Source organism: Rhinolophus hipposideros (genome assembly GCF_964194185.1).
Source record: "Rhinolophus hipposideros genome assembly, chromosome: 1".
In the NCBI taxonomy this organism is placed as follows: Eukaryota; Metazoa; Chordata; class Mammalia; order Chiroptera; family Rhinolophidae; genus Rhinolophus; species Rhinolophus hipposideros.
In genome coordinates, this window is record NC_138047.1 from 40,235,714 (window position 1) to 40,307,802 (window position 72,089).

The 72,089-nt window shown below is 37.7% G+C and overlaps 1 pseudogene across 1 annotated transcript; it reads left to right on the forward strand.

Moving 5' to 3' along the window:
• Positions 1 to 18,001: 18,001 nt before the first annotated feature.
• Positions 18,002 to 18,630, forward strand: LOC308498802 (small ribosomal subunit protein eS8-like; annotated as a pseudogene). Its single transcript has one exon. The product of its transcript is annotated as a small ribosomal subunit protein eS8-like (transcript).
• The last annotated feature ends 53,459 nt before the right edge of the window (positions 18,631 to 72,089 follow it).

The following is a 72,089-nucleotide window of genomic DNA, read 5'->3' on the forward strand; positions in this document are numbered from 1 at the left end:
ATATTATAAAATGTTATTTTCTATTATGGATTCTTTATATTCAAGTTTACATGTATAATGTAGTTTCCTGAATTTCTAATTGTTTTATTTGATGATTTTTATTAAAGACTCTTAAAATTTCTTCTTCAGTCCTGTTCTTTGCCAAAATGACCAAAATGTAAGTTGAGAGCAACATGTAACAACAGCAACTTCAAAATTGGCAGCCACAAGACAAATGTTTTTAATTAATTGGAAGACACAGAGATTAGGGAAAGATATTTTATGTGTGTGCCATAAGCAGTTTAATTCATTAAGAGCTTAGTACGGTATTTCTAGATGGCTACTTCTGCCTGTTCTGCTTTATTTAAATTGTCCAGGTAAAGGACAGTGAGAAATATGTGAGGGAGAATGAATGGGGGCAAGTCCAGAAAGATGGGCTCAGTGAGATCGTACAGGGGTTTTGTTTACTGTGCTAAGATGTCCAGGCTTTATTCACAGGGTGATGATATGCCATCAAGAGTTTCACGTGGGTAGATGCCATGGTAAGGTCTATGTTTTTGAAAGAGCACTCTAATGTAATATGGGAGGCTGGACGGGAAAAGAGTGAATCAGAAGATAGGGGATATTGTGCACATTCAGGACTGATTCAGTCAGTGGGCGTGGAGGAGAGGAGGTGGATGTGAGAGAGATTTCAACAGAACCTAGTGGCCTTATGATTCACAGACACTATGGCAACGTCGTAGAAGAGAAAGAGAATGGCCTGCAAGAGTGTGTGCAATATCGGTCCATCCTATATTCAAACTCAGTTTCTTACTTATTCCTTATTTCTTAAGCACAGCACCTAAAAAACTGCAGATGACGAATTATATTCTACTTGTTGTGATTATTCCTTATTTTAGACTGGTTCAGAATTTGAGATGAAAGTAATTGGTGGGTACAATTTAACTTGGCCCTATTTATGAAGGAAGGAATGAAGGGAGGAAAGAAGGAAAGAAAGGAAGAGGAAAACTTACTAACTACATTAAAATTATAAACTGGATTGCAAAAAAAAAAAAAAAAAAAAAAGAAAAAAGGTCTCCTGAAGATAGCAGTTTTGAGTCTTTAAGAAGCACCAAAACCCACAGAAATGTGACACAGCTGGTTTCCCCTCCATGCAAGGAGCCACATCACTATGCCCCATCCTCTGCACCTCACCTAAACTTCTCTTCGGCAGTTGCCAAAGAGCCAGTGAGAATAATTGTAGAGATATTAGGAAAAGTATAGTGTTGGGAGGGGAAAAAAATGAGGAGCAGCGACAGCAGCGATAGGGTGAAGAATGGCCAATAAGGCAGTCTACAAAATCTTAAACTCTTTCTCCCCCACTACCTGGATCTTTACTATCACTACTGATAGCAATTATTAATACAATAATAATAGATGCTTGTATCAAAGCACTGCAATATTGCATTTGAGTAAAACAAATATTTAATATATCTATGAGTAATACCAGTTAAATTTTATCTTTGAAACAGTTGAAAAATTAACTGTAATTATATTATCTTAATCAAAACAAGCATTCGAACAGTTATTTAGTTTGGTATTTCCAACTCTTTTAAGTAGGTCAGACACAATTATCCCTAAATTGTTAAAAAGTTCCTTGAATCACATAAGACACTTGGCAAACATAAAGTACTATTGCTAACACTTTAACACATCACCATCATCAATGTGTATGATTTACTTGTGCATTTGTTACGTGACAGGCACCATGGACATACTTTTCAGAGAATATGTCAAATGTGTAGCATATAACCTTGCTGTGACATTAGCTGTAATAGAGTAGAATTGAATACAGAGCAGATCTGATTTTGAGCCTCTCTAAGAAATGGCATTTTACTAATGGGAGCTTCCATATAATTTTAATATAGCATTAAGAATAGCATAATAAGAGAATAACATTGAGAATAATAATATGGCAACATCCCAGCATATTGCCTTCTTTTTCTAGAATGGATTCCAGGACGAACATCACTTAACATGAGTTAACTATTCCAGACCCCTGGGTACCAATAAGTGCTAATTTTGGCTGTAATGAAGATTGTGCCGAAACAGACCGAAAGACATTTAATGGGATAAAAGTCATATTCCTAGGGACAAGGAATTTTAGAAAATGAACACTGGTTATCCTCTCATTATTTTGGAAAGTCCAAGAAATAGCACTGTGTTCTAAACCAATTCAGAAATAAGACAATGACATGACGCAGTTGGGTACAGAACGATCTATCACGTTATTACTAATAAAGTTAATAATGATGAAACTAGCTTAAATATGCAGGCAAGTGCACCTTCCAATAATAGAACCCCACTGGACTACTAGAGGTCTCCCTGGGGGCTCAGACCCCTTGCAAAATTTACAGCAGGAAGAATAGGTCAGAGCACATGCTTTCTGTGTGCTGGCTTGCTCCCAAAGAGAGAGAAAGGCATTGTGTGTGTGTGTGTAAATTCTTCCTTCTATTGATGTAAAACTGCCTCCATAGGACCTTCTCGCTGGTCTTGGTTCTGTCTTTCTTTGGGAGTTCCACAGAAATAAGTCTCCTCCTTCTCAGTGAGGACTTTTCAAACTTCAGTTCTGTTTCAGCTTCTTACTATCCTCACCATACCCCCTGTACTTTATATATTATCTATCTTCCTTTAAAAATGTGGCTCATAGAGTTGAGTACACTCCTCCAGAAAGTTTTGCAGAATAAATATGTTATTTTGTGTGATCTGGACACTTTTCTCCTTTCAAACTCACCCATCAGATCAAATCACTCCTCATCTGAGAAGATTGAGTGAGAGGAATGAAGAGAGCCCAAGACTGGTTTTGGGAATGGCTTTCCCAGCACACAGAAGGAAACATCGTAATGGGGAAAGAAGTTTTCCCCTCTGTAAATCACAGACGTTTCGACAGAATACGTGAGCTTTCTAGGATTATGTAGGAAGTTGGTGGCAATGTCAAAGATGATATGCCCAGTGTTTTTATTTGTGTTAAAAAAAATCCAATGGAGCAAACACAGAATGAGAGAGACCTTCTGATTTATTAGCATGGTATCTGAAAAAGTTGGGGGTTGGATTGTTTAGTAGACTACAAACTTAGTATGAGACATTTGGTGATGTGTGTGCTCTAGTAGTGTCCAGATCATACAAAATAACATATTTATTCTGCAAAACTTTCTGGAGGAGTGTACTCAACTCTATGAGCCACATTTTTAAAGGAAGATAGATAATATATAAAGTACAGGGGGTATGGTGAGGATAGTAAGAAGCTGAAACAGAACTGAAGTTTGAAAAGTCCTCACTGAGAAGGAGGAGACTTATTTCTGTGGAACTCCCAAAGAAAGACAGAACCAAGACCAGCGAGAAGGTCCTATGGAGGCAGTTTTACATCAATAGAAGGAAGAATTTACACACACACACACACACACACACACACACACACACACACACAGCACTGAGTGGGAGGCAAATTTGAGGTCAGCCCTGGTAGAAACTACTGGATGGTTTTCCAGTATTCGTAGGGGAAAGTCCAAGTTCCTGAGTGAGTTCACAAAGCCCTTTGTGGGCTGGCCCTTTCATTGGTAGCCAGCCCCAGCTTGCGCCCAATTTCTCCTTACTCAGCTGGCTGCAGCTACACCGGCCTTTTTTCAGTCCCTGGTGTACAACAGGCTCCTTCCTACCTCCCGGTCTTGAATGTGCAGGTCCTTCGGCCTGGGTGGTCTTCCTTCATTTCCACCCCAAACCAACCCCTGCTCATCCTTCTGATCTCAGTTTTCCCATTTTCATGGAATCCTTCCTGACCTCCTGAAAGAGGCCATTTTGCCCTCTGTGCACTTATGTCCTGCCTTCACTTTTCTTTTGTGACCCTGTAAGTCATGTTTGTCTTCTCTACTGACCTGTGCATTCCATTAGGACAGGGAATGTATTTTTACTCAAAATATCCCAGAGCCTTCACATAGTAAAAATTCAACATATATCTACTGATGAAAGAAGAGGAGGGGAGGAGGAAAGTAAGGGGGAAGGCATTCTCTGAAACTGGAAAGGTTCAATCAGAAGCTCTGGAGGACCATCTTTCAGGAAAATGATTGAAAATGTTCCTGCATGGGGTAGAAAGCCTAACCAGATAACGCTATTCAGCAACTATTTGCTGAGCACATACTATGTTCCAGGGGCTAGGTCCTGATGACACAGTACTGAATCAGTCCCTGCATTGATGTAGAAGGTACCTTTCACTTATAAGAGCTACTTATTGCAGGGAGCAAATCCATTTAGTACTGCAAGATAGAAAAAAAACAACAATAAAAATGAAAACATATGGCACTCTGGACCAAGTTTCTATCCCAAACTATAGTCATATCTAATTTCATGAAATACATATTATTGACTTTGAATATTAGAATCACTTATTTTTTGTTGAGCCATAGCTATAATAAACAGAATGGGAGAGAGAGAAGTAAGTTAATATCTTGTGGAAAGCAACAGTGAGAGCTAAAATAAGGAACCATTCCAGTGATTCATATCAACATTTCTTAATAATCACTGAGTACACAATTAAAAAACTCCCAATTGAGTTTGTTTTCATTAAGTCCTTCCAAAGAGTTCAAATATTTAAGGACATAAATGAGAAAAATTTGAATTCCCTTTTTCCAAGATGTTGCCAGCAGTAAAAAACCTCCACTTAGAATTCACTGGTTTTAAAACTTGAATTTTTGCATTCTAAAACCATGTACTTCTGATGAAAGAATGAAGTCAGATATGCAGCTCCTTCTATCAGGAGAGGTAGCCAGAATGGATCACAAAGGAACAGACCAGAGCTGATTCTGGGCTTTAAGAGGACAAAATGAACCCTTTGTCAATATTTCTCTGAGTAATTTCTTATTTTATTCTTTATGCACTGGCCCATTCAGAGTTGCTTGGGAGACTCATCTATCATTATTAAATACTGCTCTCATTTACCCTGGAACATGCTGCTGAGAGATGGCCACATTTCTTATGTGCAGCTTGAAGGCAAAGTAGTGCCTCAGTTCATGGCCTCTGCCCTTGGGACATTCATCAGTCACTGCTTTCTCTGTTCACATTGTCTTAACACCCAGAGCATATACTCTTGTCCTCTTCTTGTGCACCTGCAAGAGGTTTTTGCCTGGAAAGTGTTTTATGGTATTTTTAGAAGAGGAATATCAGATCAGACTAGTCCACAAAAGCAGAAAAAGTAAGAATAGGGAGAGAGACTGAAGATACAATATGGGGGAGAAGATAATTAATGGATCAAGATTTTGGAGGAGGTAGGAGGTGTAAAACAAATGCTGGTTAATCTGAAAGGTCATTTTAAGAATGCATTCCAGAGGTCCATTAAGAGAGCTCAGAGTTCTCTAACTTAGAAATTATTCAACTATACAACTCCTCTATTGTTTACATGTGTTTCTTCATATCAAAGTAATATAGTAAAATAATAACTCAAAAAAATTTTGCTGTTCAGCTCTCAGAATACAGTCATTCATAATACAAATTTAAACTATACCGGCTTCATTGCATTGAAAATGTTTGGGTTCCCATTAATTAAGGCTTAAGTTGATTAGTAGATTTAAGAATCACATTCATAAATGTAGTTTTATGAATGCCTATGTAATAGAATAAGCATGACTGAAACAAACAATTTACCATTCAGTAACAGTCAATTGGTAAATACCTGAACACAATTTGTGTCAAGGATCAATACTAAAAAATGTGGAAAAGTGGCTGTCAAATTAAAGGATGCCAACTTCTGTGACCATCAGAAACTTAAGATTCATGATCTCACTCCACTATTTTTTTCAAACCAATTAAATGACCTGAGGAAATGTGACATTTACTAGATACTGAAGAGTGGTTAAGTTAGTATGTGTGTTTTTGTACTTTTATTTTTAACTTTGTATTACGGAAAATTTCAAACATATACAAAAAAGAGATAATAAAACTTTATGCACCTATCATTCAGCTTCAACAATCTTGTTTCTTCTATACCCCTATTTATTCCTCTGCAAATTATTTTGAAGTAAAGCTCAAATGTCATTTTATTTCATCCTGTGTCTATGTATTACCATTTTTACTATTATTACACATGCTTCCCTCCTGGGATTAAATCATTTATCAGTCATCAGAGACATAGATGAGGTCTGACAAGTTAAGTTTGCAAAGTCATTCTAGAAAAAGTGCTGCATACCTCATTGCTGAATATCACTATGGTCACCTTCGAAGTACTCCCCTTGGGAAGCTATGCACTGATGCCAGTACCTAGTCCACCCTTCAAAGCATTTTTGGAACTCTTTTTCTGGAATGGCCATCAGAACTGTTGTTGTATTAACCTTGATGTCCTGAATGTCATTAAAATGTCTTCCTTTCAATATTTCCTTTATCTTCGGGTAAAGAAAGAAGTCATTGGGGCCAGATCAGGTGAGTAGAAAGGGTGTTCCAATACAGTTATTTGTTTACTGGCTAAAAACTCCCTCACAGACAGTGCTGTGGAGCTGGTCCATTGTTGTGATGCAAGAGCCATGAATTGTTGGCGAAAAGTTCAGGTCATCTAATCTCTTCACGCAGCCTTTTCAGTACTTTCAAATAGTGAACTTGGTTAATTGTTTGTCCAGTTGGTACAAATTCATAATGAATAATCCCTCTGATATCAAAAAAGGTTAGCAACATCGTTTTGACTCTTGATTTGGACTGATGGAACTTTTTTGGTTGTAGAGAATTGGCTTTGACACTTTGTTTCAGGGTCATATTTGTACACGCATGTTTCATCACGTGATAACATGGCCCAAAACATAGTCTTGCCTCTCCAAAAGGTCTTGGCAAACTTTGACTCTCCTTCACTTTTGTTCATTAGTGAGCTCCTTCTGGACCATTTTTGCACACACTTTTCTCATGCCAAGATTTTCAGTTAAGATTTTCCTAACTGTTTCTATATCAATGTTTACTTGGTCTGCTATGCTTCTCACAGTCAGCTGATGATTTTGATGCACAATTCGATGAAATTTTGCAATGTTTTCATCAATTCTGCTTGTAACTGGCTGTCCAGACCTCTCTTCATCAGTGATGTGTTCTCTCCCCTCAGAAAAATGTTTAATCCATTTGTACACTGCCATTTTCTTCATGGTATTATCCCCATAAACTTGGATTAGCATGTCCCTGATTTTATTTCCACTCTTGCCAAGTTTAACAAGAAACTTAATGTATTTTTTACTATAATAAATCTGTCCTTTATTTTTTTTATTAGTTTCAGGTGTACAAGACAAGGTAATACTTAGACGTTCATCGTTTATATCCCTCACACTGTGAACCTCCCTCCCCCATCCACTATCCCTCCGACCTCGCACTGAGCCATCACATTATATATATAAAATTATAGTTGGCATTCATTAATGTTTAGCTTCTGGTGTACAATGCCATGATCAGGCATCCACAGTATCCCTGAGGTGGTCTCCCAAATAGGACGCATGTCCATCGGATACCCAACAAAATCTTTACAACATTATTGAATACGTTCCCCAAATTAATTTTTAAAAAACCCTGAGGCCATCTTGTTAGGAACCAGCTGCTTCCTAATCCCTTCACCTTTTCCCTTATCCCCACCTCCCTTCCCCCCCCCATCTAACAACTCTCGGTTTTTTCTTTTTGTCCCCAAAACTGTTTCTGATTAGTTCATTCACTTATTCTTTTCTTTAGATTCCGCATATAAGTGAGATCATATGGTACTTGTCTTTCTCTTTCTGACTTATTTCACTTAACATAATGTTCTCTAGATCCATCCATGTTGTTGCAAATGATAAGATTTCTTAACAAGAAATGTAATGTTTGTTTGTTGCTCTAATTCAAGCTCAGACATTCTCTCCACGGCACACAAAAACATGCAACAGTAATGAATACCACTCAGCAGGACACACCACCACACACTGACATGAACACAGCTGTGAGACACTGACATACAGCGGTATAAAACTTTACCGAGCTGTTTGTACAGTGCTGCCTATGTAAGTGCACGGTGGCAATTTCACAAATTTATTTGTCATACCTCATATGTTGTAGTGAGGGTAAGTCAGCAACACTAAACCTAGTTAAACCATTGACTAACCTGAAAGAAGAAGGAACATGTCCATTTCCAGTTGTAACTACCTCTTACCCTAGTGTCTGCTGTTCTTTTACACATTTCTGGCATTCAATTAAAAAAATTATGAGACACCAAAAGCAAATAAAACCAAATCATTGGCAACAGTTAACATAGCCCACACAAGAATCAGAGATGTCTCAAATGTTAAAACTACCAGATAGAGACTTTAAAGTAATTGCGATTAACGTGTTAAAGTCTCTAGTAGAAAAAGTAGGCAGCTTGAATAAACAGATGAAGAATTTTAGCAAAGAGATGGAACATCCAAAAAACAGTCAAATAGAAATTCTAGAAAGAAAAAAGCACAGCATCAGAGTTGAAGAATGCTTTCAATGGGCTTATTAGGCAACTGGACATAGCAGAGGAAAAAATCAATGAATTTGAAGATAAATCAACAGAAATTATACAAACTGAAACACAAAGTGAAAACAGAGTGGGGAAGAAACAAACAACAACAAAAATAAAAACCCAGAATATTCAAGAGCTCTGAGGACAATATTGAATAGATGTAATTGGAGTACCAGGAAGAGAAGGAAGTGATAAGGGGTCAACAGAAATATTTGAAGATGTAGTGGCTGAGAATTTTTCAAAAATTAATATTAGACAACAAACAAATCCAAGAAGCTCAGTGAACCCAAGTGGAAAATATGGAAAAAGAAATAACATCTGACTATATTATAGTCAAATTGCTGAAAACCAAATGTGAAGAAAAAAATCGTGAAGACAGGCAGAAATAAAAAAGCACACATACAGAGAACAAAGACATGAATGACAAAGATCATGTCAGAAATCATGAAATAAAGCTACAATACTTAAAGAAATAAACAAAAAAGTCAACCCAAAATTCCAGAATTCTATACCAGTGAAAACGTATTTCATAATGAAACTAAGAAGTGGGACTTCTGGAATGATGGAGTTAGGAGCTCAACTGACTCTCCCGCAAAACAATTTAACTAACTGGTGAAAAATAACTTTTATTTATTTAGTCTCTGGAAATTGTCCTATAAGGGTATACAGCAAATGGAGAAACACTCATTCAAGAAAATCTACTAAATATCAGTAAAAATAGTATTTGAACCACAATCTATTCCACTATCCTTTGAGCTCTGCATTACAGAAACTCTATTTATGTGTAGCCAAAAAATGGGAGCTCCCCCTCTCCCTAGCTCCCAGTCTAGGAAGACATTTCATCCCAGGAGGAGCAGACTCCTAGTATTTCTCATCTATCTAAGCAGGCATGGCTAAGAGGATTGGGTCTCTTATCGCCCAGCCAGTTCCTCACTCATAGAACAGAAGCTCTTTTCCAGGCACAGAAGGCCAAATATGCTGTGGCCCCTATCACCCCACCCAATTCATTCAGAGGGTAGAGGTTCCACCCCTGGAGGGGCAAGCTGAGAAGACCAGGAGATGCCAACACTTCCCCATTCCCACTACAGTGCGTACTCATAGAGCAGCGGTGTCATTCCAGGGAAAGTGGGTCATCACACCCAAATATGGTGGAGTGTACAGGCGTTCTGCCTAGGAGGAACAGCAGGCCACACAGATGAGGAGCTTTGCATCTCAGCCTGAGGACAATGACTAAATTTGGAATTGAGAGTGAAGAACGCCATGCCTAAGGACACTGTTGAAAAACAATACATATTAGGTTGGTGCAAAAGTAATTGTGATTTTTGCAATTATTAACCTTTTACACTGCAATTACTTTTGCACCAACAGACCATAATAATAATCTCAAGATCCGTCTGAAAGCAACAAAGGAACAAGACAAACAAAAAAAGAAAACAAAAAACTCATAGACACAGACAATAGTTTAGTGGTTACCAGAGGGTAAGGGGGATAATAGAAGAGGATAAAGGGGGTCTAATATATGGTGATGGAAGGAGAACTGACTCTGGGTGGTGAACACACAATGTGATGTATAGACAATGTATTACAAATTGTACACTTGAAACCTAGTAATTTTACTAACCATTGTCACTCCAATAAATTTAATTTAAAAAAAGAAAAATAATACAGATCTTAGTGGGGAGCAATTAAGAGGTGGCTGGTAACTCCTTACTATAGCAAAATAGCAGAGCAACCAGAAATTTAATAGAGAGAATCAGGGAGAGAGGCAGCCAAGAAGAGGCGACCTGGGATCAGAGTCAATTCTGGGGGGTCAGGAAGGCTGTGCACAAACACTAGGCTGTCCCCACTCGGCAGGGATCAGAGCAGGACATTGGACAAACTCGAAAGCATTCCCCTGACAGACACCCAATAACCCAGGGCAGAGCCTCACTGCACAACCTTCCTTTTTCTCAGGTAATTCACTTTAGAAAACTTATTGTAAGTATTTTCTCCTCTCTGAAATGTACATAAACCCTTTTGAACACTAGATGAGCCTTTTTCATGTTCACAACCCAGGAACGTCATTCTCAAGGACCTGGGAGCCATGTCTTTGAAATGTAATCGTCAAGGTAGATAGCACCACTCTCTCCCAGTTTTTTGTGGGCGGGTAGAAGCCTAAGTTCGGTGGGGTTTTGTTCCAAGTTGCAAAACTACCTCCTGTCACAGAGAGATGAGAGGTGTGTGTTCCTTCTGAATAAAGCCAATTTGCTAACTTAGACGGTTACCTGAAATACCAGGTCACGTTGCATGAACCAGGTGTGACAAAAGGTGCTATCGAGCGCTCTCATTTTACCAGTTATTGTTTATCTTGAAAATATACACGCAATGTGCTGTATCTCCTTGGCTATATTAAAGGTGAGGATTTCTTTCTGCCTTTGCAGTCTCTTAATGGATTGTCTATGATGCTCGTCACATTCTGGCTAACGTTTATTTAGTAATAAAACTGTTTTCTTTACTACCTCTGTGGAGAAGTTCTCTGGTTTGGAGAAGATTTTGCTTTTAATTACATTTCCCCAATACCTCTGAGGAGCAATCGGAGAAGGAACCGTCAAGCTGAAGCTCATGGCTGAAAAGGTTCAACAACAACAAAGAAAGTCAACACCCTGAAACATACAACCACCTCCCAGCTATGCACACATTCAATGGTGAAAGTTAAAAGTCTAGTTGGCTGAGGGGGCTTATGCACAACCTTGACCAACTTTGTTCTTTTTCAAGACAGTTTTCCTTCTTCTGAGACCTCTGAATTTCTAAGGGAGATTTTGAACATGACCTAAGCAAAGCACCTCTTAAGAAATGGTCTTATAACCAACCGAACAGAGCATCAGCAAATGCCGCAATCTGTATGATAACTTTCAAAATACTTTCAAGTACTACTTGCTCTGTTTGTGAATGAGAAAGCATTTACTCTCCCAGGAAGCTTTTTCTCCACTGTCTATCCAAACCTTTTCCATTTGTTAAGATCTAGTTCACATTCTAACGTGACCAGGAGTGGTCACATTACTGCCCTTCCCTAAACCTACCTACCATGTACGTAAGACATCTGTTTTTATTCCCAAATTGTGGCAGCAAAGCTGTAAACAACTCAAGAGTAGAGACAACATCATAATTTTTTTTAAAAAAATTTCTGCCTGTTATTGCTTGACAGTTAAATCTACTTGTATTGGACTGAATGCTACCTTTTACAGTTTTTGTTCAAACCATGAGTTATATTTATATCTTAAATAAATAAAAGAAAAAGCTATATTTTCTTAATTCGATGATCTAGCATAACTTTGGGCGCAATAGTATGCAACTGACATCTTGGTTAAATTTAACTGGAAGATAAGGGGATGCAACTAACATGTTTGACATTTTTCTCTGTGCCAGCCAATGATCTTGGTGCATAAATAATTTAACTAAATGGAATTAAGGGTGAGTCACATATAAACATTATTATACATTTATGATGTGCAAATACAATGTATTGTTTTTATCAACTTAAAAATGCTGGTTAAACTAATTTAGCTACTCAAGAGCTCATTCCTCAGAATCTCATATTTCTGCTTTGACCCACCCCATCACCATGAAACTATCAAACTTAAAATATTCAGTACACTTTGTAACTTTCTAAGCATATTCTCTAATAATTTATGGCAATAACCATGTTTTTAAAAATATGCTTACAAAAATTATAACTGTTCTAAATATCTTTTCACTTTATGCATTTGAATTCTGCTATGGAGTAATAATAATCTGCAGAGGCAGATTTACCATGAAATAATGAATCTTAAGCTTTAGAGCCCTCTTCACTAGCAGAGGACCTTTCCAAGGTGCAGGAGGAGCTCCCACAACATATTCACATGAACTTATATTTTTGTAAATTTTGCAAAAGAAAAACATTTACATTACAATTGTTTAAGGTAGCTTTTTCTTTCCACAACTATTTTCTGTCTATCATATTTATCATATTTTCTGTCTTGTTTGGTGGCACTGGAGTAGCCAGAGGTAGTTTGAAGATCCAGCTAAGGGGAAGTTGAGTTGGAAACACATTTAGCTTGGATTTAGGGGGATATACTAATGGAGTTATCAGTCACTTTTATCTATAATTAGATTACTGCTAGCCTCCCAGAATATACTTTCTTCCATGAATAGTTCAAATACCCACTCTGTGACTCATCTGGCTTCATAATATGAAGATGAAGTCATTGGCTATATTGTGTTATGAACGTGGAAAGAGAAAGAGCCAGAAGCTACTCTATGGAAAATTCTCACAATTATCAGACACATAAAATTGTAAGATTTGGCCTTGTCTCCTTGTAAAAATGGAATTTCTATTTCTATTCTGTAAAAAATAAGCTGTATATTGAAGCATATACAAATACAAACACATCATAAGTATTTTTATGGGACTCATACAAAATAAAAATTTTCACAGTACCTATGAATGTAAGGTACAAATTTATAGCAACATCATAAACAGTGAGCATTTCTATAAGCAAACTTGCATATTTATGCATCTCAACACATTAGAGCACATCTTGGCATATCTGACACATCTTGAAATGTAGCAATTCCAGATGGAATAACTGCAAAATTCTTTTCCTCAAAAGTTGATCCTTAGGGAGTTTCAAAGATGGCACAGTAGATAAATGCTGTGCTTCCTTCTCCAGTGACCACATTAAAATTACAAGTAAATTATAGAAAAATCAACCTGGAGAACCACCTGAAGTCTAGCTGAAGAGAAGTTTCATAACTAAGGATATAAAGAAGAAGCTACATAGAGACTGGTAAGAGGTGTGGAGATACGAAATGGGCCGGCCCCAAACTTGATGAACATAGATGCAAAAATCCTCAACCAAATATTAGCAAACCGAATTCAGTAATACATTTAAAAGATCACACACCGTAATCAAATAGGATTTATTCCTGGAATGCAAGATTGGTTCAATACCCACATGCATACACCAGTGCAATACACCACATAAACAAAATGAAAGACAAAAATCATGTGATTATATCAATAGATGCATAAAAAGCATTTGACAAAATCCAGCATCCATTTATAACAAAAACTCTCAGCAAAGTGGGAATAGAGGGAATGTACCTCAATATAATAAAGGCCATACACGACAAACCCATAGCTAACACCATACTCAAAAGAGAAAAGCTAAAAGTATTCTTCTTAAGATCAAAAACAAGACAAGGATGCCCACTTTCACCACGCTTATTTAATATAGTATTGGAAGTTCTACCCACAGCAATCAGACAACAAAAAGAAATAAACGGCATCCAAATTGAAAAGGAAGAAGTAAAACTGTCGCTATTTGCAGATGACATGATATTTGTATATGGAGAGAACCCAAAAGATTCCACCATAAAATTATTAGAACTGTTCAGTGAATTCAGTAAAATAGCAGGATATAAAATCAATATTCAGAAATTGGTTTCATTTTTATACACCAATAATGAAATGTCAGAAAGAGAAATTTAAAAAATAATCCCATTTATAATTGCATCAAAAAATACCTAGGAATAAATTTAACCAAGGAGCTAAAAGATCTGTACTCAGAAAACTATTAGACACTGAAGAAAGAAATTTAAGAACATACAAATAGGGGCAGCTGGTTCGCTCAGTTGGTTAGAGCACAGTGCTCAAAACACCAAGGTCGCTGGTTCAATTCCCACATGGGCCAGTGAGCTGCACTCTCCACAACTAGACTGAAAACAACAACTTGACTTGGACCTGAACTGGGCTCTCCACAACTAGATTGAAAACAATGATTTGACTTGGAGCTAGTGGGTCCTGGAAAAACACACTGTTCCTCAATATAAAATTTTTAAAAAGAAGATACAAACAAATGGAAGCAAATACCATACTCATGGATAGAAAGAATTAACATCATTGAAATGTCCATACTACCCAAAGCAATCTACAGATTCAATGCAATCCCAATCAAAATACTAATGGCATTTTTCAAAGAACTAGGACAAATAATCTTAAAATTTATATGGAACCACAAAAGACCCCTGAATAGCCACAGCAATCTAGAAAAGAAGAACACAATTGGAAGTATCAAGCTTCCTGATATCAAACTATACTAAAGGCCACAGTAATGAAAACAGCATGGTACTGGCACAAAACAGACAAATAGGTCAATAGAACAGAATAGAGAGCCCAGAAATAAACCCACACCTATAAGGTCATTTAATCTATGACAAAGGAGGCAGAAATATATAGTGGGGTAGACAGTCTATTCAATAAATGGTGTTGGAGAACTGGATAGATACATGCAAAAAAGTGAAACTGAATGACCTTCATATACCATATAGAAGAATATGTTCAAAATGAATTAAAGACTTAAATGTAAGACCCGAAATCATCAAAATTGTTAGAAGAAAACATAGGCAGTAAACTCTTAGACATTGCTCTTAATGATATATTTTTTTCTGATTTACCTCCTCAGGCAAAAGAAACAAAAGAAAAAATAAACAAACGGGACTACATCAAACTAAAATGTTTTTGCACAGCAAAGGTAACCATCAACAAAACGAAAAGACAGCCTACTGAATGGGAGAAGATATGCACCAGTGATACGTCTGATATGGGGTTAATATCCAAAATTTATAAAGAACTCATACAACTCAATATAAAAAACAAACAAACAAACAAACAATACAATTAAAACATGGGAAGAAGACCTGAACAGACTTTTCTCCAAAGTGGATACACACATGGCCAAGAGACATACTAAAAGATGTTCATCATCACTAATTATCAGAGAAATGCAAAGTAAAACCACAATGAGATACATCTCACTCCTGTCAGGATGACTATCATAAATAAATCAACAAAGAACAAATGTTGGTGAGGATGGGGAGAAAAGGGAACCTTATACACGGTTGGTGGAACTGCAAATTGGTGTAGCCACTTTGGAAAACAGTTTGAAGGTTTCTGAAAAAATTGAAAAAAGAACTACTGTGTGATCTAGCAATTGACTGAGAAGTATTTATCTGAAGAAATCCAAACATTACTTCAAAAAGATATATGCACCCTATGTTTACTGCAACACAATTTACAATACCCAAGTGTCCATCAGTAGAAGACTGAGTAAAGAAAAAGTGATACATATATACAATGGAATACTACTCAGCCATAAAAAGAATGAAATCTTACCATTTGTGACAACCTGGGTGAACCTAGAAGGTATTACACTAAGTGGAATAAGTCAGACAGAGAAAGACAAATACTGTAAGATCTCACTTACATGTGGAATCTAAAAAAACAAAATAAATGAACAAACAATACAGAAGCAGACTCATAGCTGCAGAGAACAAACTGATGGCTGCCAGAGGGGAGGGTGGTTGGGGAGCTGGATGAAAAAGGTGAAGGGATTAAGAAATACAAATTGGTAGGTACAAAATAGTCACAGGGATATAAAGTACAGCATAGAGAATATAGTCAATAATATGTAACAACTATGTATAGTGCCAGGTGGACACTGGACTAATCAGTAGATCAATGCATAGAATCATATAAATGTCTACCCACTATGCTGTGCACCTGAAACTAATACAAAATAATATTCAATGTCAACTGTATCTGAAAAAATATATTTAAAAAAATAATGAAATATGATCCCTAAATTATATAAGCTTCAGGTCCCACAAAACCTAATAAGCAAATCTGCTTAGATTATTCTCATGCAGTGAATTATAATATCTTTGAGATGATGGTGACTTTAAATATCATGTAATCTGGTGGAGGGTTTTCATATATTTTAAGTTTCAAGAACTTTTTTTTTCCAAATAAAAGCTGATGTTATGAAATGCAGTCTAAATTCTTGGTGGTTCATACTATGAGAAAAGTAGAGGATAATAAGCTAAACGAGAAACAAAAACAAAACAAATAAGAAAAAATAAGCTAAATCTAAAAACTCAATGTGAACTCTTAAAAAGATACATCCTTTCTTCTCTCTGTTAAGAGTAGCCCACTATTCAAAACACTGGGGTAGACAAGGATTTCCTAGGACAGAAAAGACATTAAGCCAAAAAAAAAAAAAGGATCAAATTTAAAAACATCTGTTCATCAAAAGACATTGTTATTAAAGTAAAAAGGCAGGCCACAGACTAACAGAAAAGATAAAGAACAAATCAATAATTTGTTTTAATGAGCAAAAAACTGGATCAGTCACTTCACAAAAGGTGATATCCAAATAATTAATAAGCATGCTGAAAAGGTACTCAATATCTTCGGTCATTGGGAAAAATGCAAATTACAACTTCAATGAGATACCACCACATATCCATCAGAGTAGGCAGAATTAAAAGATTAATAGTACCAAATGTTGGCAAGAATACGGAGCAACAGGAATTCTTACACATTGCTGGTAGGAGTATAAAACTATACAACCACATTGGAAAACTGCTTGGCAATTTCTTTGAAAGTTAAGCAAACGTCTGACTTGCTCTATGACCCAGGAATTCAACTATCATATTTCGCCATGTATAATGTGTACTTTTTGCCCAAATTTGTGAGGGAAAAATAAGGATGCATGCACATTATATATGGGTAGTACTAATTCTGTATCTATATAAATGTTTTTAATTCTTTTATTTATGATTATGAGTTAAAAGTGTAACTTTAGAAATCAATAACAATATCCATATGCAAAATAATATCCTGGAATATGATAACTGGTTTTGTTGAACTTACAATGAACTTGAAACAAAAGCAATTTCAGCCAACGACTCAATGAAATGAAATGAAGAGGGAAACACTGTTGTCCACAGAGTAAGTGCCTGACTTGATAAAACAGGTGATGCCAACTATTACCAGAGGGTGAACAGCATGACATTCCTCTTCATACACTTGAGGCAGACGGTACCAATCTAGCTGATATTTTCGCAAAAATTATTGGAAAATCCCTCGGAAAATTAAAACAAAAGATTTTTTTCCCTGAAAGTTTGGGGCAAAAACATGGGTGCGCATTATACATGGGAGCACACTATACATGGCAAAATACAGTATATATATATATATATATATCCATATATGTATATATACTGTATCTGTATATACAGTATATATATATCCAAGAGAAATAAATGCTTATGTCCACAAAACTAGACAATAATGTTTGCAGCAGTTTATTAATAATTGCCTCAAAATGGAAATAGCGCAAATGTCCGCCAAAGGAAAATAGAGCAACAAATCGTAGAATATCAATACAATGAAATTCTAGTCTCAACAATAAAAAAGAACAAACTACTGGTACACACAACAACACTGACGAATCTCACAGGGGCCCATTTAAAAGACTTCCCACAGGTCAAGCTGTGGTAATTTAAGTGTCAATGAAAATAATAATTATTAATTATAATAATATGATTAATACTAAGTAATTACTAACACGACTAATAACAATAACTCATCCTTTTGGTTAACTGAAATAAACCAAGTCAATAAAAGACACAAGTTCTCTTTCCAATAGGCACTGAGCCATGGTCATCTCTCGGGACAACTGGTCCCAGCGCCGCAAGATCGGAGGCAAGAGAAAGCCCTCCCACAAGAAGCGAAAATAAGAGCTGGGACGCCCTGCTGCCAACACTGAGATTAACCCCGCAGCATATGCACAGTCCGTGTGCGTGGAGGCAACAAGAAGTACCGTGCGTTGGGGCTGGGCGTGGGGAACTTCTCCTAGGGCTTCGAGTGTTGTACACGCAAAACAAGGATTATTGATGTGGTCTGCAATGCATCCAACAACGAACTGGTCCGCACCATCACCCTAGGAAAGAACTGCATCGTGCGCTCTGACAGCACACGGTACCGACAGTGGTACAAGACCCACTGTGCACGGCCCCTGGGCTGCAAGAAGGGGGCCAAGATGACTCCTGAGGAGGAAGAGATTTTAAACAAAAAAAATGATCGAAGAAAATTCAGAAGCAATATGATGAGAGGAAAAAGAATGCCAATATCGGCAGTCTTCTAGAGGAGCAGTTCCAGCAGGGCACTCTTCTTGCAATGTATTGCTTCACGACCAGGCCAGTGTGGCCGAGCAGACGGCTCTGTGCTAGAGGGGAAGGAGCTGGAGTTCTAGCTGAGGAAAATCAAGGCCCAGAAAGGCAAATAAATCATCATCCCTCCTAGCTTAGTGTAATAAAGGTGTTTTGTGTTCAAAAACAAAAAAAAAGATACAAGTTCATAACAATACTCAAAAGAGTTCAAAGAAGGCAGTGACTTTCAAACGTTTTTAAGAAATATATGCTGATATTGTGTCTTACCCTGTATACACACACACACACACACACACACACATGCCCCTTAAGTACTACACAAAATATTACTTATCCATATTATCCATATTATATGTGACGAACTCTGGTTATTTCTGTTTTATTCTACTCTTTAATCAACTTTTAAACTTTTATTTCATAAACTACCATTTGGTTGCAACCTATAGTGTATAAAACACTGATAAAATTTATAACAGGTAGTTGGAAATGAAATAGAATAAGGCTAATTTGTACTGATTTTGAGTTTCTGATATAGAGGAATATTCTTCTAAGTGGGCATTTTGTTTTACTCATCACATGTTTGCTTATATATGTACAAGATGTGTACTTTTTTCTATTTACATATGCAGAGAAGAACAAATGCAGAGAACTACAAGTAAACTAAATAGCCTAGAAAACATAAGAATTGCACCAAAAAAAGACAAGATTGTCCAGCATGAGTTATCAAACATCATAACCATGTTCAAAGGGGATCTAACAAATGTTTCCTAATGATAAATTAACCAAATGTTCTAAAAGCAAAAGCTAAATATGTGTACTCGATCTCTGATATCCAGGTGTTAAAACTTACACATTACCAAACTAACTATAAAAAACTCTAATAAACATAGTTTTAATTTATTTTGTTCTTATTTAATTTTTGAAAAGATAAGATATTCATATGGTCCAGATTTTAATATAAAATTATAAAACATTAAAAGATATATAAAATATTAAATTACATCTTTTTCTTAAAAACCGTCTCATTCTTCCTCTCACTTGTCCCTCAGCTGCTTAGTTTCTATTCTCTCAGAAGCCCCTCCCAATCCAGGTAACCACTAAGAAGTGTCTTATGTCTCCTTACATAATTTCTTTGTGTATAATCAAGAAAATATAAATTATTTGCTCTCTTATAAAAAAATTTTCATTCTCTTCCCATAGAGTTTTTAAATTGAAATATAATTTATATGCCATAAAATTCACATTTAAACTACACAATTAAGTGGTTTCAGTAGATTTTAGGTTCTATGACTATCACACTATCTAATTAAAGGACTTTTTCATCACTCCAAAAAGAATGCCAAGTCCCTTAGCTATCACTCCCCCAACTCCCCATCCCCCTAACCCTGAGCAACCATTAATCTACTTTCTGTCTCTATAAATTTACCTATTCTGGACATTTCATATAAATGGAATCATAAAATAGGTGGCCTTTTATGACTGTCTTCTTTTATTTAGCATAACATTTTCAAGGTTCATTCATGTTGTAGCATGTATTAGTACTTCATTCCTTTCTATGGCTGAATATTCTATTTCATGGATATAAAATACATTTTTATTAATTATACTAACAGAATTTTAAATTCATTTGTTTATGTATTCATCAGTTGATAGATATTTGGATCATTTCCACTTTTTTTGGCTGTTGTGTAATACTGCTATGAACAGCCATGTGTAAGTTTTCCCGTATTTTTTTCCTATGAATATGTTTTTTTGATTCTTGTGGGATACACCCAGGAATTGCTGGGTTACATGGTAACTCTTAGTTTCATTTTTTTTATAAACTGCCAGACTACTTGCCAAAGGGGCTCCATCATATTTCATTTCCACCAGCAAAGTATATGAGTTCCAATTTCTCCACATCCTCGCCAATAGCTGTTATGGTTCATCTTTTTGATTATCTTCCCTTTTTAACACAAATGGAAGCATACCACATGCACTGCTGCATAACTTGATTTTTTCTACATAATATCTTGGAGATCTTTCCATATCAGAAAAACAGAGAGAAAACCTGTTTCTGGGAAGGCAGGTGGTACAGAGAAAAAAGGGTTGGGGAGGGAAATCCTGAATGAACATACATACATATATATAATTATTTTACTGCACAGTTTCCTTGTATCACAAATTCTCTCTCTCTCTCTCTCTCTCTCTCTCTCTCTCTCTCTCTCTCTCTCTCTCACACACACACACACACACACACACACACACACACACACACACACACACACACACAAGCCCCTGAAGGGCTTGCTCCCAGACCACCATCTGAAAACCATCTGTCTGGGTCACCCCTCGCTTGACATAGATGAGGAAACCAAAATCCAGAGAGACCTTGTGACCTTCCTAAATATAATGGATTGCTAAGGCTGTTGTAATAAAGCACCTGAAACTGGCAGGTGTAAACAATGGAAATGTCTTGTCTCACAGTTCTAGAGACTAAAAGCCCCAAATTGAAGGTGTTGCCAGGAATCTTTCTTCTGAGAACTGAGAAATTGTTCCAAGCATCTCCCCTACATTCTGGTGGTTTGTGAGCCATCTTTGATGTGCCTTCACTTATAAAAAGCATCACCCTGATCTCTGCCTTCATCTTCACTGGTGTTCTCCATGGGTGTATGTAGCTGTGTCCAAATTACCCCTTTACTAAGGACAACAGTCATATAGGATTAGGACTCACTCACTCTAGTGACTTCTCTTAACTAATTACATCTGCAAGGACCCTAATTTTAAAATAAGGCCACATGCTGAGGTACTGGGGGTTATAACTTCAATGTACGAATTATGGGGGAACACAATTCAACCCTAACACTAGGGTTACTGCCACTAGTGAAACTTTCTAGATTTCCCAAATATCCTTGAATTTCATAAGTGTCTTTCATGCCAAGAAGCCAAGTTTATAAAACATTTTCACTAGTAACACCTATAATTAAAGATACATATCTTAATTCAACAACTGAGATTCAACATTAATTAAAAAGATAGTTATTAGTCTAACATAACCACTTTGTGGGCATTAGTGGAGAATAAATCTTCGTACGTGCTGTGGCACTGTGGAAAGGAGCTGTGGGCTGAAATGCAGGGCCAAGTTCTAGCTCTGACATTCACGTGGGACCATCTGGATGACCACTGCCTCTTCTCATGGGGGAGTTGGTCTGATCTCTATATTCCAGAGGATTCTCTCATTCCTATTCTATGTTGTCAGGCTCTGTTTTATGCTATTCTTTTCTACACCTATATATGAGTGACATATATGAGTGACAGAGAGTTGGATGACACAAATAGACAAGCATATACAGAAAGTGCCAAAAAATGTATTCCCACTTTAAGAAAGGAAAAAACTGTAGTAAAATTGTAATACTCACTATATACCGATATCAAAAGATGAACACAAGTCATGTGTATACATTATTTTTTGGCACCTCCGGGATATAACACCTGTTCATATACTCATAGATTTTTTTTTTTTTTAAGAAATGGAAAGCTTTCATCTACTACCCTCATTTAATAGGCAAAAAAAGAAAAAGAAAAAATAGAAGCCGATGGAGTTTAAGTGACTAGCACTACGACACACACATCATTCCTTGCTTGAATAACTTCAAATAGGGCAGAAGTGCTGAAATTAAGTCCACAGACCTAAGGGTTGCAATAGATGAACTTTAGGGGTCTGTGTACCTCCTAAGAGTTTATATGCACAACTGATAAGAATATGTATGTATACATTTTACTTTATCTGTTGGAAGGACTCCCTAGTTTTCACCAAATTCTCAAAGAAAACTAATTTTGCTCAAATAAATCCTCAGTTCCTATGCCTAAATGCCTGGCATATAAGAGATACTCAGTAAACATTAGTTGATTTAGATATACTGAATTCTTCACCAAGAAAAGTTAATAACCACTGAAATGGAGTAAAATAGAATACAGCCATTCTCTGGAAAAGAATCCTCACTGTTTCCTGCTCCCATAATGTTCTACCTGTATGTGTCTTTCATCATTCTGTAGTTCCAATTACACAATGGCTGAATTATATAATGCTGTATGTGTCTATTAAACCATCTCCTTTAGGAAATCATCCATCTTTTTATTTAATTTTACCATTCTATTTAATTAACAAGGGGTTAATGGCAGTTAATGATATATTAATTAGTTTAGGAAATTACTTTGCCTTTATTAAAGTAATTTAAATTTTTTAATGCTTGTAATTTTCCTTAGTTCCATCAAGTAAGACATACCACATTCAATTAAACCCAAGTTACCTTACTTACTATTAGTCCAGGTACCACAGAAAATCTCTAGTGTATCTAGGACATACACTGAAACAATTATCAAAACTGTGACTTTGAAAAAGGCAGGGAAATGCCTTGGGCCCAAGATATGTGGTATCATATGCAGAGAGCAGCAGCACCACAGAATAGGTGCTCAAGAAATATTTGATGAATCAATGAAAGAAAAAAGAAGTAGCTAATGTGGCTAGGAGAACAGAAAATCTCCTTAGAGCAGGGAGACATCAACCTTCGGAACAACTGATAGGAGACCCAACCAATGGAGGGTAATGTAATGGGTAGCTTGTCTGAAAGAGAATGTGTTTTTGTGGGACATTAAGGAATTGGATCAAGCTGATGATTATCCATGTAGATATCAAAAACAGCTGTCTATAGTTATTAAACATTTCCTTTTGGTAATTTGTTACTAAGGACTTGCAAATATGGAAATAACCCAAAGTTCCAGAAATGGGGCAAGACTAAAGAAATATGATACTCTGCAAGAAGCAGGCCAGGCCAATTGTGCCCAAGATGTGACAATGAATTACATTTTTCAAAAATCCACAGATGTTATTTACAAATAATTTGCACTCTTCAGAAGCATTTACAACGGATTCATTTTGCCAACGAAAATTAAAAGCCCTCCTCCTTACAAGATTGGGTCTTACTCATGTTTGTGCTCCAATTCCAGAATTTTTACATCCTGCATTTTTACTCTCCACCTCCTGGAAAAAAAAGATTCTTGATATTTTAGAGAGAAAATAAACTAAGATCCACATCTTCAATGACACGTCAAATTTAAACCATTTTTCTTACCTGGAGTGGAATTTTCTTTGTGTTGAGTGTTTTCTTCCTAGCAGCTGAGAATGAAATCTTGGAAGAAACTGTGGATGCTTGAATAAGAACAGATATTTTGTTGTTGTAAATTCTATTTTAACTTATTCACATTATGACCTATTTGGTATAACACCAGACACTTAAAGTGGTGTTGTAAAAGGATATTCAATGAAAAAGGAAATGCTCATTTTAATTTTTCTTACTTTTTATGGTACATGGAAAAATATTGCCTGTACTTAACAAAAATAAACACAATGTGGCAGACACAGACCCAGAATTGGTGGACTGCAACACAGAAATTAATTCCAATGTTTCTGCTTTGTAAATTTACTTTGTAAATTTACTTTGTAAATTTATTCCAGATACATCAAGAGTTCCTCCTGGTGGAAGAACAGGGTGGAAATTTTTCAGGGTGGAAGAACCTGTCTTCATTACACAGGCACATACAGATATTTCCTCATAGTTCATCTGAGCAATTATCCGACAATGACCCTGAAAAAAGACAGTGAATTAGAATAGGAAAGAAACTTGAAGTTCTTAAATGCATCATCTTCTATACTGTCATATTAGGATTATTTAATTTACAACTTCAAAAAGGGAGTCAATACTACTGAACCATCTAATGTCATGGGCAATCTGTGGTCAGTTTCCACTAACCGCCTAGCTCCAGAGCTGGTCACAAATACGAAAGTCATTTGGAGGATATAATCATTGGTTGTAGCTCCTTGCCAGAATCTTAACTGAAAAAGTTAATGTTTCTATTATGTACTTACAGATGTGATGAACACAAGAAAGTGGCAGTTTAAGGTGTCAGAGATAATGGTTGTTGCAGCCCTGAAAGACAGGGTAGAGGGGTGGGACTCAGAGACCACTGAGAAAATTCATTCATACAAAAACACTCACTGAGACTGTTATGTGCTAGGCTACAGACAGAAAGAGCAAGACAGAGACCATCCCTCACGGTATGGAGTTTTATGTTTTCCACTCACAAGTAATTCTTGAACATCAGTGTGCCAACACAGTAGATTTGAGGGGAAGGACAGGCCATGGTGCCTAGTCTTGAAAAGCAACAATATCTTCTATTTATGCTCTATTTGGAGATATTGAGGAAATGCATCATAAACATAAGTGGGAAGAGATACCATTTATGTAAATGTGCAGTGGAATAGGCAGAACAATTTGAGGTAAGATTATGAAGTAGATGAAGCTTAAGTCTGGTGTTCTGCTTCCGTTTTTACATACAATTTCCTTTTTCTGGTAGTCTCTGAGGCTCCCTAGCATCTTCCTAAGGTCTCCCACTTGATATTCATCATTCACCGCCTCAGAGATAGGACAAGGACAAAGCACTAATCTGATAAACTAATTTCTACTCATTTGATAAACTAATTTCTAATAATGAATTTAGGGTCATTCTCCTAAATAAAAGATATAAAATTTAACTTCAGCCTTGTAGGGACACCTGGAATAACAACCATGTTTTATATTCTCATTGTGCTGTTAATTTATTTACGAACATCAATGTAAGGTACTGCATGTTAAGTAGTAAGGGGCTGTGAAGATGAGTAAGATGTTAACCCGGCCAATAAGGGGCCTTATTAACTAGTAAGGGGGAGAGATCAATACACAGGCCCTTTAATCAGAGCAGTGAACAGTGGGGATAGCATGGGCATGAGTGCCAAGAGAGGGCTGGGTGTTCTCATGCCAGCTGCCATTTATGCACTCTGAGGTTCTGAGGTACCTCATGCTTGATGGGAAGGGTTCTTGCAGCTAAATCTGCTATCAAGCTTCCTTAAGGAGCCCACACCTAGATCTTCCCAGGCAGCCAAGGGGGAGAAGGACGACACCAGCAGAAACAGGAGCAGGGGCAATCAGTGAGTTCCCCAAGGGAAGCATGAATGCCTAGAAAAAAGAGGCAGGACTCTGAGGTCCAGCCATCCCCACCCACATGAAAGATCTCTCTTCTATCATTACCTTGGAGAGTTGAGGTCTGATTTTTCCAAAGCACTGGAAGATTTCCTAAATGCACACAGCTTTTCAGTGATCAGAGAGAGGCTGATAAAAGGTTACTCTCCCATCCTAGCAGGGACAGAGCCTTTGGAATGAGCTTTGTCTTTGTGGTTTAACCCGCTAATGATGACTACTGGGAATCCCCAGTCAGGCTAGAGGAAGACAGGGCCTTGGCAGAGCAACAGGAGACACTGTTGACAGCCAGTCCTTTCATCTCTTCTCAAGTCACTCCCAGCATTGGACGCTTATACCAAGAAGAGACGTCACAAAACTGACTTATAGAAGTCAATGAATCCTCAATTCCGGATCCCTCCCTTCCTATATTTTCACTTCTGTAACATTAGATCACGTTTTTCATTCTCTAGGTGACAACAACAATCTCTTTTGTTTCCAGTAAATCTGATGGCAATGCATCCGCTCTCAACAAAGTCACTAGAATAATCCTTAAACACAATTGCTTTGTGTCACTTCTATAGGCAAAGGTAGTGTTTTTCAAGTGTCTCTGAGGCTGCCTAAAGGATTGAAAGCTCCACCTCCCTCCTGTCTCCTAAGTGAACTTCTTTATCCTTCTGTAACACACACAATCTGTCGGAGCTTGCTGTTATACCATCTGGGCTATTTCCTTCTCTGGACTCTCCATCAATCCATGTCACTCAAAAGCTGGCTTTACATTATTTTTGCAGGAAACTTCTATTCGCTGATTTTAACTATTCACATCTCAAGTCGACACTTCTATAACTAACTTGCATGAATTCTAATTGCCTGTTTATTTGCTTGTTTTGATTTACCCTATAGACATGTTCTTTTGTTGTTTTGTGTGTTACATTCTAAATTCTGAAGGAGCTTTCAATCTTAAAATAAAAAAAACCACATCCTCTAGCTTGTTGGGTTTTTTTCTATTCTCTCCCCTCCCATCTTCCCAATCTCCCAGACTATACATTTTAAGCTATGGATTTCTCTCACTTAAGCAGCTCATGAAAGCAGGAAAGTAAATCTCTTACCTACATCTTTAAATGGAATAGACTACAACCTAAGAGAACTGAAAATATCAGAGTGCCTCACCCACGGTGAGGGCAGAGATCTAACACTTGGACACAGCAAGGGCTGAGTGAGCCTGTGTTAGGCTATGATATAAAATATATTTGTTACTAAGTTCTGGTCAGAAAACCCTCGGAAACATGGCCAGGAATTTACTAAGTATTTATCTGAAGCAAGAAACCTACCTTTGCAAATTTATTTTGATCCTCCTAGCAGTTACTTTCGGGTTGCTGGCTTATTTCCCTTTGGCTTTTGATGTCATCCCTGTTGGCTCCAACCATCATCTAATAACCTCCCAGATTAGACCCTGCCTGCCCCTTGGATCACAGGCTGACCCTCCATACCCTCTGCCCCACATTGAATCAGATGCACCTTGCCCCTCCCGCCAAAAAACAAAAAGCCCAGAAATAGTGATGGCAGAACTCCAGATATATTAATAGATAAATGTATAGACCTGGCTCTTTGGGGGAGCAGAGTCTAATATTCTCTTTCTAGGTTAAAGTAACAGACTTTATTATGTAATATAATGGGGGAATAAAGACTCAGGAAATTAACATTTCTTGGAGCTACCCGGGAGTGAAACTCTAATTTGTGGAGGAGCACATAGACCCATGATCTTAAATTAGCAATTAAGTTGAATTTTGAGAACAGAGCAGCAACAATTCAGCATTTTTGAAGAAATAAGTCCTGTGAAAAAAATTCTAATTGCTAATTATCTGAGGTGATACTTGTTATAATAAAATACTATTTTAAAAGCTCAATTACAATGAAAATTACATTTTAATTATAGTTTTTCTTATTCTTGTTTGATACATAAAGATATAAATCAAAATTAGAGTAAATATTCTCATAATTTAAAAAATACTCGTATGCAAATTCTTTGCTTTAAAAATGGCCCAGACGGGACTTTCCTTAACAATTATTTTGGTCAAAATACAGAAATTAGGAAGTGATTTGAGGGAAGTCTGTGGCTTTTTACATTGCCATGGTAATAATCTACACTTTTACATATTGGAACAGTCATAACATTCCCTCCGTGGTTTTTCCTGGAGCCATAAATGAGTCTTTTGGTGCCATCAGTTGCTCTTACAACATTTCGAAAATGATCATCATTTCCTTATCATATTTGTTGCCAGTTAGTCAATGTAGAGAAACCATATAAATGAGGTTTCTTTTACAGAGGCAGCTGTAACTTGATAAAAGAAAAAACTGCCAGGGATTCGTTTGACTAGATAGTGTACATTAAGTACTCTCAAGCTGGAACAGAAATTCCCTGGGAAAATTGAAGGATACCCTGTCTCCCTAGCATAATCACATGAATGGTCTTAAAGTCTTGGCATGGAAGATCTTAAACCTTGAAGAAGGCTCAGGAAGAGATACGAAGATATCTATGGAGTTAAAAAGAAAGTCCTTTAATGAAAAATACTAGCACAATTGATAATACACTACCGCCTAATTTCTAGCAAGAAACAATAGTAAAAAGTGGGTGAATGAGTAAAAAGACGGGTTGGTAGGGAGCAGAATTATTAATATCAAACCTCTGGTGATGGTTTGAAGCTGGTCTCTGAGCACTTCCTAGGTCTGAAATGGTCAGTAAGCCACAGCTATGCCCTGACTCAGCTCTGCGTTCCGGGAGACCAGTGGCTGTCTAGCAAGTGGAACACGGCAAGTGCCCAATAAACGTGTGTGACATTGGCTTCATCTTGCAGTCCTATATTTATTTTCCTTTCATGACCATCTTCCCACTTTTTTTATATTTTCTTCTATACGTTTCCTTTGTGGAACAAAAAACGTTATAAATAAATACTACCTACAGGTACATTAAATGTTGTTGAAGAGTAAAAAAAATACTGAGGGCCATAAAAAACTTATAAACCAACATGCTATGGAGTTGCAAAGAATGGAGAAGTCACATGTGGCTAGAGGAGCCAGGTGAGCGTTCACGAAAGAGGTGATTCTCACATGATTATAAGCAACAGGTAAGAGTGTGACTGGCAGAGAAGATTCTGAAAGATGAAGAGAGCCAAGTCTTCTAATTAATTTAATAAATTTTACTCAAATATTTATGTACTGATTCTACAAGAGAAGCTTATGATACAAAATATAACAATATAACCTGTAATACTGGTGCAAAGAACAGTGAACCAGAAAGTCTATTTTTTTCTTTTGGCCACGAAAAGAATAAGGGAGATTCCTGCTGAAAGAGGAAAACAAATTTATCAGAATTTAGAAGGTTACTTCAAGTTGCTATTTGAATTTTTTAAAGCAGCTATCATTTCTGTTATTCATTTTATGATTGTTTTAGTCCCTTTGGGCTGTTATAACAGAATATCATAGATCAGGTGGCTTATAAACAACAGAAATTTATTTCTCAAAGTTCTGGAGGCTGTAAAATACAAGATGAAGGTGCCAGCAGATTCCGTGTCTGGTGAGCGCCCACTTCCTGGCTCACAGAGACTGTGTTTTCACTGCGTCCTCACCCAGCAGAGGGGAAACTCTGATCTCTTCAGCCCTTCATAAGGGCGCCAATCCCATTATGAGGGCGCCACCCTCATGACCTAATCACAAAGGCTTCTAAACACCATTACAGGGGATTAGGTTTCTACTTATGAATTTTGGGGGAACACAAACATTCAGTCTATAGGAACGATCAAAATTAAAATGCATTTCTTTCCAGTCTGACAGTCCCTACTCATGGCCCAACAGAATGCAGTAATCATTTCCTTACACCTCATGTCCACATCCACCTGCCTTCTCGAGCCTCACGTGGGAGTACAATCCACGTCCAGGGCACCCTCCCAGGAAGACTGCAGGTGCTGAGGCTCTCCAGTGAGAAGGGTCTCCTGGGCCTCATAGCACCATTCAAGTTCTCTGAGACCCTCCTTCCCAGTAGGGAGATCTGACACATAATTATGCTCACCATGACCCTGAGGAACTGAAGAGGGTGAAGCTTCAAGAATACCCAAACCCTTTTATATCTGGACCCAAAGAATGAAGCCTTGAGCGAAATCAGAGTCCCCTCACTTCTTCCTTGGTGAATTTTGGTTTCCTGAGGACCTTCCATTTACCTCAATGGCTGCCATCCAATAACAAGATCCTTTTCAAGAACCATACCACCTGCTGCTTACCCCTGAGGGTGTGGCCTTCCCCCACGGCTTCCATCAGACAGGAATATCACATAAGCCTAAAACTTTCATTTGCACCGAGAGGGCTGGAAGCGGATTACCACCACACTCAACTACTATGGCCAACGTGCTTGACTGATCATTTTGTCTCTCAGCACCTGCTGTAGTTTCCCAGGGCACTAGAGCCCTGCCTTGAACAGTTCAGTTCATTGGAGCCCAAATTCCCACATCTAAAACCCGAAAGTCCTAATTCTTAAGGCTGAATCTTGCTCCCAGTTTCTTCCTTGATACATTATTCATGCAACCCTTCTGAATCCAAAAAGCCCTGCTTCTCAGCCTTGTTCTGACTCTTGGATAAGAGAACTTGAATTCTGGCACCAGACAAGGTTGGACTAAAGCAGTGTATTCCAAACTTAGTCATAAAAAGTCATCAGGTGCACTCATTAAAAATATAGAGTCCCAAGCCCTTCTCCTCCAGGTTCTGGTTCAGGACATTGGGGGCAGAGCTGACAACGTGACCTAAATCAACACGAACCCCATCCAGGGATACTTTGCACTCATTTTTATAAGGTTCATTCAAACCAGGGAAAGTTTTTTTCTTCATTTGAAATTCAATGAAAGGCAGAGAAGACAGGCAGGCACTGAATGATATTAGAAAGGGCTTGATTAATGTCTCATAAATGTTAATTTCATGATTCATCATCTACTACTCCATAACACCAAACTGTATTATATAGCCATAGATAGCAGGGTCCACGAGGTAATTATTTCTTGTGTCATATTTAATAAAAGAAGTCATATTCTCCATTCCATACAGACATTCCACGTAGCTGCAATTACAATTTTTATTCTCCCTTCCCTTGACGCCAAAACTTCCAAAGCCTTTGAAAAAGAGTTGACAGTGGCCAAAACTACAAAGAAAACTGGATTTGGCAAGCCATTTCCAAGAATCTCCAAAGTTTGTTTTTATAATGAAGCAATGGAGAATTATTCTTGACTGTCAATGAGAATCTTCTTTTGTACCCACAATTTATTTTTCCTTTTAAGGATAAAATAAAAATCAACTAGGGATTATTGTTGAGACTCAGTATCATATCGACCCCACAACAACTTTGGGAAAATCTACTTTGACCCCTGTAGTACCAAGAGATTTTGCATTGGAATGAGAAGATGATGAATTCTGAGTGTGATCTCATTTTAACTAAGGCCAATGTTTCAGACAGTATTACCATACTATTTCTTGTTTATTTTAGTCCCTTCCCTCGTGCCTCCTGAAGCATATTTCTAAAAGCGAGTTACTGAGGGACTTCGGGGCAACTGAAGTAAATGTGTTCATTTGTAATTTTTTTAACCTAGATACATTTTTGCCATGCAAAGGAATAATTCAGAGTTTTACATTTTGAGGCTTGTACCCTAAGTAAAGAATACATACAAATTCTCTTCTCTGTCTCACCTACCCCTGCTCATTAGGATTCTTCTAACACCCCCTCTTCTCTCCAGAAATATACGGAAGTACACACAGACCATAACTATAAATGGAAGTGACTGACCTTATTTTGGGTTTTGTAGGGATAATAAGGCGATTACATTATGCACAAGGAATAGAAGACAGGAGGAAATAGAGAAGCAGAGAGTTGTCAGGTATTAGAAAGGAGCATAGGAGAGTGACGGCAACTGGATGAACAGGAGAGAGAGAAGAAACTAATACTAAAAGGGAACATTATTTAGGAAATGGTATTGGAAAATTCCTATGGATTATTGCAAACTTACCTTTTTTCCTAAAGCATTTAGTGTCACTGATTTATACAAGTCGTCAAAGAACTTACATTCTGGCATTTCAGAAGAAAGAAAGAAACCCTTCAGATATTTAATAACTTCTTTCCACTGATTTAAATTTTTGTTTTGAAATAGTTTAAGGCTCACAAGAAACTGTATAGGCAGCACAGTGTTCCCATGTATCTTGAATGCAGCTTCCTCAAATAACAATGTTATATCGCCTTTGCACATTGTCAAAACTAGGATATTGATATTATTCAATAGCATCAACTTAGGTACAGATCTTATTCAGATTTCATATAAACTTTTTTCTTTTCTTTTTTGGTTTATTGTTCTATGAAGTTTTACCACATGCGGAGAGCCAAGGAATCAACACCTTGATCAGGATATAGAACTGTTCCATCACTACAGAGAACCCCCCCTGGTGTTACATCCCAAACCCTGGCCTGGACAACCATTGGTCTGTTCTTTTCTATAACTTTGTCATTTGGAGACTGTTATATTATCATATAGTGACCCTTTGACACTGGCTTGTTGGGCTTGCCCTTAAGATCCATCCTTTACATTGATTTTTAAATTCCCTGTTAAGCAAACTTTAAAATAAAACCAATAACCCCTTATTATCAAAACTGATGTATTTTGTAGGGTATCCGATGGATACTGTCTCGTTAGGGAGACCACCTCAGGGATGATGTAGATGCCTGATCACTGCACTGTACACCTGAAACTGAAGCTGAACAATAATGAATGTCAACTACAAGTTTATATATGTATATACATATACATATGTGTATATATATGTATATGTTTGTGTATGTATATGTGTATATATATCTATATATTATGTATATACTTACAAGAAGAGGAGTACAGCATTAGGAACAGAGACAGTGGAAATGTAATGGCTGCGTGCGATGTCAGAGGGATAGTGGATGGGGGTAAAGGGGGTTGACACAGTGTGAGGGATATAAATGATAAATGTCTTAACTATTACATTGTTTTGTGCACCTGAAACTAATAAAAAATGTAAAAAACACTGATCTAATTGTATCCCACATGTGGTATTCAGGGGGATAAACATTCAGCATAATAAAACAGAAAGAATGGTTGCATGTGTAATTTGGAACAAACTACAGAGCTGTTACTGGACTTACTTGCTGGAGGAGATTAAAAAGAAATGGCTTTGGTAAATTGAAGCCTCTTAGTTTGGCTTCCCTGAAACTATGACATCAGGATCACTGGAACCATCGCATTTTGCTTTATTGTTTCAATAGTTGTTGCTGTTTATGGAGAGCAGACTAAAGTTTTGGAGATACAATTTTCATTAAGAACTTGATCAAGAACTCGATGCTGGAGGTTTCACACTCCCTGACTTCAGCTTGTACTACAGGGCAACAATAATCAAAACAGCATGGTATTGGCAGAAAAACAGACACACAGGCCAATGGAATAGAATTGAGAACCCAGAAATAAACCCACATAAACATGGACAGATAATTTTTGAGAAAGGAGCCAAAGACATACCATGGAGAGAAAAAAAAAAAAACTTATTCAATAAATGGTGCTGGAAGAATAGGAAAACCACGTGCAATAGAAAGAAACTAGACTGCTATTTGTCACCATGGACCAAAATGAACTCAAAATGCATCAAAGACCTAAACATAAGACCTGAAACAATAAACTGCATATAAAAAAAAACACAGGTACTAAACTTATGGATCTTAGGATCAAAGATGATTTTATGAATTTGACCTCAAAGGCAAGGGAAGTAAAAGCTAAAATAAATGGAGGGGAAAAACAGAACTTGATCAAATGCCAGTTACTACGATATTTCTGTTATCTGTGGTTAGGAATACTACCTATGAAAAGTAGATTTTCACAACCATTACCACCATTAATAAAGTGGCACATTAACAAAGTTTCTATTTAAATATGTTATTCCCTCAGAATTTTAAATACTTGGATTTTAAGCATTTAATGTAAAATCTGATAAGGTTAAACTTTAACAAAACAGAGTGAGTTCTTCACAGCAGAAAAACCATTTGTAGTTATACAACTTTGGAGAATAAAATATAATTCAGATAAATGAACTTTCTATAGGGCTTTTAGCATAAAAACAGTTTTGGAAATATAGTAGAAAATTATGTCCAGGAACTACTGAATTGGTTTTTAAATACATGTAAATAGGAATGTCCTGCTAAACCAGTAGAGTGACAGTAACCTGTCTCCTGATGGGCAGCTTCCTAGTTCCACAGGCTCTTGTAACTCAGTCAGTGTATTTGGCCTTGGGCCTGAACCACCTGCTCTCAAGACACACAACTTCTGAGTTCTTTACTCTGTCTTCTGTTGATCACCTCACCTCACCCTTCTTACTTCCTTTTACAACCTTGGCAATGCTGTCTGGGGCTCCCCGAGGTGGACTCTTGCCCTGAACGGACCTGGGTTTTATGACGGGTTGCAACCCGCCCAGGAGCAGCTTCACGGCTCGTCAAGCTGTAATAGCAAAGGCCAGACTTCTCTGTCAGGACAGACAGACCTCTCAAGTCTAATTTAGAAATCACCACCTTTCTGCACATGCCCAGGAGGCAAAGACAGGCTCTGCACAGTGCAGCTGGACAGCTCTTTTCCTAAAGCATCGGGCCCAGTGATATAGAGGAGGTCTTCACAGTAGGGCAACTACTTAGGGAGTTAACCTAACAGCAAGAATGGGAATCTCACTGGGAAAAGGGGAGTGGAGGATGTACCCAGAGAGCATACTGTTAGGGATATTAGCCACTGCAGAAAGCAGGCAGGCAACTGGCTACAGAGAGGCACAGAAAACCACATCATCAGGTGGCTGTCCCAGCACCCCAGAGCATGAGGCAATGAGGAACTGGGAGCCGCAAGATGGCAGAGACCCAGGCAGTGGTCAGCATCAGGAAAGTGTGGGAGCAGATTATCAAGGCAGGAGAGAGCATAGGGGAGCACAGCAGTGTCTCTGTTACTAGCAATGGAGTACACATTTTGAGTTGGAGCACAGGTAAGGTAAGGAAGGGAATGGAGAGGGCACTGAAATTGATGGGTAGACTCCTAACTAAGGTGCTTTTAATCCCCACAACAACCATGCAAAGTAGGAATTATCATCTCCATAACACAAAAGTGAGAACTAAGGTTCAAAGAGGCTATCTAGTTTCGTCATAACCACACAGGTAACGTGGGGTAATCAGAATTTGAACTCAGGACAGGCTGACTCCAAAGATATTGTTGCTGTATTTATTCTGTCATTTGTCATATGATTTAATGCCAAATCTTTGAGAACAGGGCCTCCAATGCAAGTTTCTCCTTGTGTCCTTTATTTTTCCCCCTTTAGGTTGTGTCATAAATTAGAGACTTTTTTTCAAGAGTCTAAATTCACTTCCAGTGGCTATGGGAAAAGGAATAGAGGCAGACCTATCTGGGAATGGTGTTTAAAGATAGCTAAGAGGAAAGCTGGGTGAACAAACCAGACCTCAGCTTCTGAGGGAACCCAGAGGATGGAGGTGTATCAAAAACAGGGACCAAAACTTGGAGAATGGAGCCAGGGTGTGCTTGGTGAGCCCAGGCTGAATGCAGAAAACATTCATTCCTCCAGTGAACTCTTTTCAGCATCCCACAGACACACAGTGGGGACACGTGGCTCTAACAGGGGACCAGCTTCAGCCCTAAGGAACTGGGAGGAGGGTATGAAAACATACAGATTTTTTTATACAAATATTCACTGTAGTTCTCTTGATTTTTAAAATTTATACTTTATAAAGAATAAAGACAGTGCTTCTTTTTAATAAAAACTGAAAATAATTTAAATGCCTCCAATTGTCCTCCTAAATTTCATCCTTCTAATAAAAATATTTTATGAATTATGTAATATGTACATTTCCAAATAAAGAGTAGTCAGTCATGTGTACTCTCCAGTTCTGATAATCTCGTCCCGGCAATGTAATTTTTAAATTCAGGACTGATGTTTATTTGGTATTTCAGAGCACCACCTGGTGGATAAATTAGCAGTAACAGTTCAGAACAAAGTGAATTCCAACATGGCTCTGAAAGAACTGGGAATGGAACTCTATGATGCTCATCCCCTCTCCTTTCTTCCCCTCTCTTTCAGTTTTCCCTCATTCTTGTTCTCTCTCTTCTATTCCCTATCTAGTAACTCCTTCTCTCCTGTCTTTTTTTACACCTTCATCCATGCCACCGATGAGTATCGCTGAGTCCTCAGAGGAGCTAAGGAGTTTGCTTTCTTGTGCCTCATTTAATAAAATCTAAGGTTTCTAAATATAGAGCAAAAAAGCAATACTACTTTTGAAGTTTCAAAATTCAATTTTCATCCAGAGACTGAATCTTTCTGCCCAGGGATGGGTTTGTGTTTTCCCAAGGTAGAGTTTTTATTTGTCTGTTTTACACAAAAACAACCATGTTAATAGAACCCCTTTCATCTTTTATTTGTGAACAGTGACTAAAGTTGACTAATTTACATTGTTTGAGCCTGTTACTCTGATACAGCTTCCCAATGGCTTATGAGAAAAAGAAGGTTGCTTTAGAGCAGGGGTGCCCAAACTGCGGCCCACGGGCCAACTGCGACCCGCAATCCATTTTTAATTGGCACGCAGCAAATTCCAAAAATACATTTAGTTTACTTAAGTAAACCAGGTGAGGCAATACATACTTTACCTCGAGTGAGTGGTCCGGCTGTTTGTGTATTTTCCCGCATATGGCCCGTGGTGGAAAACGTTGAAAAAAGTTTGGACACCCCTGCTTTAAAGCAAAGGTCTCCGATCTCAAATGACCCACAAGTACCACGAATAAGTAGAATGGGCAGGTAAAAGACATTAGGGAGTGGTAGAGGCTGGGGACCTACAGACCTTATGACTTGTCCCCAGGGGTATACCTTATTCACACCCAGTTACTTTTTCTTTTTTTTTTAAGAGAAGTCAAAAAGGTTGATTTTTGTGTAAGATCTTTAAGTGTTTAAATGTTAGCAAATTTCAAAATAAATAAAGAAAGAAAGTCTGCAGGCCAGAAATGGCCCATAGGCCAACCTCTGATGAAAAGTTGTGCGAATTTGGACTTTGTTCACTGGATGATAGAATATGAATAAGTGAGCAGTCTGTGGCTAAACTCCACTCCAGTCTCCGAACCAATCACTTTTCCCAGGTCCAAGGGCCTCTACTACCTCTCAGTCCCCAAGTCTACCTGTACAGTCCCTGTTCCTTCTCACAGTCATATGACAGGGTAATGGATTGTTGAGATGGTAATGGCTTTTTATCCCTGTGACGGTCCATGTGCCTTCAAATAATCCAAGGCTCAGATTTAGGCTCCAATAAGAAACAACTGAGCAGAACTGGGAAAAGCGGCTGTGGGGCTTATGGGCTTGAGATTTGCATTTCCAAAGAGATAAATTAATATGTAACTCGGAAAGTATATTTAAGTGAAAAAAACACCTCTCCTCAAATTTTGGCCATCATACCCTACAACAAAGTCTCCTCATCCATATACCCTCCTGGGGCAGGCAGAGGCACATTACCGCTAACTAATTTAGGAGCGATCTTGCCACCATTTACACATTTTAAAGAGAAATATATTTGCTTCCTTCCTCAAAGTTCTCTGGGAAACAGTGCAGGTTCTTTTGTTTTGGCCTGGGAAAAACTCATAGAGAACACAACAATAATATTTGAATAACAAATTTCATGACAAAAAAGATTTGAAGGATGTCCTTGTCTGCTCAATCTGTCATAACAAAATACCATAGACTGGACTGTTTAAACAATAGCAATTTATCGCCTAACAGTTCTGGAGACTAGAAGTCCAAGATCAAGGTGCTGGCTGATTCGGTTTCTGGTGAGGGCTCTCTTCCTGGCTTGTAGATGGCCACCTTCTTGCTGTGTCCTCACATGCATGAGCAGAGAGAGAATGCACAAGCCACATCTCTGGTATCTGTTCTTATAAAGACACTACACTTGTCAGATCAGGGCCACACATTTATGGCCTCATTCAACTTTAATTACTTCCTAAGGGGCGCCATCCCCAAATATAGCCACACTGGAAGTTTTGGGCTTCAACAAATGAATTTGCAAGGGGATACAAACATTCAGCCACTAACAAAGGATCTCCACTGTACTTTATTTTTATCATTTGCAGAATGCTTCTTGAAGCTAAAATAATTAAAGCACCTCATTTTTAAAAATTATAAGTTCTAATGTTGGATTTTTTAATCTTAACCAAATTGCTATAAAAACATTTTCCCTGACCTACACAGTCCTTTTCTACTCTAATAAGCATACCTGGTGTTTATTTTTATATATTTGCTAGGCTTTCATAATGTTTCAACTTAGTTTCTGAAACAATTCTTCCTTTATTGTGAAATAATTTCCAAGTTTTAGCTTTCCATGGAAATTCAAGGCATTACTTACAATACAAGCACTAAGTATTGCTTTTTCTTAGTATTTGCTTTACACCTCTGAGAAATCATCAATTTATAATTCCTATTAGGAGACTGGCCTTAGACATCCTAGACGTCTCGATTTTGTTTTTGGGAGGTGAGCTATCTGACTAAACAAATCTGGTCTTGAAGAATAATAACTTGTAATGTTTTCAGTTATTTATGATTTTTTCAAATGGAATCCCTTTAATTACTTTTTGAAAGAATACTGTGTAATACTCTCAAGTACTGGACATTAGTCGGTCCTGCTCCTTCCACTTGTCCTCTGTAAGCCCTGCAGCCATGTTTGTCCTACTCTCTGGCTGCTGCTAATAAGTGGACAGCTGACCCAAGGCAGGACTGGCCCAATCAGTTTTTTTTATTTCTCACAGGAATTTGGAAGAAGGACAGGGAAAGCCCCAGGCAGTAAGATATGAATGCTGAATCAGAAGTCTTGTCAGCCAAGGGTACCAATTGAGGGAAACTCGGATGAATCATGCCCAAGACAACAAAGGAAGCTGGTCCTCAGGAAGTAAGAGGAATGAAGCAGATGTTCAGAGCTAAGCAAAGACAAGAGGCCCTGTCGCCTGAAACCACTTTCTCCACAGTTCGCAGTTCTCAACCTTTTGAGCCTCCACTGTAGTTAAGTGGACACAGAGTGGAGTCAGCTCCTCACTGTTTAAAAATATAGTATATTAACAGAAAAACTGAGGTATAATGAGGCCAACAGATCAAGAGACAACTACCATTAGGAAGATAGTCTGTTACGGTTCCAAGAAAAGGAGGCCACATGAAGAAGCACTGGGGTTGGTCATGAAGCGAAGGGATGAGGGGACTCCGGGCAAGAGACTTTAGTGTTGTTTCCACAGGAAGGAATAGGTGAGGCAGGGTAAACAGATCTGGTATTGGTTAGTTTGAATAATTTCAGCCAGCTCTGGGACACGGAAGCCATCCTCAGTTGTCTGGTACCGGGCCACAATGTCATTAGGGCAGGTACACAATGGTCCAGAGTGTAAGAACCTCATAAAGGAGATGCTTGGGGGTTGGACTCTGGATTGGTTGGTTTGTATTGGAAAAGCATGTCCCTGAGGGGACCAGGGACAGAATGAGGAAAGCAAGAAGCAAGGTAAATGAGGCATATTACTGGGTTGTCCAGAAGAGGGTGTGTACAGCATATACATGTAGGCAGATGTTATAGCATCAAGTTTATAGAAGCTAGAAACATGGTTAATACACGTATATCCAAACACGCTCTAAAATGGATTCAGAAACTTGTCCGAAGATCCTGGCTGATCAGAGGCAACACCAGGACTAAAAAGCCAAGGTCTTTGCTAATGTGCCACACTGCTTCTATTGTACTTCCTCTAAACCTTTAGTGTCTTTGAAGGATAAAATGGGGCACAGGACTCGGGCCCCAAAATAGCAAAAGCAAAACTCCCCACAAAGGATCTTCTGATCCTTCCTGGAAGGGGAAGTATCACCTTGGAGAGCAAACACCCAAGCTGCAATAGCACTGCTCCCTTCAAGCAATAACACAGCATTTCAGCTACCCAGAACCTCAGCGCCTAATTTTGCACTTTCCTGTCATTTAGAATTAACATTACATATCATGGAATGGTGAGTCCTTTGCAAAGATACATAGGGGTTTTCCTGCTTCTAAGAAGTTAGTAAGACAGTAATCTGAGTATGCCACATGGGATCAACCGCCCTTGCCTCAAGATTGATAGGTGAAGCCTGGCCTGAAAATGCCCATTCACCTTGATTCACCCCACCTTGAATTCTGAATGTGGTATACTTCAACCCATTTTGTTCTTTATTATCTACTCTCATTCTCCCATTGTCCAAGCTACACATTTTGAGACTTTACATAGTGCCTTATTGATACACTAATTGAAAAATACTTGTTTGTGGCTTTTCTCTCCTTTCGGATTACAGAGTTCCTACTCACAAAAATATCCTATAGTTCTTATTCTTCCCTTTCTCTGAGCCTTTACTCCAGGTTATGAGAGGCAGGCAGGAGCATAATAAGCTGTCAAAACACTGCTATTACAAAACCAAAAATAAATGAAATAAAAAATCAATTGAGCTGCTTTTAAGCTATATGGCTCTCAGCTGCTTGGTGATAATTGTCCTTGATTTAAAAAATGTTTCCACTTCTTGTCTTACAGTCTAGCCTAATTCATGCACTTACTCTTAAGTAATGTCATATATAACTGGTCTGATATCAGTTGTGGTAAATACATGAATCATATGTAGGTTAAAAGCATGAAGATATATTACCTCATCCGATGTATTTGCATTATGAAAACGTAAAATGAACTGTCTTCTAAACATACACACATGTGTGCACACACACACAATATGCAATTGGTTTCTGACAGATGACTGCACTGCCTGATTTGGCGGTATTCCAGAAATAGAGCAGTAGAAGACAATAAGGAATCCAGAAATAGATGCAAACTCATAGAATTTATATAACTGTTTTACTATTTTTACCTATGTTATTCATTCATTCAATCACTTATTTGTTCAACAAATATTTTTTGACGTTGTATTAAATCTAAGACATTCTTCAAGGTATCCTGATTAAAACAAAGATCAAAAAAAATCTGTCTTATCCTGTTTAATCTACAACATAGGGGAATGTACTATGTCCATTTTACAAATGAAAAAACTGAGGCTTAGAAGGGTATGTTAACTTGCCCAAATACATAACAAATAAGTGATAACACTGGAGTTCAGATCCAAGTCTACATGTCTTCAAGGACCATCTACCTTTCCACACACCCTGCTGCCTTACACCACAGTAAGTATTTACAGGAGATTACTCTTTATTTCTAATAAAAAACGTCAAATGAATCTATCAGCAACTTTCTTCTCAAATGTCAAGAATTATCTATAAGAAATGCATACCTTAGAAAGCTGCATGTTTCTTGATATCTTGTTCTTGGACTCTCTGTGCAAGAATACAGTAAAAATCCTAAAAACAAAGAAAAAATAATGAATCTTTTTCTCTCCACACACACACACACATACACAATAATACACAATAATACACAATACACACCTATGAAAGACTATACGAGTATATACATACACATATAGTATATCCATATATACACATATAAAGCAACCCTGGAAAGTCATTCATTCCATTTTTCCATGGTCAAGTCACATGACGTTAATTTTTTAAATCCCATACACCTTTGATTTACAAAATCATATTTATAAAGAATCATTATTTATTTCATGAAATGAATTTCAATGGCCACAATATTTTTAAAGTATCTTTATTTTCACTTAAAAACAAACAATGCATAATAGTTTTAGGAAGCCTTAATTTAAAACAAAATAAACGTTTCTTTAGATTTTTTTTCTTAATTTTTAAATTGCATGATTTTTATCATATAAACTGTGCTGACATTATTAACTGCCCTTCAAACAAGCTATTCTATTTCATAGATGATATTTTTCAACAATTTGCATAATACTCCATGAAAAGATAATGGAGTATAAATGTATAAAGTGATTTTTTTAAGGGCAATGGTCAGTTTGATCATATCCCCTAACATGAACATGAAACCAAATGCGTGCACTAACGGTAGAGAAATGGTAAAAATAAATACACTGTATTGCATTTTCTGCACACTGGGATGTGTATATGCCAATTAAGAACTGCTTTCCTACTAACGTCCAAACCACAAGATATGGAGAAAAATAAAAGATGCGACAATGAGTAAAAAGGCAGCTTTCTTTTCTGTTTAAACTGAAACCAAAGATTATTTTTCTCGGCTTTTTTCTAAGTGTTTCAGTCTTGGTTATGATAGCAGAATTTACATTTCACAACTCAGTGCCAATTTCCAGAAACATCCTAAGACTTCTAGGGTTTAGCTGTGTGTCCGTTCAGCTAGGCTAGGCCATTCTGCTGTATCAAACAACCTGAAAACAGTTTAAAACAACATTTATTTCTCCTTGTGTGCATATCCATCCAGGGTCAGCAATGGGCTTTGCCTGCTCACTGAAATCACAGGGAGCCTAAGTTGACAGAGACTCTATCCTGACAAAAACAGAGGCAGGGAAGACAGAACACAGGGAACCATGTGCTGGCTCTTTAAGTTTCTGCCCAGAAATGAACCCACCAAGTCCAAGCAAGTTATTGGCCAAAGCAAGTGTCATGACCAAGCCTGATATCAATAGGATGGGATGAACAATTCTTCCACAAAGACAATGAATGTTTGTAAATAATACAGTCTCCTGAAAGCTCCAAAAGTTCCGTACACCTAGGACTGTAGTTTATAAAAATAGGCTCATCTACATCACCTCGTTTGAGCCTGACTGACTACTCTGGGTGCACAGCGGTGCAGGAAAGGCTGAGGGTGCGGTGCTGCAGAACATTTCAGTAGAACTCATCTCATCTGTGTTAACTGCTTCGGCTGTTGCTGGGCTTCCACATCAGTCAGTCACACTGGCAGCAAAGGGTGAGATAAGCCAGACCAAGGCCCCTTCCAAATTACTCTCATGCCCATCAGCTTCATCAACCCTACTTCCTGCCTTTGGAATGCTCCCAATCCCTTGTACTCTCTTCTAGGCCCAGGAATGGCGTGGGTGGGGCCGGAGGGGAGATGATTGACAGGACAGGGCTGCAGAGATATAAGGAGGCCCACAGGGTAGAGAAGCCTGGTCATTTGATCTGAGAACATGGAGCTACACAAGAGTGCAGCTGAGTCCCTGGATAGTAACAGCAATATTATTATACATAATGAGGAGGCGGATGCCTGCTCCAGGTGAACCCTGGTTGGGTAAATGCTAATCAGTAATAAGATGTGACAGGTAATAAATAGTGTACATGAGCTTTCTAGTTGATAAAACTCAGCCAGGGCTTTTGGGGGGTTAAGGCCCTTTGGTCTTCAACAGGGACCCAGGGGAATTCACAGTGTTCCTGATCCAGACGTCAACTACATTCACTGCTTCTGCCACAATCATAGGTAACTCCCTACCTCTGGTCACCATAGTCACAATACCTTTCCAAGTCATTGCAACTCCAAAATTCTAAAAGTTCCACTAAACTTCTTTTTTCCCTAAGAGTGTTCTTCCTACTGTCCACTATTCCTATTGAGCAAATTAATTTGTTTGTCATCTTTTGGCAGGTTTCAGAGTATTAGAGGAAAACAAAAATGTTTCATTGATTCATTGGTGAATCCAAAAGGCTTTCAGCTCTATCCTCAAATCAATGAATGCTCTGATGATCATCAAAAATAAAATAAAGGGCTAAAAACATGAAGAAATAGTTGTCATGTCACTGGGATACTCTGGAAAGCAAACTCTAGTGCTAAAGCTACCAGTATATTTATAGCATAGTACAACTTAGTGTAAATAGCCCTAGAGTGGGAAGGAATTTGTTGTGTTCAACGAACAGAGAGAAGGCCCCACACAGCTACAGCACTGAGTGAGGAGGGAACTGGTGCGAGATGTCAGAGACTGGTGTGGTAAACTGAGTTACTAGCCCAGCCCCAGTATCTCTCTCTCTCTCTTACTATCCCTCAATCTCTCGGTCTCTCAATCTCTCTCTCTCACATACATACCCATGTCTTTTGACGTGTCACTTTGCAATCCTTCTCATGGTAGAAGAAATATATTTCCCCACCCCTGTACTTCAGCTTTGCCATGACCTTTTCTTTGGTCAATGGGCTGTCAGCAGATGAGACACAAGAACGGGGCTCAAATGCTTGTGTATGCCCTCTTGTGCTCTTAGATTCCCTGTGGTAACTCCCCAGCAGAGAATGAGACACACCTGGAGCAGAATGGCCCCAAGTCTACGTGCAGGGTGGAGCAGAGCTACCCAGTCTATACAGCTGTGGGGACAGAGCCCCAGAAAGCAGTTTCCAGGCTCTTGGCCTCACGTGTAAAGGTGCTGGCTCAGGTAGTGAATGGCCATGAACTGTGATTGGATGGCCATCAGCTGTGGCTAGTTGGCCGTCAGCTGTAACCAGTGAGCCATTGGTCACTAATGTAACTGCCATGGCTTTGCGAGCAGAAAAAAATGGGGGCTAGCAAGAAGATGGTGGCTGGCAAGCGTGGATTGCAGTTAGCACAGCGGAGTTCGGGTTGCAGATTGCAGAGAAGTGGACAGCAGGTTGCAGACAGTGTGGCTCCTGCTTCCTGTGTCTCCAACCCAGTTGCCAGCAAGACTATAGTGGTATGACTCCCCTACCTATGGCTCCGTGGGTGTTCCTTTCTGGCCTCACCATGTCCTGCGTTCTTGTATGGGGAGCGGGACCAGAGACCCCACAGGCCGCCCAGCACGACAACAGCCTAAGTCGGGCAGCCTATGTGCAGCTTAGAGCAGAGCTACTCAGTCCATACAGCCTAAGTTGGGCAGCCCTCAGCCAACCTGCAGGCATGTGAGCAAACCAGCCCAAATCAGCGAGCCGCCCTGGCTGACTGACAGATCCAGGAGAAAAGAGTTGTTCTAAGCCAGAGTTTTTAGGGCGGTTTGTTCCTCAGTATCATTGTGGCAATATGTAACCAATACTGATCTTGTAGGGCTTCGTATGCCAGAATAAGAGTGTGGGTTTTGTTTCAGGGAGAGGTTTTTAAAGAGTTCAGTGACATGATCTGATTTACAGTGAAAGTACCATAAAACCATTGCAGCAATCCAGACAAGAGTGGCTTGGACTAAAGAAAGAGGATTGAAGGCCAACGGAAGTAGATGGCATCAAGACGCTTTGTTGTTTAGAGGAGCAGAGAAATGAAGTGGTAGTTGCGGGGCTGGGGAAATGTGAAGAGAAGGGAAGGTTTTGTTTGTCTGTTTGTTCAAGAAATAAAGTGACTAGACCATGTCTGCCGGCTGCAGGGAAGGATTCAGGAGAGGGCGGGGCTGAGCATGGGAGGTAGGAGGTGCAGCTGACAGATGAGGTCTCACCTGTGAGCCTCCACCTGCCCTAAGCACTTCTTCACATTCACTCCTTTAATCTGCACAACTCGGTGAAGTAGATTACACTAACAGTCACGTTTTACAGAGGGGCAACTGACGCCGAGAGAAGTTGCATAATTTTTCTAAGCTCATACACCTAGAGGTGACACAGGCAAGATTCCCGCTCAGGCAGTCTGACGCCAGGGCCTGAGTACTCAGACATCAACCTACTGCTGGAGTCATGTCCCAAAGAAGTGAGAGGAGATGGGACCGGAGCACAAGAGGAGAGCTTGGTGGTCCACACTCTCAGGAATGATTCATTCACAGAACCAGGAGTGAAATGGAGACTATGATTACAAGTTGTTTGATGGAACAGTAAGAGAATGATAAGGGGGTTCCTGCTTTATTATGCATCTTTATTAAGCACAATATAAGACATGATCATCAGATCAACACAAGTGGGGACAATTTATGAGAGAGGAAAAGAAGCAAAATAGTCACTGTAGAGAAGGGGAAAAGTAATGTACCGGGGGTGCCAAAAACTTGTATACACATGACTTGTATTCATCTTTTGTTACCAGTATACATTGAGTATTACAATTTAAATACAGTTTTTTCCTTGCTTAAACTGTGTATACATTTTTTTGGTGCCTTCTGTATTAAGGAAACTGAGTTATGGTACAGTGACTGAATTTAAAAAGAAGCTAGCTAACATGCCTGAGTGTTTTTTTTTTCTCCACATTATTTAGCTGCTCAGGTTTGAGAGAGGGAGGGAGACTGGAGAGGGTGAGGATATTTGCAGGGGTGTGCTTATAATGACAGAAAAAAGAGTCTAAGCCAGATATGGAGGAAACTAACAATAGGAGCAGAAAGAATGAGCGAGAGAGAGAGAGAGAGAGAGAGAGAGAGAGAGAGAGAGAGAGATACTGCGATTAACAAATTAAAGGTCCAAATGAATTTGAAGAACTGTTAGAATGGGGGGACTAGAGTAGGGAAGCTGGGGCATGGAAGATACTGTTCAACAGATAAATGCTTGAAATAAAGATTTTGGAGGTAGTCCAGTTATTGGCAACAGAAAGGTCAAAGTGAAAACTGTAAAAGTGGCAACTGTGATGGACAGAACCAATCCAGGATCAAAGCAGCCAAGGTGCTGAATGCAAATCTCCAAGCATGATGGCAGGATAGAGATAGGAAGGCAGGGAGGTGGTCTGGTTCACAGTGAAGGGGGAGGATCTGGGCCATAGATAACAGAACAGAGAGGGGTGGTAAAGTCTAAAGGCATGCAATTCAAAAGAGCTGGGTGTTTAAAGAGAGAAAGAAGAGATACAATCTGGAAGCATCAATGGGGTGCGAAGAGGACACTCACCCTAATTTCTAAAGTCTGTGGTACTTGCACTGTAAGAAGTAATAATAATAACAGAACTTCAATAATAAACTGCATCCACTGGAGAGGGATGCCGAGGAGGTGGTGACCATAGGAAGCACTCAGGTTTCCATCAGGTCAAGCAAACAGTGAAATGTTCAGAGCAGCAGTTGAGGGTCTAAGGGACTTTACTAGGAGAGAGCAGAAGTTCCAAATGACATATTGGAAGAGTTTGGAGGTTGGGGAAGGGCAGGAAATTGAGTCAGATGGGTGGAGGTAGAGGATAGTAGCAGAGGGTACAATGTGGAAGCCCTGGGTTGCGGGGGGGGGTCTGTCCTTCTGGTGGGATGTGAAGCATGATGGGATTAGTTCATGATGGGATAAGCCACTGTGGAGGACAGGTATCCAGGTCAAGTTGAACAGTGAGGGGCCACGAGGCCACAGTCCTCTCCTGCAGCCCTCAGCAGTGTGGCGGCCTAAGTAGGACGCCAGGCTGTGAGGCCTCCTTCCTAGGTCTGTAGACAGGGAGGGGCTGGCAATGCCAGCACAACAGCACAGAAAGGAAGAACTAGAAATTAATTAATTACAATTCTGTTTCTATTATATAGCAAACAATAATTATTTACCTACTTAAGTAACCCAGTGATTAAAGATATTAGTTATTAGGAAGTTCTGAATCAGTCTGGTTGTTTTCATGACCTGTAACATTGCAAAACTCCAGGCATGCTTTTGAAATGAACTTATGCTCTTAACTACACTTGAACACTAATGACTTGATGAATCCAGAATTAAAACACACAAATGGTTTCCGTAGAAGGAAAAAGCATAAACAAGATCCTTCTTAAGGGTTCTTTTCTGCTGTGAACATTGAGTAGCATCATTAGAACAGAAAGTATTCAGACTTGATTCTGCTGAAAAATGAATACACTGTGACACTGGCAGACATTCAGTTGTCATTTATAACATAATCTTGTCATCTATTCCTTTGTTTCTAAATATAATATTCCATAATAAAAATGTCCATGAGTGAATGGCTAATTGGTAAGATTATAATACATCTACATACCATACCATATGATATACATATTTTTAAAATGAAGCATATCATACCAATAATGTATTAAGTGGAAAAAAGGAAGATATATGACACATCATAAAGAATTAGAGTGCGCGTGTGTGTGTGAGTGTTTGTAGACAGACAAAAAGAGAGCACACACGGAAAAGATATATGATAATTTTTTCAGGGGTTACTTCTTGAGGTAGAAACAGTAAATGTTCCATTTTAAGTTTCTGCAGTCTTTGTATTGCTTTTACAGTGTCCCGTTGTGCAGAGAAATGAGGGCTAAATAAGTAAGGCTCTATTTATCATGGCCAATAGAGAATCTCAAAGGTCGGCCAAAAGGTACTAACGTTCCTTGGATGAATCCTGTTTGCCATTTCAGCTTGTCTGAAAATTCATTATTGCACTGACTAGGGCACTTTGGTAGTTCCTTACATTTCCTGTTTTTCAAGTAAAACTGCATTTGCAGCAGGGTGTCCTGTGTCCACACTAGATTGTGGTTTGCAGAATTGGTGACCTAGTGACCCTTGCAGAAATCAATCAGCATGAGTTGATGATCAAAAGGGGATTTTTTTTTTTTTTTGGCTGAAGAAGAAGTTTTATCCTGGCATGAGTACCCAGAAGAGGGAAGACAAGAAGATTAAAGACATGGGATGGAGTCTGTCCCCTTCACAGTCCATGGCTCTGGTTTTAAATCATGATGGAGAGAAGGTTTAACCATGAAACTGAAGGGCATGGAGAAGAAGCCCACCCCATCCCACACGACCACAGTGTAGGATTGACACTATGCCCAGAGACATTCTCAGAGCAGCAGCAGGAGCTTGGTTTGCACTCAAACCCTGGGGAGGCTATGTGGGGCTCACACAGACGCTCTCAAACAAGGCAGGAGTTACCAAGAGTCAAGGTCCTTATCTTCTTCCCTGATGAGGGGTCTATTATGTATGCCTTATTTCCATGTTTTCGATTCCTTAGAAAACCATAGGACTACACTTGAATTTAGATGATAAATTCTTTAGGCTATTACTGAAGACTGCCAAAATACTTGGTTTTTCTTTTCAAACTCAAATTACTCTGTGCTAATATCATAAACATTCATGGAATCTTCAATTTACCTTTGAGCTCTGATCTAATCTTTTATGTCACATCTCCACTTGACATTGTGATGAAAACTGTCCTCTTTGAACAATTAATCAAACACTTATCACATGAGGGTTCATTTTGCAAAGAACAGCCCCACGAACTCAAAACCTTTGAAAATATACTTGATTTTAAGTTAAATCACTTATTATTCCCAAATAAGAACAGCAGGCTTTAAAAAAGAATGGAGACTCATCTGCCACATGCCTCCATTCAGGTACTGGGCTGTACTTCTAGCAAAGCTAAGTCTTAAGGATATGCCACAGGCTCCATCAGAAAGGACATAAATAATGGAAACTGATGCCTGGAAAATGACAACCTGGCTCAACCTCTTGGAACATCATTCGTGAGATCCAGCTGCAATCGCTAGAAGTTATAAAAAATGCATGCAGGATTTCTTTTTAAGCATTAACACACCACTACTTTAAATGTTGGTTCTGACTGAGAAATTCCTTTTTGCAGGTGCTTTTTACCCCCGTAACCTCAGCAAGTTGCCAGGGCCCCAGGAGACTAAACAAATTGCTAACTTAAAAATTCATTATAGTATCGGCTCCCTTTCCAAGACATAAAATGTACTCTATAATTGTCTCTTCTGAAGCCCCAGGGAACTTAATCTTCAAGGCCCTGTGTGCTTATATGACGCCATCTCTTGTCCATTATTAATATACTGGATAGAGTTTTTAAAAACACATCACACCCGAAAGTCCTAAAATGGGAAGTGAAAATGCCATTTGCCTGCACATTAATTTCCCTGAAGTAAGCAATACCAAAAGTGATGACACAGGTGATCTCAACACAGTAGATTTTTGGAAAAAGTATTAAGTGTTTAACTCCATAGTTTCCTTTTACCAACAGATGATGGCAAATGGATGATGAAGTCCAGAAGCATGAAGTCACTGAACAAAAGAAGTCAATTCGTGCATCTATGAAAGATAATATAAAATTATCAGGGATATAATATAAAAGTATGAAGTTTAAGTAGGGATGATTTTGAAAATATAAAGACCAGCCATCTGGGAAAAGGCCCAGACTTAGTACAGATAAAGCAGGTAACTGCTTACCTTACCACATTTCAAAGCCTCTCATAAAAAGGGCACATAAACCCCAGATGGCTATAACTTAAATACGCCCAGCCAAGATATTGTTGAATTAGCCCAAGGGAAAGGGAAGAAAACGAGCATCTGGAACCAGGAAAACTGACCCAGTAACAAAGCAAAGCAGGATCCTTGAGAAAGTGAGAAAACAGTGAAAGAAAATGGTGACACTGATATTATTTCAAAATAAACCAGCAGAATCTAGATTAAGAATAAGAACCATATTTTCTTTCTCTGAAAGCTTGGGGCTGAATTCAGTTCACAGCACTTCCCTAAAATTTAGACAATTGGCAAATACAGTAGAAATGAATTAAATGGATGAAGGAATGGAATGGCCTAACCAAAGAAAACTTGTGGATTATTCAAGGCTAACGCTTCTGTTCTAAAGAAATACAGCAAGCACTCTTTTGAATGTAGCGGTAAATAGGTGGAAGCAAAGAGAACAATTTGATTAGACAGAGGTACAACTAAAGTCCCAGAACTCTAAGAATTTGGCCAGTAATCATAATCATTCTGGATGAGATCAGAGATAAGCAAAATCACTTTAAAAAGATGGAATGGCTAAGAGTAAAGTCTGACTGTTTCGCAGTCTTGATGACATTAGCATATATTATGAGAAAATGGTCACTTAGAACAGTCATCAGACTAGAAACATAGCAAATGGTTATGGAGAAAGGAAAGAGTTGGCAGTCAGTGCCCATTGCTGGCGAGACACAACCTGAGGGATGTGACTGGTTCACTCTAGAGGTGCTCTCAGCTACGGAGCTTGGATTTCTCCCAGGCGTCCCCTTGGCCTTGATAAAAGATCTCTTGAGACCACTTACACAACTTTACTTCAGTTCTGTCTTCACTTAGCATCCCTCTGACTATGAATTCAGCCTCTCAGCCACCCTGACACAGGATGGATTCATTAAACGATGAACATAAATATTTTAGTGACTGGAAAGGGATGTATGCCATCAAAATTAATAAATCAACATATGGAGTTATACCATTCTCTTGTAAATTAACATGCGTCTGTCCTCTCCTCTTGTCTCAGGACGCATGTCATGAAGCACTGGCATAGAAACTTCTGGAACTACAAATCTAACATGAGACCCAGAGAGCAAGAACTTTACCACTGCGTGGGGCAGCTTGGCAACCAGTCGGCTACACTCCCTTAAGTGGCTCTACCCCTGATGTTGTTAAAAAAAGAAACACGTAGGAATACATGATCCACTTAATATCCTGTGAATTTAGCACTAGATGACTTTGTGAATCAGAAATCAATTATATAAATCAATAACCAATATTAAACCCATTAGGTTGTACATGAATAGACACCACATCTATTTTATTTGTTGTGGACCCTAACACAGTGCCTGACATATATTACAAACTCAAGGAATTTTTAAAATAAACACAAATTTGAAAAACGAAGGGAAATAAGGGGTAAAAATAAGAACTTCAGGTTCTTTCCAGAAGATTAAGCTGTTGGTGAGACGTGATGACTTTTCCTGTGACTATTATGCCAACTGGTTTCCATCCTTTTGAGCAGCTATTCATAAAAATTTGGGGAGGACAGAATTATGAAACTAGACCCGTCATATAAAACTGGACTGTTCATTATAGTACAAGGCTGTGAAGATGCAAGTTGATCCCACTTTAATATAAAAATAAGCTGAGATTATTTTTCAAGCTATCCAGCTTGAAAAAAATGACATCTGAAAGTCCACTGTATTTGTCTATTACATGACTCAAGTATACATAGTCTATAGTGCTAAATTTCAACAAAAATATGATGGAGAGGAAACAGAAATAAAACCCCATAAAGAGATGGATCAATAGTTACCTTTATGTTGTCCTTAACGACAACATAAATCTGAGGGATTACAATGCTCGTATTAGATGAGTTCTTCCTAGTAAACAAGTCTGAAATAAAGGCCAGACTGGAAACTATGAGTATGCCATGAATAACTAGGTAAAATACATCCCAAAATCACTCCATTTCCTAAATACTTGTTGGGGGACAGGTTTTTGCAAAATCTGGACTTTGGATAAAGAATCATCCGTATGCAGCCGAAGAGGCTTAGTCACCATCCTCAGAGAAGCATTTATCTCAGTGATTAGAACTCCCTTTTCTAGGACTCCAGAGCCAAAGAAAATTGAAATGGTTTTGATGTATCATGTTTCTGAGCAAACAATAAACAAACAAAACAAAACCAGTAATCAAAAGTTGTGAAACTATAACGTCCGCTGCAACTTTGTTAAGCATCCACACCAAACACTGCTGATAACCATCCACTCAATGTTAGGGACAACCTGTAGTGCGTGTGTTCAACATACAAAATGAGCACTTCCAAGTTCCCTGTGGCTCATCAGCCTCTGCCACAGCATCTGTGTTCTGTAAAAGTACGGAGACCACTCTACATCCAGCTAGAACAGAGTACCCACCAGCTCTAGATATCCCAACATGAAACTCTTTTTCCAAACTGCAGGGCAGTGACAGACTTCTGAGGCTTAGCAGTACCCACTGCTTATGTCTCAGTATTCAACTCCACCCTTTGTTATGGAAAATTTTAACTCCAAAAAGTAAACAGTTGGGTAAGTCAACGATTCAACCAGACGATAAGGACAGAGGATACAAGTCTGTGATTAAGACGGTGAGTCACGCCAGAATGGTGAGTTTGAACAAATGTCCTGGTGGCATGTTACAGGATGGGCCACTAGACAGTAAATCTCAGCACAAATGAATAGAGAGGCCCTTTTTAATCATTCTGGAAGTCAGGAAGTTCCACAGATACCGCTCCAAGCTTGCCAGTGCAATCTTTTGGAACCTTTTGGGAGGCCTTATATCTATCATTACGTCCCTCCTTGGGAATAACTTAACAGACAGGGAACCATAATGGTTAAGGGTGGAAGTTTCAGAGTCGGCACGTGAGTTCTACTGCTTATTAGTCTTGGGTCCTTGAACACCTTGTTTAACATCTCTTAGCTTTCTTCAGTCTGTGAAAGGGGAATAAGAACAGTAGCTAACAGAGTTTTCATGAGATTTAAATAAGATACTGCAAGTAAAACACTTAGCACAAATTTGGATTTTTAACAAAAGTGCTCAGTCAATGGTAGTTTGATAGTATGAGTTACAGTTGTGTCAGTTCCTCTAATCTTTTCCCACTGGGTCTCGGCTCTATCAATGGCCTTGTCCCCAGCAGCCAGTACCTCTGTGATCCATAGTGCCTCAGGATCACAGCCACCTCATTTACATTTCCTGTTCTAATATTCTCGGAGTCTGTGGATGGCCATGTGTCATGCCTCAGGGTGTCAGGTAGGGTCTCATCTGGGGTCTCAGCTCCTGCTCCCCACATAAGAACCCAGGATATGGTGAGGCCAAAAAGGAACACCCACGGAGCAATAGATGGGGGAGTCATACCACTATATTCTCGCTGATGGCTGGGTTGGAGACACAGGAGGCAGGAGCCACACAATCCGCAATCCACACTCTGTTCTTGCCTCTTGCTAGCTCAGCCACCATCTACTTGCTAGCCCCCATTTTCTGCTAGCGTAGTCACAGCAGTTATATTAGCGGCCAACGGCTCACTGGTTACAGCTAATGGCCAACTAGCCACAGCTGATGGACATCCCATCACAGTTGATGGCCATTTACTACCTGAGCCAGCACCTTTCCACGTGAGGCTGAGAGCCTGGAAACTGCATGCCTGGTTCTGTCCCCACACCATGGGAGTTGTATAACCAAAACAGCTCTGAAGACAGAGTATGGCAAAGTCACTCTGGCTGGAAGTGGTCCATGAAGGCTTGGTGCAGGAAATGGGACTTTTTTGTTTGTTTGTTTGTTTTTGTTTTTTTCTGTGGTTTTTGTTTTATAGATGAAAAGAATAGCATTTTTAATTAATGTGTTGGGGTGACAACGGTCAACAAAACCACATAGGTTTCAAGTGTACAATTCTATAATACATCATCTATGTATTGCATTGTGTGTTCACCACCCAGAGTCAGTTTTCCTTCCATCACCATATATTTGAGCCCCTTTACCATTTCCTACCATCCCCTCTACCTCCTTACCCTCTGTTAACCACTGAACTGTTGTCTGTGTCTATGAATTTTTGTTTCTTTTTTTTAATTTATTGGGGGTGACAATTGTTGGTAAAATTACATAGATTTCGGGTGTACAATTCTATACACCTGAAACTTTTAAGTTAGGTAATTTATTTACATCTTACCCCAATCCCAAATATTGGTGGGGTTTTCTTCTAAAAGCACATAAACAATGGTGGAAATAAACAGCTGAGGGAGTTTTACCTAATCGTGTCCCAGACAACTTTGGGCTAGATATGGGCAAATCAGGCTATACCTGTCCTGTTACCAAAACAACAAAGGAAAAGATGATCAGTAGTAAAGTTCATAAATGCCAATATATGTCTTCTCTGCCAGCCACTGTTCTAAGCATTTTAGATGTATTAACTTACATAATTGTCACACCTCCATAAACCGGTACTTTGTTGTTGCTGTTTATACGGATGGGAAACTGAGGCTCTGAAAGGGTCACTAAGTGGCCCAGCGCTCACTGTGGAAGCCCTGCAATTTGAACTGTTTGCCCCGTTCACAGACCAGGCTCTGAAGGACTAACCAATGCTGTTTTGATAGACAACATAAAACAAGAGCAAACCAGTAATTTAGAGGAAGCATTTCCTAACACTGACAGCTGAGCCCTCATAAAGACAAAACAGTTTGACAACGCATCCCGGTTTCCAGATTTGGGGGTTTCCCAGGTCAGTTAAATAAAAAAACAGTGTTGGGGGGTGGAAGAATATGATGTACAGTTGACCACCTCTTTTTCGCTTATGTGTGCCAACAAAGAACATTAAAACACCAACTACCAGGGACTGTCAATGTCATTTCATGAAACAAATGACACATAAGCACCAAAAAAACAGAAAGAGCATAATCTACACATAAAGGATCTTACTTTTAAAAAGTTGAATAAATTCAGCTTTGAAAAATGCACACGGCCCGTATCTTTCTCATTTGCCTCTGACAGGTAAAGAGCAGTCACAGAATATCAGCGGTGCATGAACTTGCATTAGAGAACCCCTGATCACCTCCCCTGGGAGTCTCTGCGACCCCAGAACAGCAAGGATCCAAAGCAGAACTGAGACTCCACCCTTCTCCTGGCTGGATCCCAAGAAGGTTTTGAAATTAAGTCTCTTAAGAACCAGAAGATGTAACCAGATCAAAAACCACAGAAGGCCTGTGAGGCCCCCAGAGTGGGAGACCTCAGGTCACGACTTTCACACAAGAGGCACGCTGAGCTCACTCACTGAGCTCAGCACCTCACTGCCGTCTGAGATCACCCCACAGTGACACTGACTGGAAGGCGATAATTTCAGTTTTGAATGAAACTGATGGCTGTATCTTTAAAAAGAACACAAAACGCTGGAAGAAAATATAAGATTAACACCAGGAACATTACTAGATTTTCCTGACGCTAACACATTGGCAGCATTTTTCTATTTTGTTTGGTAAAGAATTTGAGTTGCTTATAAATTTATGCTAAAATGCATTGGATGCTTTCAGAGGCTGAAGCCAGCAGGCCCACTTGTTCAGAGAGTTGTATTTACAATACCTCCTGTTCCTCTATTTCCATTAGAATGCAATTATCCTGCTTGAAAAAAAATAAAGGTCACTGGGTTAATGGAGCTCACCTTTCTTTTTTAGCCCATAAATAATAAATCAAATATAATATTTAAAAAGAAAGCCACATCCTGCATATCATTGTTTTTCTGATGCTTTCTCCACAGGACATTTGAGTACATGGCACTTACTACGGCCATAATCATTGCAGTCCATCAAGTTCCTACAATACGAGTTCAGTCAAGACGTACACAGCATGCCATCTATTTAATTGATAGTCATCAACACTAAAATTTTCAAGAAATATCCCATGACGTTTTCAAATCAGATTCTGGTACATTCTACTCTGACTTGAAGGAGCAGGATGACTTATCCTAACAAATAGACAGAAAATCCCATGAGCTTTATCGAAGTATTAACAAAGATATCCATTTTAAAAATTCTAACCAAATACAGATTCAAGCACATTCCTTTTCTTACAGAATTGTTTACCAGCTGTACTTGTAAGGAGACAGTAAACATTACCTATGCCCACGCTAATAATAAATATCTCTAGGCAAGATTCTGTTGCCACTAGTTTCCCTAATGAAAAAACGAAGACTTTCCTGCCAGCTCAATAGCTGAATAGGGCTCTCAGCCCAAAAGAGCCTAATCAATACTTTCACTTCAGACTTCCCAAGGGAACAACTAAGCAATTGCTCCAGTACCTGGCACATCAAGATTTATAGGCAGAATAGGCACACACAGCCTAAATAGCTTCGGAAAGCCATTTGTCTTGAGTAATAATAATAAAAAAACTTACAGCAGCTGTTATTATATCACCATCACCCTGAAAATAAGGATATGTGTCTCATGAGATTTATCTGAGAAGTACGTTTAAAATAAAAAGGGAATTGTACACCTTTTAGCAGTACACCTCCTAGCCTGCAATAAGAACAGTTAAATACTTGTAAATCACTCCTCAAAAATAATGAAAAACTCTGCTTTCCGCTTGATGCAGGCGTGGGTAACAGAATGCACTGCGATTGCCAAACAGCAGAACCACACACAGCTTCTGCCTCATTATGAATTTTAGCAGCAACACAGCACATCCTTGTGAAGAGGCATTTTTAACTTCAAATTCTAAAACTAGCAATGAACCATAAAACTGTTTTCCTAAACAACACAGCAACGATATTCACAATTCTTTGAAAGGTTTATTTGAAGGGCATGTATCCGTCAGCAGCAGCACGGAATTATTTGTTTTTACTACAATGAGTAGCAACAAAAGTAATAACTACCATTTACTGAGTGTTGGTCTGCCAGACACTGGTCTAATAGTTTTATGTAGGTTATCTAACTTAAACCTTGAAAAAAAACCTTATGGCCTGTAAAGGGTCCCAGAATATGCCATCCCAAAATATGTCACTTTGGCATAAGGATTATTTTGAGCTAAAGGCACTGAAAAAAACAGGGCATTCTAATCTCCCCCTCTCTTCCTGAAAACATGAGATTAAAAATTCCCACATGTAAGATACTCTCCCTGTAACCAGGAGAAAAGAAGCATTAGTCAATGGTGAGTCAAAGCCAAGAGAATTCTGTAAAAACAGACCTTGTTACAGTAATTTTTATCTTTCTTTAGCTTCCTCATAAATTTTAGTTACTGTCCCAAAATTGCCTCTCTTTGTTCAACCTTTTATAAAAGTATTTAGGTTTTGCCACTTCTTTGGATCTTCATTTCCTTATGAGGGTTCCCGTGTCACATAAAAATTTATACAGATTTGGATGCTTTTCTCCTGTTAATCTGTCTTATGGTAGTTTAATTACCAGGACCATCCAAAACACCCTACAGGGGTAGAGATAAAATTTTGCCTCCCCTATATCTATGATGATTTGTTATTAATGCTCCTGGTCCATCAGCACAAAGCATTAAGATCTAACATTATTTAAATATAGACACATTTTTTCCTTAGTATTCATTCTCAATGTAAGTATTTTTGGCTTTGAAATTTATCTAGGCTTCCCAAAAAGTTTTCCTTAAAGCATTAGTCATTTTAATCAATATCACTACCATGTTTTCCCGAAAATAAGACCTAGCTGGACAATCAGCTCTAATGCGTCTTTTGGAGCAAAAATTAATATAAGACTTGGTCTTATATTTTACTATAAGACCAGGTCTTATACTATATTATATTATATTTTACTATAAAACCGGATCTTAAATTTTGCTCCAAAAGATGCATTAAAGCTGATTGTCCAGCTAGGTCTTATTTTCAGGGAAATATGGTAGATACTTATTTCTTTACTTATTACCAGAAGTTTTACATCTGTTTTACATAAAACTGAAGTAAGATTAGTTAAAAGGCAGATTCCCTGAAAAAATAAAAACAAATGAATTTCTTCTGGAATTATTTTAGCTCTGACATTATTATGACAATGAAACTCTGGGAACATGTGAAATAATAAGTGTGCATCATTTTAAGCAAATGACTTTTTTAAAGTAAATCTTGAACTTAACAGAATTAATATATAAGGACTGAGCTGGTCTTACTTTCACCATAATCTCTCAGTCCCAGTAGCATTAATTTATACAAACTTGCACAAAAACAGAACCCTGGGTTGAATGAGTCTTTATTCTGGGGTACTTCATGTGTTAAAGCAGCAGCATGATTGGCAAACATACACAATGCTGTATTCAACACTTTATTACTAAGAAAAAAGGGTGTTGTGTTCTAAAAATGGCACACTTGGATCTAGAAGCTGACCTACATCCAATCTGCTCAATGAGGGGGGACAGTGATAGCATAACTTTATGCAAAATTATAACACATTTTTAATTATAATATTGAAAAAGATGTAGCAATGATGAATCAAGATGAGATTATCTTACTGAAGGGAGAGTGACATGACTTTAAAATCTCTTTGATTGAGCTGGGCCATCCATCTTCTCCTGCCCTTGAACATCGGCACTCCTGGTTTCCTCAGACTTGGACCAGGCCTTACAACATCAGCCCCTCAGTTCTCAGGCCTTTGGATTCTGACTGGAATTTACACCATCAGGCCCCCTGGTTCTCAGGACTTTGGACTTAGACTGAATTACACCAGTGGCTTTCCTGGTTCTCCAGCTTGCAGACAGCAGATTGTGGGACTTCTCTGCCTCCATAATCGTGTGAACCAATTCGTACAATAAGTCTCCTCTTGTATATACCCGTATATATCCTATTGGTTCTGTTTTCGTGGAGAACCCTGATTTATACAGATTTTGGTTGAGAAACACCAGTAGTGATCTCCAAATTTCTTCCCTTTAGTTGAATAATCAGTGGGTCTATTTGATCCGTGCACAGTTGAAGCAACACAGTGGAGTGAACAGAGTACTGAATTCAGGATACTACTCCCATTTCTGCCACTGACTATCTGTATCAAGATGAGCAACTCAATTAGCTGCCCTGGTTCTCCACTCACTAAGATGTCAAGTGAAAGCGCTTGTTTAGCTGACCTCTGAGGTTACATCAACACTAAGCTGCTGATCCTAGGGCAGATCTTGGAGTCCACAAAGGGTCATACGGTTCTAAGAATGCTTCCAAAGTACATTCAGCCAGTCATAGGCTGGCCAACTCCTTAATCAATGCTCAATCCATCAAGAAATTTTTGGCCCACCAATGATGATACATAATTAATTAAACAATGGGAATGCCATGGAAAACTAAGGTGTGATTTTTAATGAAAATTATTAGGAATACATCTTTCTCCTTTGCCTTTCTCATTGGATTTTTACCAATAAAATAGCTTGAGTGCATTTCCTGTTGGTTATCCCCACAGCCAGTGCCTTGGTCCAGAGTCTGTTCATCAATCTCTTACTGTTCTCCAATTCCATGTTGTCCTTTCTCTGCTGACATAACCCCACCCATCACACCAGCCATCTATCTAAATGTTAGTCTGACCCATCTCCTTCAATGAGCTCTACTTGCTGTAGAATAAGGTCCAAACTCTTTAGCATTGTTTCCAATACCATATCTGACCTCAGCTGACATTTCCAAAATAAACAATTGTTCTCACCTCCCAAGACCTTTACACTTAGGGACTTTTGGATTCCAAGATTTCCAAATCCAATTTGCCCTGAAATAAATATAGAAAGAAAGCAAGTTTTGTTACTGCACACAAGCTGCTTTCCTGCCCTAAATCTTATCCCTTTTGCATAAAATCTTTTGCAAGCATAGAATTTCTTTAAAGAATCAAAAAGAGCTCTTTGAATCCGTAATTGTTTCAGTACACTTCCTTTACTTTTTAATATTTCCCTGCCTCCAAAGTTACATGGTTTGTAATTCATTCACCCAACTGGTCAATTATACAATCATTTATGAATCTTGTATCCTCTATGTTGACAAACTATAAATTAGGCTATACGTTAGCTCTACATTGCTTAGGAAAAATAAATTTTTTCTAAGCATTTCAATTACTGAAATAGGTATTCAATACTTGAGAACAATGTTACAGCATACTGTATTATTTCAATGCAATTACACATATAATTTTACACATGTTTTAAATAAAAAATAAGAGACTGAGAAATGAAGACAATATTTACTGGTATGAAGTCACCTTCTTTAAACTCACTTCAAATTTCAGGGTTGGTCTTTTTATTCATGCTTGTATTACTTGACATGACCTTTAAATGTCCAGCAAGAATCAAGTAGCATTCAAGTGGTACATGTCCTTGTCTTAGAAGCATACTTTCAGCTTCAAATCTGGAGAGAAAGAACGTCAAAAACATTTCTTCTGTAAAATGACAAGTTTGAAGTTACTGGTGGTAAAAAAAATATCCTGTCATCTTCATGTGCAAAGAACTTTTTGTTAAGAAGCAATTACCTTCTTCTGTTATAGACATCGAAGGCAGGTATTATAGCCAATTTGTCCACTGCTGACAACATGGGTACCTAGACTGGCACTTGGCTCAGAAACTAGGCACTCAGTGAATATGTATTGAGGGAATTTATGAAAAAGCAAAAGGAGATATTGCACAATCACAGAACAGAAGGTCTCCATACAAATGAATTCCTTAGATGAGCCCTGTTATTTCACAAAATAGACACATTTTTAAACCACTGCTGCTGAATTCATGATGTAAGGCAAGATTTTTAGCTCTCTGGCAGGACGAATTTGGTGTTGATTTGAATTCCTTTCATCAAGACTTTTTTACAGTGCAGTCCTCAATTAACGTGGTGAAAGGCTATTGGAACTAAGGCGAAATGACTTATCACAAAACCAATCTTACCACAGGCTAATTGATACAAACAAGAGTCAGGTGCCAACAATACCTCATCAACGTTATAACAAAAGGACATTGATTTTGCAGTATACAGACCATGTATTATAGAATTGTACACTTGAAACCGATATAATTTTATTAACCAACGTCACCCCAATACATTTAATAAAATTTTTTGAAAATGACACTGAACAAAACAATGTTATTTGATAACCTGCTATACTATATTCAGGAACAGTTTTATAAATCTGCTACTTCTCCCTATTTGTAGGTATTGAGCCAGAGGACAGTAGGTTGCCCATCTCTGGTAGTAATGAATGTTAAACTTTAATGAACATAAAAATATCACCTGGGACATTTGATTAAAAAAAAAAAAAACTCAAGATTCCATTATACCCTGGAAATTCTGATTTGGAAGGTCTGGGATGGAGCCCAGGAATCTGTATTCTTAAAATGCTCTCCAGATTATTTTAATGAGGATCACACTTGGAGAGAAACACTGTATTTGAGGCTGAGAACAAACATTATTTATTTTTCTTACATGAGTAATTTTTAAGAAGACTGCAACAGGACTATGAAATATTGGGAAGTCTGGATAATTTCAGATTTTCAGTTAGTAATTACACTACTGGGAATTCTTTCTTCCTAGAAGAATAGTGGTTATGATATCAATATTCCAGATTAGGCAGGTGTCCTTAGAAAACGTTAGTGAAAAAGATGACAGCATTATATATTAAAGATACTCCCATCCCTGTGTTATCTGTGAGAAGGCCTGAATTCTAGCACTTGATGGGCTCTGAGTTAATTAAATAATCTTGAGAAAAATCACTTCTCCTTTCAATTCTTCATTTATCGAATGGGAATAAACCTGCACCTACGTACTTCATAATATGTTTTAGGAGAGAAATATGGACTATATTTAAATTGTTCAAAAGGTAGATATTTTGTAAAATTTTGGGATTTTGCCATGCTTCAATAAGCTTGACAGTCTGAAGGAGAGTTGGAAACAACAAAACTCCCACCGAAATCACTATGCAAGGTAATAAGTCTGCCAACAGTTCTATGGATGTTCTCATGACAGAAGACATGAGACTCTTGAGTCAGACACTTTACAAGTTGCTGCAAAAGGAATAATAGGAGCATCAGCATGGTTGCACCTGTCCCCAGGTCCCATGGGACAATGAGGAGGGTCCAATGTAGCTTGTATATGCAGCAGGGTGAGTCGCAGGGAAGGAAGCTGAGCTTAGGAATCCGCTGCTTTTATAATAAGCAGTAAGCCAGCCTGTTTGTCTGGAAGGAGAACAGGTACCGTGCAAGAACTACAGTGCACATCATCTCAGAATTTCTAGTTCCATGAACAATCCTGAGAAGTGGCCCAGGTAACAAAACAGTCAAAGCATTGGGATTTTAGCACATCCAGCCAGATGTACAGGAGCACAAGCGGCTCTTAGCAGACTTTATCTCAACATACTGGGCTTATTAATGCACATGAATAGAATTTTTAAAATAAGGTTATATGGTTACTTAAAGAATTATGATTCTAGTTCCAAAGGAAGAAGATGCAAGAAGGAAACCTACAACACTATTTTCACTGCCTTTGGGAAGAGGATCACATGATTGAAATGTGATGATTCCGGACTTCCGCTGTTTGTGTTAATAGATACCAATTTTTTAAAACCACTGCTTGAACTCTATAGATTTGAAAAATTATTAAAAATAGCTGAAATAACAGCCACATCACAGAAATATCCTCAAGATAATGGTTGGTTTCTATGAATTAAGAGTAGGAGAACAGTCAATAGGACCACCATGGAATTGGAGAATGAGGCCAACAATAAGTACGGGATGGAAAAGAAAGGAGGAGAAGGCATGTAGAACAGAGAACTTACAGTAGAAAGAGATGGATGACAAGCTCTATTATGGAAAAAGTCTCATTTTCAAGTCTCAGATTTATTTAAAGTATCACAGAAAAGAGCAGGATGGTTCCACATTCTGTTTTCTCTCCTTTATATTATGAAATTATGGATGAGGGCCAGTCATTCACAGCCAGGTTGGGAAGCGTATCATTTCGCTGCCAGGTGCCCATTACACGAATCACCAGCTTCCTCTATATCTCACTGACACAAGGATTCCAGGACTACTCATTTCTTCTGCAGCATTAAAGTTTAAGAATACCACCCATACAATAACCCATAAAATATTCACACGGGCTTGTACTCTACTTTTGTATTACACTGCAATTCCAGAATGATTCTTCAATAGCCCGCTTGAGTGACGTGAAGGAATGCCAATAGTAAATAGGTTTCTCCTGCTTAAACATTTAATTTTATACTTCCGGAGCACTTGAAGCTCTTCTCAAACTGTCTTCTCATATTGACAGTTTGATTGAAATCATCATCTTTCTTAAGAATGTTTCTCTTTAAGCCCCTAGATACAACTGCTCCAACCTAACAAATGCAGAAATCAGAGTATTTTTGTTACCGTGTTTCCCCGAAAATAGAACCTAACCGGAAAATAAGCCCTAGCATGATTTTTCACAATGACATCCCCTGAACATAAGCCCTAATGCATCTTTTGGATGCATTAATATAAATATAATTTTTAAAAATACATTTTAAAGATTAATATAAGACCCAGTTTTATTTTCGGGGAAACATGCTAATAGGAAAAGATTTAAAACTGCCACATTCAGACATTAAAATGTCTACATAAAATATACATACACCTCTATATAGTATATATTGAACTCTAAGAAGAGCCTGTGAACATTATTAATTACTTATAGGTCCAATGACTCATTTTTTTGTTTTTATTCTTCATTTTAAACAGGTAAATGTGAATAAATAACACTAGCAATCTTCATTGAATGAACTGGTGCTTAACGAAAGTAATTCTCCATTAAAATGTCTAAATATCAATGATTTTAAAAATGAGACTTCAGAGGGATAATAGATTGGGGGAGGGAGGTTATCACTTTGTGAGAAGTGAAATGTCTAACTATTACGTTCTTTTGTACAGCTGAAACTAAAAAAAAAAAAAGTGAGACTTCATGTTAATAAATAATGCTATGCTACGGTATTTAACTTTTTCCAAGAAAGAATCGTATACACAATGGATCTTATATTAGACATGGTTCTAGGTTGCAGACAACAGAATTCATTCTGATTGGTTTAAGAAAGAAAGGGTATACAACAGGTATTAGATAGCTTATAGAATGTTTAGGAAGGTTAGTGAACTAGTCTTAGGCCAAATTTCCGGAACAACTTGGTGAAAATGCTGGGCAGACCCCAGAACTACACGGCCTCCTCCACAGTCAGGAAACTGGAGTCACCACATCTGAACAAGAAATCATGTGGTCTTGGCCAATACCCTCACCAGCAAACTGGAGGCCCATGCCCTACCTTTTGTTCTCACAAATATATAATATCAAATCAACTGTCTTGAAGATATATTTGTCAGAATCTAAATCATGTATCTATGCCCTAAAAGAAAGGGGAGGCTAGAAAGTTAGGTTTTTGTTGTTTTGTTGTATTCTCATTGCAATGGTAGAGTTTACATTGTGGAGCACTATAAAAATACAGTTTGTTCAAGAGATTTTGGGCAACCCCAAATTGCAAATGCCAAATTCAGACCTTTATCATAAAAGTTAGGGTACTTTACCTAATACATTTTGCATGTTTTCCTTTTTCTAGATAGATAAGTGGATTCTTATAGCAGTCCAATTATTTTTTAGTGTTTTGGCATTTTGCTTATAATAAGTTCATTCTATTTTCAATTCTAGTTCCTTTCAGGTTGGTTTGAAAATTCATTATTTCATTACAGAACTCAAAGAACAAATCCCAAATCCCAAACAATTACATAGGTCTTCTGATCAATATTCAATTTGTAACATGTCTTTTCTCTTTGAAGTTTGGATAAACTCTAGTCACCGTCTGCCATTCTTAGGGGACTACCAAGACTCTGTGGAATATTTCTGTGTCACTTACTCTTGATAGATGGCAGTCTGGCAAAGTTGGAGCTGTACTTCATTTGGCAAACTGTGAAATGGCCTATTCTTCTGTAGTCATAGTTGAATCTTTAAAAAGAAAAAAAGAAATAAGAAAATAAATAACAGCTTATAAAAGGGCTAAAAGAAAATGATTATGTTGTTCATTTATTAGCTCAAATCCCTTCAATATTTCTGATAACCAAAACAAGAGTAGGTTATTTGTGTTCTCCAAAGTCTAGACATTTTTTATGTGGTAAGGGTTGATAATAAAAATCTTCCATATCTGGATTCATGAGAATTTGGTATGATCCTAATACAACAAAAACTCTCCTATGGAAGTGAAGGTAACACTGATACTATGAGGAGATGACCCTCCCCAGTATTCATGAAGTTCCAGGGTGCTAGGCCCCCCACCTCTGCAAAAAAAAGTTGGTAAGGAATCCTTCAGAACCTAGCTTGCCCAGTAAAACAGTATAAACCAAGGATCATAAAAATTAAATCTGATGGTATACAGGAGTAATTTGTTGGAAGACATTAGAGGTAAGAAGTTCAAACATGCCTTTTTTTCTTTTTCCAAAGTATTTGGTTTTACTATGCATTAATATTGCATCTGCCTGCTCTCCTTGAAAGAGAACTGATATAGCTACTAAATCTTTAAAATGTTTATATTTTTAAAGGGTCTAAAAACAAAGGTATGTTCACAACCCCTACCTCATACCTCATAGAAAGATTAACTCAAAATGAATCAATGATCTAAATATAAGACCTATTAAACCAGAAAACAAAGAAATAAACCTTCATGACCTTGGATTCGGTAATGGATTCTTAGCTATGACGTCAAAAGCACAACTAGCAAAAGACAAAACAAATTGGACTTCAAACTTAAAAATTTTTTGCAGCAGAGGACAGTATGAGAAAAGTGAAAAGACTATCTATAGAATGGGAAAAAAATATTTGCAAATCATATATCTGACAAGGGCTTAAGACCCAAGATGTATGAAGAACTCCTGTAACTCAGTAACAAAAAAGACAAACAAGTCAATTAAAAAATGGGCAAAGAACTTGAACAGACAGTTTTCCAAAGAAGATATACAAATGGCCAATAAGTACAGGAAAAGATGCTTAACATCCTTAGTCTTCTGGGAATTGGCAATCAAAACCACAATGCGATATGACTTCACAGCTACTAGGATGGCTATAATTAAAACAAATTCTTAATGGAAAACAACAGTGTTGGTAAGGAAATGAAGAAATTTGAGAAATTGCTGGTGCAGTTGCTGTACAAAACAGTTTGGCAGTTACTCAAAAAGCTATAGAATTATACTACTCAGTTATCCCAATCCTAGGTAACCCCTGCCCAGACTCCCAATTCTGGCAACCACTTTCTTTCCCTATAGTTTTGCCTTCCACAACATCATATAAATATAATCAAACAATATGCTGCTTTTTGTTTCCAACTTAGCAAAATGTATTTAAGGTCATCCTTGTCTTGTGTAAATAAGCAGTTTGTTCCTTTCTATTGCCCACTTGTATTTATACACTTTTATTTCACTGTAGATGTGTCAAATGTTTTATCCATTCACTATTGAAGGACATTTATAAGAATGATCTTTAAATTTTCCTTTTCATTACTAAATAATTAAAATTCCTAAAAGAGTATAGTTTTGTGTTAATATTTTAATTCTTTTCAATTTGGTATTTATGATATTCAGACTGAATTTATTATTTATAAGAATGCCTCATTTTCTGACCTGCTAGGTAACAGTTTTCTGCAATGGTTACTAATTTTAAAAATTTGAAATTTTAGAGTGCTTAAAACTTTAAGTAACTCTTTCTACATGTTATGAGCATACTTTTTCAAAAAATTTTGTGCAATTTTAACCATTTTAAAGTATAGAGCGGCGTTAATTACATTCACACTGTCGTTCAATCATCTGTTTCCAAATCTTTTCCATCACCCCATATGGAAACTCTGTGACAATTAAATAATAATTCTCCCTTCCCCTTTTTCCCCAGCCCCCGGCAACCACCATTCTACTTTCTGCCTCTATGAATTTGACTATTTTATATACCTTATTTAAATGGAATCATGAACTATTTGTCATTATGTAACTAGCTTACTTCATTTAGCTTAATGTCCTCAAGTTCATCCATATTGTTGCATATATCAGAAATCATTCCTTTTGAGGGCTGAATAATATTCCATTGAATGGATAGGCGCTATATTTTCTTTACCCATTTATCCATTGATGGATATTTAGGTTGCTTCCACCTCTAACAATTGTGAATAGTGCTGCATTAAACATGGGAATGCTAATATTATATCTCATTGAGATCCTGATTTCAATTATTTTGGATAGATACCATACGTGAGATTACTGGATCATTGATAGTTCTATTTTTAATTTTTTAAGGAACGTTCACACTGTTTTCATAGCAGTTGCACCATTTTACACTCTCACCAACAGTTTACAAAGATTCCAGTTTCTCCACATCCTCACCAACACTTGTCTTTTGTGGGTTGTTTTTTTTTACAACAGTCATGCTAACAGTGTGAGGTGATATCTTATTGAGGCTTTGATTTGCATTTCCCTGATGATTAGTGACCTTAAGCATCTTTTCACATACCTCTTGGCAGTTTGCATGTCTTCTTTGGAGAAATGTCTAGTCAGTTCCTTAGCCCACTTTTTAATTGAGTTATTTGGTTCTTTGCTATTGCTTTGTAACAGTTTCTCATATATTTGGATATTAATCCTTATCAGATAAATGGTTTGCAAATATTTTCTCCCATTCCATAGGTTGCCGTTTTATTTTGTTGATTGTTTCCTTTGATATACAGAAGCTTTTTAGTTTGAGGCAGTTCTACTTTTGTCTACTTTTGCTTTAGTTGACTGTGGTTTTGATATCATATCCATGAAATAATTGCCAAGATCAATGTTGTTATGGAATACATCCCATTTATAATAGCATCAAAAAGAATAAAATACTTAGGAATAAACAACTATGGAGGTGAAAGATCTGTACACTGAAAACTATAAAACATTGATGGAAGAAATTAAAGAAGATACAAACAAATGGGAAGGTATCTTGTGTTCATGGATTGAAAGACTTAATATTGCTACCCACAGTGATCTACAGATTCAAAGCAATCTCTATCAAAATCCCAACGGCATTCTTTATATAGAGAGAAAATAACAATTCTAATATTCAGATGAAACCACAAAGGATCCAGAATAGCCAAAACGATCTTGAGAAAGAATAAAGCTGGAGGCATCACATTTCCTGTTTTCAAATATATTATAATGTTACCGTAATTATAGTATAGTACTCGAATAAAGACAGACATACAGAGCAATGGAACAGAGCAGAGAGCCCAGAAATAAATTCACACATATGTGGTCAACCGATCTTCAACAAGGGTGCAAGAATACCCAATAGAGAAAGAACAGTATCTTCAACAAATGGTATTGGATATCCAGAAACAAAAGAAGGAAATTGGACACTGATCTTATACCACACACAAAAATCAATTCAAAATAAAGACTTAAATATAAGACCTGAAACTGTAAAACTCCTAGAAGAAAACACACAGGGGAAAAGTTTCATGACACTGGTCTTGACATGATTTAACAAATACAAATAACTTTGTATAACAGAGTTTTGAAACCATAAGGCTAAAGACAAAAGTCTAAAGACAAAACACTGTACTCCAGTTGGTAAATATATATCTCACAGGGGTCCAGGTTAACAATTCTGAAACTACTTCACATATATACTAGAGTTGAACAAAAAAGTAAATATATTGTAGATAGTGACAGCCAGGTTTGTATCTGTGGGAGAAAGAAGCTACAAACAAGCAAAGGGGGAATGCTGGAATAAACCCTATGGTATGGAAGGGAGTTGCAGATGTCAGTGTGAACTAATGTTTATTTTAATAGATATATACAGATGGATATATACCGAAATGAATATAGATACATGGGTTAGTATATACAACAAACATTTGCGGGTTCTATGCACTGAGAAGGCCTACAAACATTGACTTTCTAGTTGCAATAAGAACACCTAGAGGTCAGATTTTGGTTTCTAAATCTCATTCTCCAATAAATGGACAGTAGGTATATCTTTGATTTTTTAAAAACAGGGAGAAAAATTAACTATTAATAAATGACTTTTTTAGGAGGCAAAGACCTTTCAAAACATGAGGTCAATGGGGTGTCAATGGCTAGGAGCCAGTGTAGTACCTAACAGCGTAAGATATCCTGCCCTCAACCTCTACTCCCACCACTTCTTTGACCCTGGAAAACCTTCTCTGGTACAAATCACAAGTGTTTGGTAATTTAATGACATCCTGATTGCCTTATGTATACTCAAGAAAGCCATATACTTAATAGTACACATATGATTCATAAAAAGTTGAATAAATATAGTGTCTTTTTATACCTTCAGGAACATAATTCTCTATGTAAAATAGGATGTATGAGAAAGATAAATTTAACTTAAATTATATATTATTATACCACTTTTTCCAAGTTATAAATTCACTAGTAAGTTGAGGACTCTCTGTACCCACACAAGAATTTCAGCTTATAGTAACAAGAATCTACATGGCTATGATATTTACTAATGTTGGACCGCCCCCCACCCACTAAAATAACAGGTGGATTCAAGATAGTATTCCATGCACAGAAAACATTGACTTTTAGAAATGTCTGATGCCAAAGATGTTGACTACTTGTAATACAATACTTTCTATTTTTTAGGATACTCTGAAATGCGTTATAGCTTAAAATGTTTAAAAATCAACAGCTCTTTTCACTTTATAGCTGGTTTACAAAACATTCGAGGCTAAAAAACAATAAATGTAAATCCAGTTTACCTAAGTTCATTAAAATTTTAACAGAAGCAGAGAAGGTCCACCTAACTTTTGGGGACAGAAATCCATATCTACATAATGGGTTCATTCAAAGATTAGTAAATTAAAATTATGGAAAACATTTTAATAAGCTTAAACTGATTTATATTCAAAATCAATGATTTGTCTCACATATATACCTCAAATATAACACATACTAGGAACTCAATGATTAATATTTCTTTACTAAATGTATGAAATAAATGAAAGAACAGCTTTGCTACTTGTAGACTTATATATAAAAACATAAACCTTCCAACCATCTCATTTAATCCCATTTTGTTTTCTAAAACCCTAAAATTAAGGATTAGGAGAGTAGAAATATAAGAAAAATAATTTTGCATGATGTTTTTATAGTGTTAAGCTGTATTTGCTTAAAATGATAGAAAAGCATAATTGATAACATTGGAATAATTATACATCAGGGGAAAAAACTTTTTTATCTATTTATCTCCCTGAGATTTTCTTGGCTTCTTTGCTTAGGTTGAATGAACAAGAATGTTTTCAGCTTTTCATAATCTTTGGTCTGTAAAACAAAGTGTATTACTTATATTGACTGCATCCTACCTGTCCCCACGGATACAATTTCTTGTAAAAATTTGGACAGCATTTATATTTGGGGAACATTGAGTCTTATTTGTATGTAATATTGACTTTTAACTTTACACATTAACTTTACTGAAATTACTTTAAGAAACATTTACTTAAAACAATTGAAGCACCAGATATGGAATTCACTGGCCGTTATAGATAGACTTGTTTGATTATAACTAAAACAACCGGACCATTATAGCAAATTGAGAGTTGTTTGCTGATGAATAGCTATTTCTTGAGTTAATAGGTATGAATCACCTCATGAATATAGTTCAATCTTATCTCAACCCAGTTGAAGAGAGATCACATTCACCCAACAGACTCAATGAACCTATACGAGAGTGTCAACAGCAGTTGTTTCCTTTTTATCTAGGGAATTCAGTTTCGAAATAATGTTACTGACTGACGCCTATAAGATGAAATACAATCCAATTCAGTTGAGTTTATCTCAATACAGTATCTTTCATTAACTTCTTATTCCAGGTCTCAGGCATCAATATGAAAAAGTATGACCTCCATCCTATATCTTGATATGAATACATCCAATACCCGATGATGACTATCTGAATATAGATCTAAGATACTCCTAGACTTATTCCAATAACTTGTTTCTTCTTGATAATAATAACTTATTGAGCACTTATATGTACCCATCACTATTCAAAGCACTTTACATGTATTAATTCACGAAAGCAGTTTACATTTTTTGGCTCATACATAAGGAAGAGACTCTCCTGTCTATAAATGTCAGGGAATGTGCTGACTTTAGTCTCCTGGTTTTTAGTTGCTATTTTTTAAAAAGAAATGAATGCCAGCACTACCATAGTCTACCAAAGCAATATAGCAGAGATGATGCAGCACATAATCCTTAAGTCAAGGGGCTTTGCTACACCACACCTCCCGCCTATGTTGGGAACTACACAGAACAACACAAAACAAATTAACACTCCCATCATGGCTGGCACAGTTCTAATAGGATCTAGTACTGTTACTTACATGAGCTTATGAAAAACGACTTTGACCCACTTTAACCCTATAATATACTCAAATGAATGACCGCAACCAGAAGAAACTCATTGATATAATTAACATATAACACTTCAATTGTACAAAATTTTTTAAAAACGAAAGTAAATTGTTTTATTTGATGTCAATATATTCCCCAAATATATATATATATATATATATATATATATATATATATATATATATATAGGAATTTACTCTATTAAACATAATAAACTTTAATTTTCAAAATTACACTTTACCCTGCGGTAGAATATATATAAATAATAAGCCCAAATTATTTTTAATACTAAATATACTAAAATTTCAAACTGGCCTGCAAAACCATTATCATCATGAAAAGAGGTAATACATTAATACGTATATAAAGAAGGGAAATACACCAAAATGTTATAGTTGATTATCTGTCACCTGGGGGATGGAATTTTTAGTCTTTTCCATTTTGTCTTTTATAACCTTTCTATTATTTCCAAGTTTCCTACACTTAACCTGTATTACTTTTATTTCAAATTTTTAAAAATAGCTATAATTTTTTCTGATTATGAAAATAACATATTTACATTTAGAAATCCATTGAAATTCTACTAACCATAATCACTGTTATATTTTGAGGCATTCTAGATCTCTACCTTTGTGTATGTATGTATGTGTTGTGAGCTGAGTTTTTCTTTAGTGATATACCATTTACCTCCTTCCACTTGTACATCATTTTTAATGGGTGCATCACACTCTATCACATGATATTTCATAATATATTTAGGCCAGTTACCCCTCAGCACCCAGTTTAGACATCACTTTCACTATGTCAATTATACGTCCACAAAGCTATTAAAGACAGTAAGGCACACCTCATTTTATTGTTCTTCACTTTATTGTGCTTCGCAGATGCTGCAATTTTTTACAAATTGAAGGCAAGATCCATCACTCATTTTATTGTGATACTTGCTTTATTGTGGTGGTCTGGAATTGAACCTACAATAGTAGCTCTGAGGTATGCTTGCATTAACATGTTTCCTTCTCATCATCAGTTTCATCAATCAAGGGGATCGCCTTTGGACAGGAGTCTGCCATCCTCCCTGCATGCTGGCATTTTGAATAAGC